General features: G+C 27.3%; 9 protein-coding genes across 9 annotated transcripts; 2 read left to right on the top strand and 7 right to left on the bottom strand.

Annotated features, from left to right (window-relative positions):
- Nucleotides 1-2960: 2960 nt before the first annotated feature.
- On the bottom strand, nucleotides 2961-9669 carry OCT59_011574 (uncharacterized protein; the record flags this gene model as incomplete). Its single annotated transcript, XM_066133836.1, has 12 exons — nucleotides 2961-6619; nucleotides 6695-6798; nucleotides 6884-6932; nucleotides 6991-7031; nucleotides 7100-7154; nucleotides 7216-7256; nucleotides 7322-7373; nucleotides 7433-7479; nucleotides 7546-7558; nucleotides 7681-7919; nucleotides 8361-8557; nucleotides 8623-9669. The coding sequence occupies 12 exons, from the start codon at nucleotides 9667-9669 to the stop codon at nucleotides 2961-2963; spliced, it is 5544 nt and encodes a 1847-aa protein (XP_065989157.1).
- Nucleotides 9670-23598: 13929 nt separating this feature from the next.
- On the bottom strand, nucleotides 23599-24687 carry OCT59_011573 (uncharacterized protein; the record flags this gene model as incomplete). Its single annotated transcript, XM_066133835.1, has 4 exons — nucleotides 23599-23972; nucleotides 24039-24286; nucleotides 24500-24579; nucleotides 24652-24687. 4 exons carry the CDS (start codon nucleotides 24685-24687, stop codon nucleotides 23599-23601), a joined length of 738 nt encoding a protein of 245 aa, XP_065989156.1.
- A 3218-nt stretch (nucleotides 24688-27905) lies between these two features.
- Nucleotides 27906-28330, bottom strand: OCT59_011572 (uncharacterized protein; the record flags this gene model as incomplete). The annotated part of the gene is made up of 3 exons (XM_025317818.2): nucleotides 27906-28110; nucleotides 28183-28256; nucleotides 28316-28330. The coding sequence occupies 3 exons, from the start codon at nucleotides 28328-28330 to the stop codon at nucleotides 27906-27908; spliced, it is 294 nt and encodes a 97-aa protein (XP_025177483.2).
- Nucleotides 28331-29430: 1100 nt separating this feature from the next.
- Nucleotides 29431-32093, bottom strand: OCT59_011571 (uncharacterized protein; the record flags this gene model as incomplete). The annotated part of the gene is made up of 3 exons (XM_066133834.1): nucleotides 31571-32093; nucleotides 31434-31500; nucleotides 29431-29440 (listed from the first exon to the last, which is right to left on the bottom strand). Exons 1-3 carry the CDS (start codon nucleotides 32058-32060, stop codon nucleotides 29431-29433), a joined length of 567 nt encoding a protein of 188 aa, XP_065989155.1. The 5' UTR covers nucleotides 32061-32093.
- A 754-nt stretch (nucleotides 32094-32847) lies between these two features.
- OCT59_011570 (uncharacterized protein) lies at nucleotides 32848-35000 on the top strand (the record flags this gene model as incomplete). The annotated part of the gene is made up of 3 exons (XM_066133833.1): nucleotides 32848-34419; nucleotides 34672-34905; nucleotides 34980-35000. The coding sequence occupies 3 exons, from the start codon at nucleotides 32848-32850 to the stop codon at nucleotides 34998-35000; spliced, it is 1827 nt and encodes a 608-aa protein (XP_065989154.1).
- A 7107-nt stretch (nucleotides 35001-42107) lies between these two features.
- Nucleotides 42108-42455, bottom strand: OCT59_011569 (uncharacterized protein; the record flags this gene model as incomplete). The annotated part of the gene is made up of 1 exon (XM_066133832.1): nucleotides 42108-42455. The coding sequence occupies one exon, from the start codon at nucleotides 42453-42455 to the stop codon at nucleotides 42108-42110; it is 348 nt and encodes a 115-aa protein (XP_065989153.1).
- Nucleotides 42456-42620: 165 nt separating this feature from the next.
- OCT59_011568 (uncharacterized protein) lies at nucleotides 42621-43523 on the bottom strand (the record flags this gene model as incomplete). The annotated part of the gene is made up of 1 exon (XM_025310878.1): nucleotides 42621-43523. The coding sequence occupies one exon, from the start codon at nucleotides 43521-43523 to the stop codon at nucleotides 42621-42623; it is 903 nt and encodes a 300-aa protein (XP_025177486.1).
- A 1682-nt stretch (nucleotides 43524-45205) lies between these two features.
- Nucleotides 45206-48051, bottom strand: OCT59_011567 (uncharacterized protein; the record flags this gene model as incomplete). The annotated part of the gene is made up of 9 exons (XM_066133830.1): nucleotides 45206-45320; nucleotides 45410-45458; nucleotides 45529-45569; nucleotides 45650-45698; nucleotides 45767-45792; nucleotides 45881-45935; nucleotides 46004-46215; nucleotides 46723-46919; nucleotides 46993-48051. The coding sequence occupies 9 exons, from the start codon at nucleotides 48049-48051 to the stop codon at nucleotides 45206-45208; spliced, it is 1803 nt and encodes a 600-aa protein (XP_065989152.1).
- Nucleotides 48052-50946: 2895 nt separating this feature from the next.
- OCT59_011566 (uncharacterized protein) lies at nucleotides 50947-51453 on the top strand (the record flags this gene model as incomplete). The annotated part of the gene is made up of 1 exon (XM_066133829.1): nucleotides 50947-51453. One exon carries the CDS (start codon nucleotides 50947-50949, stop codon nucleotides 51451-51453), a length of 507 nt encoding a protein of 168 aa, XP_065989151.1.
- Between the last annotated feature and the right edge of the window lie 207 nt (nucleotides 51454-51660).

The raw sequence follows: 51660 nt of genomic DNA, 5'->3' as shown, positions 1-51660 counted from the left end.
TGGATTTCTGAAATGTGAAATAATAAAAAATCATAAGGGGCAAAAAAGATGGAAAAAATAGTAGATGAAAGGTGATGAATGGAATAATGATTGTAGTTGAAAAAGATGATAAGAAATGAAAAGATGAAGAAGAACGGTAGAAATCAAAATAAAGTGGAAAATAATGGGAGATGAAAAGATAATAATAAATGAAAAAAAGATGACAAACAATAGGGAATGAACAGAACGAGAAAGAAAAAAAAAAGAGGATTAAAGAGAACAATTAAAAAGGAGGAGAAACAAAGAGAACAACGAAAAAAGGAGGGAAAACAAAAAAGAACAAGAAAAAGGGAGGGAATAAAAAAAGAATAGGGGAAAAGAAAAGGAGAAAGGGAACAGAAAAAGAGCAGAAAATCCAACCAAAAAAAACCCCAACCAAAAAGAGAAAAGAACAAACCGAAACCCAGAAAGAAATCCAAAAAGAGTCCAACCGAAATCCAAGAAGAAATCCGAGTAAAAAGAAACCCAAGAAAAACATAAGAGAAAACCCAGAAAGAAATCCAAGAAGAAACACAAGAAGAAACCCCAACCAAAAAAGAAAAAAAAAGGACTGGTTAGTTCTGTAAAGAAAATAGGTTTACAAAATTCTAAAAAAAAACCCAAAACTTACCATTTAGTAAGATGCCAAAGAACCTACAAAAAAAAGAGGAAAATAGTTAATTAGTAAGTAACAAAAACAAATAAATAAAGCTAATAAAAACATGCCATGTTAAAAGGTTAAAGTTCAAAATGTTGATGTTGAAAGAAGAGTAAAAGACCAGAAATGAAGGGAAGAAGGAAGTATCGAAAGGAATATAAAAAGACATACGAGAAACCCACCTAGAGAAAGAGAAAAAAAGTAATAAAAATAAAAAAGGAAGGAGGGGAAAAAGAAAGAAATGCGTTGTTATGGCAAATAAACAAATAACTCGTGAAATATTACATTATTATGTAATTACTAGATTAAATCACCCAGTTAAATTATCCTAAAAATTACCAGGTTAAATCACCCTGGTTAAATCACTGGGGTTAAAATTAGTCTTATACATTAAATATTATTAAAATATTTAATATTAAATAATTTTTTCAACAGATCAAACGTCCATATACCTGAAATTGACGGTTTATGGATGTACATAATATAACATCCAACCTACAGAGGGTCTGTCAATGGACAGTTAGTGGACATATGTCCAATAATGGTTGCCGACCTGCCTGGAAATTTAGTGATAACTAGTCATAATTAAACCTCAAATTTATTGTTTCAATATGATATTAATGTTTAACTAGAAATGCATTTAACATCAAGAACTTTATCTCAGGATAATCTTGACAATATTAATAATTTAATGAGTGATTAGTATCTATGTTTAAGGAAACAATATAGTCCAGTGTTGGCAAATTTTGAGGTCATTTCACTTTTTTGAAATGACCTTAGGTCATTTCGTATATGATCACGTGAAATATTCATAGTAAAATCATGACGTAATCAGGTCATTTAAAGGTCATTTCAAGGTCATTTGCCAACACTGTTATAGTCAAAATATAATATTAACAACAATGATAATGAAATTGGCAAAAAAACAAAATAATAATAAATAAAAAAATAACAATAAAGTGAAAAAAAAAATGATAAAGAAAAAAGTCTAAGAAGAGGATCTGGGATGACTTGATTACCCCAGAAAAATTTATTATATATTTTTAGTGATTTTTGCTATAATTTTAATATTTTGGTACACAAATAATATGGAGTATTCATTATTATTATTATTTCAGTATTTAGCATTAGCAATTTTTATCAAAATAATGAATTAGGGGCAGTTTGATTGGTCCTTTCAGAAAGATTGGATATCTTTCAACATAAATTGGTATATGCAATAAAATATCCTTTTTCTGCTGCTGATTTATATAATTCAAATGCTCTTGTTTCATTAAATTCAGTTCCAATTTTTTTTTCATAACAATATCCTAGTTAATATTGTGCATTTAAATAATCTTTTTCTGCTGCCATTTTATATAATTTAAATGCTCTTGTTTCATTAATTTTAGTTCCAATTCTTTTTTCATAACAATATCCAAGGTTAAACATACTACTTCATTACCACTTTCTGCTGCTTTATTATACCAATCATCAGGAGATTAAATTGTGTGATTATATGTGTAGATTTATCAAATATGTGTAATACCGAAAATCTACACCTTAAAAAAAAGTGTAAATATCAATTATGTGTAATTTACACCTTAGAACATAGTTTCAGTAATCAAAGTTTATATAAAATCACATAAATAGGTATTTTCAGTATTTTGCAATTTTGAAAAAAAGCGTGAATACACAATTTCATGTAGTTTACACATGAAATCATAGTTTCAGTAATTTTAATTGTCAAGAGTTTACGTGAAATCATACAAATGGGTATTTTAAGTAATTTACACTTCAAAAAATTGTGTAAATACACAATTTGAGTAATTTACATATAAATATATTGATCAAAATACTCTTAGTAATTTGTATTTTAAAAACTTATATGTATTTTATATAAATAGAAAATTTTGGCAATTTACACCTTAAAAAATTGTGTAAATACATGATTATATGTAATTTAAACCTAATTTTTATTATATAAATTAGAATACTAAATATAAAATATAATATATAAAATTAAAAAAAAATTTAAATAGTATAGTGGTTAGGTCGTAAGCTATGGTATATTAGTGATAAGGTATTTGGTTTGGTTCTCAAGGTATGTAAAATAAATTGAAATTAATTTTATTAAAAAATATGGAATTTTTTGTTGCAAGAATTTTCATTATTAAATAATATTCGCAAATTTGCAGCACCCGTCATAGGAGTGATTCAACATGTTGTTTTATATGTGTATAGTTTCGCAAATTCACACCCTATTTAAACTTCTAATGATAAATAGCTTTATTTAAATCCTTTTCTATTCCTTTACCATGCTGATATGCATATCCAAATTATTTTGTGCAGTAATATGTTCATTTTCTGCTGCTAATTTATATAATTCTAATGCTTTTATTTCATTAACTTCAGTTCCAATTCCTTCTTCATAACAATATCCAAGATTATTTTGTGCAATAATATATCCTTTTTCTTCTGCTAATTTATATAATTCAAATGCTTTTGTCTTATTAACTTTAGTTCCAATTCCTTTTTCATAACAATATCCAAGATTAAATAGTGCTACTTCATTACCAATTTCTGCTGCTTTATTATACCAATAAATAGCTTTATTTAAATTCTTTTCTATTCCTTCACCATGCTGATATGAATAACCAAGATTATTTTGTGCAGTAATATGTCCATTTTCTGCTGCTAATTTATATAATTCAAATGCTTTTGATTTATTAACTTCAGTTCCAATTCCTTTATCATAACAACATCCAAGATTAAATTGTGCTTCTTTAATTCCATTTTCTGCTGCTTTATTATACCAATAAAAAGCTTTGTCTAAATCCATTTTTATTCCTTTACCACAATCATATAAATATCCAAGATTATTTTGTGCAACAATATGTCCCTTATCTGCTGATGATTTATATAATTCAAATGCTTTTGTTTCATTAGCTTCAGTACCAATTCCTTTTTCATAGCAATATCCAAGATTAAATTGTGCAGTAATATGTCCATTTTCTGCTGCTTTATTATACCAATAAATAGCTTTATTTAAATCCTTTTCTATTCCTTTACCATGCTGATATGCATATCCAAGATTATTTTGTGCAGTAATATGTCCATTTTCTGCTGCTAATTTATATAATTCAAATGCTTTTATTTCATTAACTTCAGTTCCAATTCCTTCTTCATAACAATATCCAAGATTATTTTGTGCAATAATATATCTTTTTTCTGCTGCTAATTTATATAATTTAAATGCTTTTGTCTCATTAACTTTAGTTCCAATTCCTTTTTCATAACAATATCCAAGATTAAATAGTGCTTTTTCATTTCCACTTTCTGCTGCTAATTTATATAATTCAAATGCTTTTGATTTATTAACTTCAGTTCCAATTCCTTTTTTATAACAATATCCAAGATTAAATAGTGCTACTTCATTACCAATTTCTGCTGCTTTATTATACCAATAAATAGCTTTATTTAAATTCTTTTCTATTCCTTCACCATACTGATATGAATATCCAAGATTATTTTGTGCAGTAATATGTCCATTTTCTGCTGCTAATTTATATAATTCAAATGCTTTTGATTTATTAACTTCAGTTCCAATTCCCTTACCATAACAACATCCAAGATTAAATTGTGCTTCCTTAATTCCATTTTCTGCTGCTTTATTATACCAATAAATAGCTTTATCTAAATCTATTTTTATTCCTTTACCATATTGATATGAAATTCCAAGATTATTTTGTGCAAGAATATGTTCTTTTTCTGCTGCTGATTTATATAATTCAAATGCTTTTGTTTCATTAACTTTAATTCCAATTCCTTTCTCATAGCAATATCCAAGATTAAATAGTGCTTCTTCATTTCCATTTTCTGCTGCTTCATTATACCAATAAATAGCTTTATCTAAATCTATTTTTATTCCTTTACCATATTGATATGAAATTCCAAGATTATTTTGTGCAAGAATATGTTCTTTTTCTGCTGCTGATTTATATAATTCAAATGCTTTTGTTTCATTAACTTTAATTCCAATTCCTTTCTCATAGCAATATCCAAGATTAAATAGTGCTTCTTCATTTCCATTTTCTGCTGCTTTATTATACCAATAAATAGCTTTATCTAAATCTATTTTTATTCCTTTACCATATTGATATGAAATTCCAAGATTATTTTGTGCAAGAATATGTTCTTTTTCTGCTGCTAATTTATATAATTCAAATGCTTTTGATTTATTAACTTCAGTTCCAATTCCTTTTTCATAACAATATCCAAGATTAAATAGTGCTTCTTTATTGCCATTTTCTGCTGCTTTATTATACCAATAAATGGCTTTGTCTAAATTCATTTTTGTTCCCTTACCATATTGGTATGAAATTCCAAGATTATTTTGTGCAATAATATATCCTTTTTCTGCTGCTGAATTATATAATTTAAATGCTTTTGATTCATTAACTTCAGTTCCAATTCCTTTTTCATAACAATATCCAAGATTAGATAGTGTTACTTCATCACCACTTTCTGCTGCTAATTTATGTAGTTCAAATGCTTTTAATTCATTAACTTCAGTTCCGATTCCTTTTTTATAACAATACCCAAGATTATTTTGTGCAATGATATGTCCTTTTTCTACTGCTGATTTATATAATTCAAATGCTTTTGATTCATTAACTTCAGTTCCAATTCCTTTTTCATAACAATATCCAAGATTATTTTGTGCAATAATATGTCCTTTTTCTACTGCTAATTTATATAATTCAAATGCTTTTGTTTCATTGACTTTAGTTCCAATTCCTTTTTCATTACAATATCCAAGATTAAATAGTGCTTCTTTATTTCCATTTTCTGCTGCTTTATTATACCAATAAATGGCTTTGTCTAAATTCATTTTTGTTCCCTTACCATATTGGTATGAAATTCCAAGATTATTTTGTGCAATAATATATCCTTTTTCTGCTGCTGATTTATATAATTCAAATGCTTTTGCTTCATTAACTTCAATTCCAATTCCTTTTTCATAACAATATCCAAGATTAATTAATGCTTCCTCATTTTCATTTTTTGCTGCTTTATTATACCAATAAATGGCTTTATTTAAATCCATTTTTGTTCCTTTACCATATTGATATGAAATTCCAAGATTATTTTGTGCAATAATATATTCTTTTTCTGCTGCTAATTTATATAATGCAAATGCTTTTATTTCATTAACTTCAGTTCCAATTCCTTTTTCATAACAATATCCAAGATTAAATAGTACTACTTCATCACCACTTTCTGCTGCTAATTTATGTAATTCAAATGCTTTTGATTTATTAACTTCAGTTCCAATTCCTTTATTATAACAATATCCAAGATTATTTTGTGCAATAATATGTCCTTTTTCTGCTGCTGATTTATATAATTCAAATGCTTTTAATTCATTAACTTCAGTTCCAATTCCTTTTTCATAACAATATCCAAGATTAAATAGTGCTTCTTTATTGCCATTTTCTGCTGCTTTATTATACCAATAAATAGCTTTGTATAAATCCATTTTTATGCCTTTACCATATTGATATGAAATTCCAAGATTACTTTGTGCAATAATATATTCTTTTTCTGCTGCTGATTTATATAATTCAAATGCTTTTGATTCATTAATTTCAGTTCCAATTCCTTTTTCATAACAATATCCAAGATTAAATAGTGCTTCTTCATTTCCATTTTCTGCTGCTTTATCATACCAATAAATAGCTTTGTCTAAATCTATTTTTGTTCCTTTACCATATTGATATAAAATTCCAAGATTACTTTGTGCAATAATATATCCTTTTTCTGCTGCTAATTTGTATAATTCAAATGCTTTTATTTCATTAACTTCAGTTCCAATCCCTTTTTCATAACAATATCCAAGATTAAATAGTGCTTCTTCATTTCCATTTTCTGCTGCTTTTTCATACCAGTAAATAAGTTTATCTATAAAAAGTTGTCATAAATAAGCCAGTAATTATACTTTGTATACTTTATATGCAATTATAATAATTTACTCACTGTTATTTATAATATCTTTTCTTATGTTTGAAATAAGTGCACTTAATGGCCTACTAGTATAAATTGCATCTAAATGTGAAACATTCTTAATTATGGAAGATGGTCTAAAATATCAATAATATGTTGTTATTATTAATAAATGATTCAATACTAAAAATATATAATATTTGATCTTGATATTATATTAACCTTTGAATATTTATATCTATATCAAAATCTAAATCATTTGAAACATATCCTAAGAATAGAAAGAAATTTAATATTTAGTAAAAATTTTTAAGCAATATAATAAATACCTTTAAGCGAAGAGGATCTCAAGGATTTAGAAATAAGTTTACTATAAAAATAAAATAAATTAATAATTCAATTCAATAATCTAAATTTTCCAAAATCATGTATCATTACCTTTGAATATTGTCTTTCATGTCTATATCAAAATCTAAATCGTTTGAAATATAATCTAAGAAATAGAAAGAAACTTAATATTTAATAAGAATTTTTTTAAATCATACAATAAATACCTTTAAGCGAAGAAGATTTCAAAGACAGAGAAATAAGTTTACTATAAAAATAATGAATTAATAATTAAATTCAAGAATATGAATTTTCGAAATTATAAATTATTACCTTCGAGTATCGTCCATGTCTATATCAAAATCTAAATCGTTTGAGATATTACCTAAGAAATAGAAAGAAACTTAATATTTAATAAGAATTTTTTTAAACAATAATAAGTACCTTTAACTTTAAGCAAAGAGGATTTCAAAGATTTAGAAATAAGTTTACTATAAAAATAAATAAATTAATAATTAAATTCAAGAATATAAATTTTCGAAATTATAAATTATTACCTTCGAGTATTGTCTATATCAAATTTATATTCCGAAGTAAATTCCATAAAAATAAAATTATTCAAAATTAGAAAATCAGCTTAATTTGTTTATATATAATAACAACTTTTCTTTAACAAATTATATAACACATACCTTGCTCTGAAATTGTTGAATTTACAGATGAAGATTGAGAGATATAAGAATTTAAAGGTCTACTAGTATAAATAGCGCCAGGATGCGATTTTTCGGGTTCAAGTTGTTTTGATTGTATTAATTCTAGTCGTTTTTTTTCAGCCTCATAAAATATTCCACCACTTTTTTTGTACCAATCATAAACGATATCTTTAATTTTTGTTATGGATGGTCTTTTTAAAGGATCAGAAGTCCAACATCTTTTCATTAAATTAGAATAACACTCGGGAGTATCATTTGTAACTATAGGCCTTTTTCCATCAATAATTCGCAAAATAAGTGCAGTATTATGTTCAACTTTAGAAAATGGTTTACAACCTGTTGCTAATTCCCACATAACGATACCTAGACTATATATGTCAGACTCTTTCGAAAATACACCACCTTGAAATATTTCTGGTGCGACATAAGGTATTACTCCATATATTTCATTATTCGATGAATTATCTGCTGGTTGAGATAATCCTAGATCACCAATTACCCACTTTTTGTGATCATTTTTTAATGATAATATATTTCCACTATGAATATCTCGATGTATAAAATTTTCATGATGAATAGTCTTAAGTCTAGAATAAAAAATACAAATAGATTAATATCATTTCATATAAAAATAGTAATAGCAATAAAAAAATAAATACCCATCTGAAATTTGACACAAAATAGCTAATTTTGTGATCCACTTAATATTTGTAAACTTTTCTTTTAAATAATTATGTAAATTTCCACCACTCGCATATTCCATTATTAACATATAATCTTTTTCTACAGGATCTTGTGTAATACCATAATATTTAACAATGAAAACCGTATCACAACATCGGTGGAGTGATTTCACCTAGAATAATAGATTCGATTTAATAATTAAAATGTAATTACATAAATATTATAAATAATCATTACCTCATTTAAAAAATTACTTATATTACGCGATGTTAAAAATTTTTTTACGGCAACATGAGTTTTAAACCAAGTTGCTTTATAAATAATACCAAATCCCCCTTCTGCTATTTTTTCTAAACTTTTAATTTGAGAATATGGAATCCATTCCATTGTTCGTTTTGAATTAACATTTTTAAGATCTCGTTCAATAAAACTATATACATTCAAAGGATCGGAACTTTTATTCATATTATTCATATAATTAGCGATCTTTTCATGATTATCAATATTGGTTCTAGTTGAGACAATAAATTCATCTATATTGTGATTTCCACTGCTAATATTTTTAACGTCAATATCTATTTTTGATACTCTTTTACACTTTTTACATTGAGTTTGTTCTGTAATTCCAAAAATAATATTTGTTGTCAAACAATATCTACATCCAATATAAACTATGAAGCAATCTGAACACCATTTTTGACAATCATTAACAAATTTTAGGTTATGATTACAAATTCTACTTTTACTGGAAGCGTCCCACCATGGTAAGTAAAGAATTGGAATAGACTTATTAGTAAAAGTTGATTCTATCCACCCAGAAGAAATTAAGTAACAATCCGAACACATTCTTAACTCGGAAGAAGTCTGATGATAAACCAATTTTCCACATAGGTTACAATCTTTTACTGTTACTTTATATTGTTTTGAAGTATTAAGATGATCATGATAATTATTAAAATGGGAAATCTCAAAGCAACCTTCACACCACTCTTGAATTTTTGGACTAGTTGCTATATGTTTATGATTACATTTATCAAAATTCGCGAACAGGTGCACATCCAAGTATATACTATTATCATTATTTTTTGTTGTGTCTTTAATATACGTTAATAAACATTTATTACAATATTTTTGTTTATATATAAGCGTAAGAGAATACTTATGTCCACAATTACATTTGTTTTTTTCATTGTTAAATGAAATAAATAAAATTGGTTTAGGGCTAGATTTTAATTTTGGAGTTGGGCCAAAATAATTATTGCTATTTTTATTTGCAGGCTCCATCTTGAGAATTAAAAAAAAAAGGATGCTATATTTATATCGTATTTTGGTTTCGGAATTCGGAAAAATTATTCCCGACCGGTCAAATTAAGTGTTTTTATAATGTAATTATGTAATATGTACGCACGAACATCAAATGCAACAACAACAAATTTTTCCCTTCCAACTTTGATGCGTTGTAAGTGCCGAAAGCGAAAATTGAAAGTCGTATGTTGCATTATTATTAAGTTCTTTACACAGATTTGATCAACTAATCGCATGACGTATAAAGAACATATCCTAGATATTATTATTTTCCAAAAACTAAAATTGTATTATTAATTAAGACTAGCCGTTAGCCCGCAATCGTTACATGTAAAAAAAAGCGTGACGTAGCTAAGCCCGCGCTATGTAACATACTAACAGGTAACACAGGTAGCACAATACAAAAATATTTAGTCTTAACGTTACGGTTACACACAAAAACAATTATTATATAGTAGATATAAAAGGCTATCTACGTTACATTTTCTTGAAGAAAATGTCAAAAATTCTAGAATCTGAATTAGAAATCAAGGAATTCTATAGCCGAACTCTTTGTTGAAATGTCGTGCGTCTGCATGAAACGTCTGAAACGAATGAAGCATGCAATCATGTATGATAAAATTGTATGTAAATCGAGTGCTATGTAACATAAATCTAAATAGGTGAGTTGTTAATCCCTTTATTGAATTCATAGTCTATGTTATCTTTACCTTTTGGCTTTTCTTTTCAATGGATAGACACTTCCAAAAATTTGTGGCGCAGCGGTATACTTTAATATCGTTGTATTACGAACGGAAAAGTCTCGTCAATACTTAGTCAAGTGGGAACGATACCAGATACTGAGGCTACGGGGGACCTGCTGACCGACTGGAGGAAGACATCCCTAATCTGGTGCGTGAATTCTGGGGGTAAAAAAATGTGGTATTTTTTTTTTAAGTTCGATTTAAATTTACGGTCAGAGATATTTTTATGAGTTACGTTTTAAATTTACGACGACGATATTTTTACGAAATACGTTTAATTTTTCACCAGAAATATTTTACCAATTATGTTTTAAATTTTGTCACGTGATCACATATGTTATATATGTACCTGGATTACTAATATGATTCTTGTATTGTGTTACACCAATTTAGGAACCGTAGCTCAAACCACAAAATTCAGAGAATCATTCAAAAAGGAAAAAGTTGAAAGAAACAGATAAACAAAACTTATACGCCCCCGAAATAACTTTACTTGGTTAAGATCAACGTAGAATGATTCTATAGAATTCTGCAAAAAAATAAAATTTTTTTTTTTGCCTTCTATTAAGAAGGTCTGGAATTCTGTTATTTACTATTACACCAACTTCGGTATGTAGTGTGGACTGTGGAGCTGTTCAGAATTTTAAATAGAGAAAATTCTTGATGGTATTAAAAAACTTCCATTTTTTTTTGTTAACAACGATTTCTTTGCAACACAATTTTTATAATTATCAAAGAAAAATTCGTAAACGATTTGATTTATATGTAAAATTTTATCGTATTGGTTACACCTTATATTCATTAATTTATCATTACATTATAAGGAAGAAAAAAAAAAATAAAATCACACTCGAATTAAAGTTTCGATATACTTTTCAATTGTTCGGAGCGTCGAAACCTATTATCGCTCCGTTTACGTTGCAGCGTCACGTTATGACAAATTTATATCACTGAATTATGCGTAAGCATAAATATCGAACTTTTAGAAAAAAGTTGAACGAAATTCCATGTATTTCAAATTTTTTGCTCTTTATTAATTATTTTTTTTGTGAGATCTTTACAATGATGGTAATAAATCACAAATCGCATGATAAAATTTTTAATTCACGGATAAAAACTTTAATTCTCTTTGGAAAAAAGTTCAGAACTTCAAGCGTTAAAATTGTGACCCTAAACTTATTGCTGTCTATATTTCATTTAATTCCATAAACTTCATGATGTGAAATATCGTAAATTCGTAATGATTTAAAGCAGTGTTGTTAAATTGCCACGTAATTTGCCCATTTTTCAAATGACATTTATCATTTCTCATACTTTTTCATAGTAAATCGATGTCATTTAATATCATTTGATGTCATTTCAATGTCATTTCAGTGTCATTTGACAACACAATCAAAAAATAAACACTTAAAAAAGAAAAAAAATCAAACAATATATCTTGTACAAATAAAACTTGCTTTTAAAATAAAGTTCATCATTTACGGTGATAAATAAATAATTAAATAAAATATTTTCTAATTTAACATAATTAGAAAAAAATTGTATTACCATTTTATCAATCATTATATAAAAGGTTAACTTTGTTATTTTTCTTAGAAGTTAAAAAATTCTAGAATCCGTATTTGAAAGAAATCATTTAGAGAATTCTATAATCGAATTCTTTGTTGAAATGTCATGCGCCTGCATGAAACCATTGAAGCATGTATGACAAAATTTAACAAATCGAGTACAATGAAAACATAAAGTATTGATATAAATTCAAGCCTAATATCAATAAATATCAATAACAAATCCTACAAAATTAACAAATCTTACGAAATTTAACAACGTTTCAATTAAATTCAAGATGCTAGGCACCGCAAAATGTCCAATAATCCGTCCAATAATCAGCTATATTAGCTATATTAAAGTTCCAACTTGAAATTTTCGAATTACATGAATTTAAAACCCGAACAAATAAAAGACTTCCAAAAATTTGTGGCGCAGCGTTTCGTTGTACTACGAACGGAAGAATCTTCTTTTTTCAGGTTTTGTTAATAATGCACATGAATGGTCTTAGTAGAATACTATGATTTATATTTTGCCAACTTTTTGTTTTACACGATTATGTTTGATTATGCACAATTTTTAGTTTTACATGATTATGCCTTTTGGCTTTTACTTTGATTATGCCAATTTTTTTATTCTTTCAATTTTTCTCTTTATTTTTTTCAGTTTTTCTCAGATTTATCATTTTTATTTTTCAATTTTTCTCAGATTTATCATTTTTCACTTTTTTCTCAGATTTATCAATTTTTTTTTTATTTTTCAATTTTTCTCAGATTTATCGATTTTTTTTTTATTTTCAATTTTCTCAGATTTATCGATTTTTTTTTATTTTTCAATTTTTCTCAGATTTATCAATTTTTTTTTATTTTCAATTTTCTCAGATTTATCAATTTTTTTTATTTTTCAATTTCTCAGACTTATCAATTTTCTCAGATTTATCAATTTGTTTTTTTATTTTTTCAATTTTTCTTAGATTTATCAACTTTTTTTTTGAATTTTTCTCAGAATTTTTTCAGATTTGACAATTCTTTTTTTTTTAAATAAAATCAGAAATGTTGATAAATTGATATGAAAATAAAAATAATAAAGGTTTATAAATAAAATTAATGAAATTTTGATTTTATTTTTATGCACTTTTACATGATGCAGTTGATGCACGTATCCACATTCCACACGGGATTTATTAGATTGAATAAAATATTTATTTATTTTATTTTTATTAAAAGTAGCTACAGTGAATATAAAAGATCATGGCGTTAAGTGTTCTCGGAAAGGTGTGTTCGCTTGTTTTGAGTGGTCTGATCTCTATTTGTCACGACGTTCCTAAGTGAACTAGTTGCGACAATTAGCTCACAAAGAAAGTGAAATCTTTATTATGTAATTTTGTCTATAATTTACATTTAGATATTTATAAAGATATTTGGAAATTTCGATGATGTAAGAATAAAAACGTAGTAACAATATAACAAAAAAGTCGTGGGTCCCGTAGGGGATGAGCACATTTCGTCAAGTTTAAAGGTAGTGTGTATGCCGATCATTTTTCATAAGTGCGCAGTGGTAAATAATTTTGTTGATCACATGAGGTTCCAGAAACTCGGTACGTATTAAAGCGGGTTTTTCTTTTGCTGACATACAGTATAGTAATATGACACGTAACTGATATCAAAATTATTAAAAAAATTTTTCAAAACTCAAGTTATTAAAAAAAAATAAAAAATATTCGTAGTATTGTTCTTTCAGTATCTAATGACGATATTATTTCAATAAATAAGATGTTATTTTGTTAATTGTATGGCTGTAATAAATTACTTGATTATATACTTCCTGCTAAACAATTCCCTACACGTTCTTTCCAAGACCAATAGCCAAAACAAACTAACCTTAAATAAAGTTTAAGCAAGTCAAAGAAGTATTATTAAAGGAAACTAAATTTAGTAAAAATAAGTGGAAACTAGAAAGTAATAATGGAATGTTTATAGAAATGAGGTAGGGAATAAAATTAAATGATTCTAATTTAATTTTTTTTAATGAAAGAGGGGAGAGTGTGAAACTAGACTAAATTTAACAATAAAATACGCGTGAAAGTGAAATCAATAAAATTTTTTAACTAAATGGGATAAGGAATAATATTACTGATTCAGAGTTAAATTTTTTAGTTGAAAAAGGGAAAGGGAGCGAAATCAGATGAGATATAACGTAAAATACGAAATTTTTTCACAAAAATAAGGTAAATAATGACATAACATTTAATGAAATATATTTAAAAATGGTTCTAATTGAATTTTTAAAGAATGAAATATAGAATCAATTCAAAATAACATGGTTTATAAATATATACAGGTGAGGAACATGATGGTGGCTAACAGTTATTTGAAATTATTTATTTGATGCTAATGAACTATATTTAATTTGTAGATATTAAAATGATAAACATATTATCATCTACACGGATATTACGATGGGTTTGCTTTATTCTTTAGAAGCAAAGGTGGAAGGATGTACGTGCGAAGTACAGTATATGTATGCCAATACTTTCCGTGCAGGCGGTGGCATAAGCAATCTACATATCATAATAGAAATATTAGCTATTATTACTGTTATTAATTTAACCATAGAATACAAAATTTATGTTCTTATTCGTTAGACGCGTAAAAAGTAATAAATTTCAATAGTTAACGCTAATTTTACTAAATAAATAGTTCTTTGGTATTTTAAAATAAATATAGAACTAACTACAGTGTAAAGAAATGGTTTACAAAAGTATTTCTAATAAGTTAAAACAATAAACACTTTTAAAAAAGTATTTATTCAGTATTTAAATTATATTATATTATAAACGTATTATAAGCGTTACCAAGTTCTTTTGTTGAGTCGACACCAGTAAATAGGAAACCAATAAAAACCTTATTTGCCCATTCGCAAAAAAAGATTCCCATTCGCAACTTCATACGACGTTTTTTCAAAAAGTTTTTTATGCAACAAAATTTTTTAAAGTTGCAAAGTGTTGCTCAAGTTCGTGGCTTTCTAAACATATAAATTTTTACCCCCTTACGTTAGTATTACAAAGTCTATATTGTACTGAAAATTTGTATTCCGATTTGCCATGTTGATCAATAAGAAATTATCACGTGATTTACAATACCTTTAATTAGATGGATTTCATGTAACGTAACAATCGTAACATGCCAGATATGAGCAAAATAATTAGGCTATGGTATGATCGACTAACTATAAATCATCATTTTACCTAGAATTTCTTTATAGAATAAAATAAATTTTCACAATTAATCTTAATCTAAAACATTTACAATGAAAAAATATCTCTATTTAAGGTATCAAGACCGTGGGCCAGGTAAAGGTAAAAATAAAAATTATATAAAAAAAGGCACAAGTAAAATATATTTTAATTATAAGTAAGTGTATCTGATATACAGTAAATAATTTACAAAATTTTAAAATCACAAAAAAGCATACTTAAGAATAACAGGTATCCCAGTAAAGTTTCCGTAATGAAAGTTGCTCTTTAACCTATTTAGAAACGACAAAGTGGATTTTATTGCGTAATTCTCTAAACATTTGACATATTAGAGTAAGTTTTATTATATAAATAACAATAACAATATTTTATATTTTTTAATAAATAGTGACGAAAAAATAATTATTATGAGATCAAATAAAAGTGGCAATGAGTCCCTATAAGAAATATGTATACGGAAAGGATACGTTTTGTATACATTTTTATGTACGTTTTTATAGATTCCGTATACAAATTCCCGTATATTTAATAAGCAATTCATTTTTGAACATTTTTTAAAAAAACTAATGTATACGAAATGTATACGGTCATACGGAATGTATACGGAATTTTTAAACTTTATTTATTTATTTATTTATTTATTTTATGTGAAGCTGGATAACTAATTACATAGAGAATTTTTAAACTTAATATTTTTAGAAAATAATTTTCGTATCATAACACGAGATCACGTGATTGTTTATTGTTTTGTTATCTGTTATGATACGTTTTTGTTTTTATATAAACCCTTACTTTGATGAGTTTGATCTTCCGATCTTCCTTTCTGTCTTTCCCTTCCTTCTCTTTTTTCTTGTCTTATTTTTGTTATTTTTTCTAAATTTTTCTTCTTTTTTCGTCACCCCCCTTTTAAAAAAAAATTTTTTTTTTTCGTACCTCACTTTAAAAATTTTTTTTTCATCACTCTCCTTTAAAAAAAAAATTTTTTTTGATTTTATTCTTTTATTCCCACTCTTCTTTTTTTTAAAAAAAAATTCTTCTTTCTATTTCTATTTCCTCTTTATAAAAAATTTTTTATTTTTCTAACTTTGACGTCCTCCCTTTAAAAAAAAAATTTTTTTGAACTTTCCTAACTTCGTTACTCTCTTTTTAAAAAAATATTTTTTTTGATTTATTCTTTATTCCCCTTTATATTTGTCCCTTTTTTTATTTCATAGGCCAGCAGATTTTTTTTTGTGAGAAGATTCAGTTTCTTTTTTCTTTTTGTAGATCAGTTTGGGAGTCCTTTCCTTTTTGTAGGATTGTTCAGGGGTTTTTTCTTTTTTTAGATCAGTTCAAATTTTCTTTTTTTTTTTGTAAGTTGGGTTCAGATTCTTTTCTTTTTGTAGGTTGTTTCAGTTTTGTTGCTTCAGAGTCTTCTTTTTTTGTAGGTCAGTTTTGGATTTATTTTGTTGTTTTGGTTTCTTTTTCATCAGATGCTTCATAATTCTTTTCATTTATGTAGGTCAGACATTCTGGAGTTCTCTTTCTTTTTTTGTAGGAATGCTGACCTTTGGTGACTTGGACGATTGCAGGTACTATATGAAGGGGGGGGGGGGTTTGTTTCCAATTAAGTTAGACGTTCTTATTGTTTCTTTTTTTTATTTTTTTTAGGTTGTTTGACTCCAAATGAACCTGAACTTATAGATAATTTTGGTTGCAATGGGTGGGTTTAATAAGGATTAAGGAGGGAATTTTCATAATGTATTTGTATTTTGTTTATTTTTTAATTTAATAAAGTAAAATTAGATTAATGTAAATATAATTATGGTAAACTGTAATACAAATAGTAAATTCAGTGACCAAATCGTATAAATTTCGTGATAAAATCAGTGACCAAATCATGTAAATTCTATATGAATTCCGTGCAAATTCCGTATCCAAACCATATTTTTAGTGATACGGAATTGTGCATTTTCCGTATCCTATTATGATACGTTATTTCTAAGGAAAAAAATCGTATAAAAACTTTATAAAAAACGTATCCAATTTTTTTATAGGGAGTGTCAGTGTATAATTGTGAGTTTATTTATTTTGTTATTTGTACTTTTTTTTAATGAATCTGTCTAATAATTACATTTTCTATTATTAGCGTTAGATATTGTATGATACAAATTATTAAATATTTATTTAATATTGTGTCATTAATTTATATTTATATTTATACTATTTATATTTTGCCAATATTATTAATGAACAATTATTATAATTAAAATTAGGGTTTTGTTTTTTATCGCACCCGCGATGTGTCGCAGGGGTCACGCCACCAAATTTTATTGGTGGAAAATTTGCGCCATGATCTGCGGCGCAAAACGTGACGCGCGATTTTAAAAAATTTTTTTTTCCTAGATCTGGCTTCCTGAAGAAATGTTTCTTTGTTTATTTTTGGGAACACGAGTGGAATAATGGGGATTTGAGGCTTCGTACTTGTAAGTACTTGTTGGTTTTTTTGTTACTTTTTGTTACTTTTGTAATCTGGGAACGCTACAAGCGTTCCTTTTCCTTTCTCTTTTTTAGGACAGGTTCATGAAAAGATTTTAGCTTTGGACTTTGAAGTCATGATTCGGTAAGTTTTTTGTGATTTTTTTTTCATTTTTTGTGATGTAATAACCCTACTAAGTACTAACGTTCCTTTTCCTTCCTTTATTTTAGGACAGGCTCACATATTTCGGACTTTGGTATTTTGCAAGGTAGATTCGGGCGGGTAAGTGTTTCTTTAGTGAAATATACTTCAAGAAACGCATAACTAACGTTTCTTTCTATTATTTTTGTAGGTTCGGCTTTTATGAAGTGGATATTCAGACGGGTAAGTGTTTCTTTAGTGAAATATACTTCAAGAAATGCATAACTAACGTTTCTTTTTTTTGATTTGTAGGTTTCGCGAATAATGACATTAGTAAAAGATCGGAATCCTGATTATTTTCCGATTCTTTATTGATTCTGTTATATATTTCCGATTGGGCGCATAATCTTGTAGGACAACATCAGTAAACTATATTTAGTGAAAGAATCGGGTAGCAACCAGATAATCATTTAAGCCTTTATTTTATTATAAGGTTATTATTTATTTAGTACATATAAGGAACTATGCATACATTACATCATATTACATAATTCTATCTAAATTCCTATACTATTCAATATTTTTACTTGTTGTTAATGGTTTGGAACATTGTTCCAGTTGGTTCAATTCCAACAAACAACTATTAGTAATATCATAATTCTTATGATGTATATACTTAACATATCCTAGAATAGTCAGAAAAGAAAAATCAAAAAAAAGAAACGTTAGATATGCGTTTCTTGAAGTTTATTTCAAATCCATTTCAAAGAGAGTACTTCTCAAAATTCCCTTCCATAGAAGCCGAAACCTACATAAATTAAAAAGAGGACCGTAGCATGTTTCTAAAGTTGGATGGCGAAACTTTTCCCAAGGTAATTACTTGCCATAATGAAATACTATTCCAGGATGCCAAACCCTACAAAAATAACAGAAAGATACGTGAGTTAAACGTTTCTTGAAGTCTAATTCACTAAAGAAGCACTTACCCGCCCAAATATCCACTTCATAAAAGCCGAACCTACAAAAATAATAGAAAGAAACGTTAGTTATGCGTTTCTTGAAGTATATTTCACTAAAGAAACACTTACCCGCCCGAATCTACCTTGCAAAATACCAAAGTCCGAAATATACGAGCCTGTCTTAAAATAAAGGAAGGAAAAGGAACGTTAGTACTTAGTAGCGTTCTTATATCACAAAAAATGAAAAAAAATCGCAAAAAACTTACCGAATCATGACTCCAAAGTCCAAAGTTGATATCTTTTCATGAACCTGTCCTAAAAAAGAGAAAGGAAAAGGAACACTGGTAGCATTCCCAGAACACAAAAGTAACAAAAAGAAACAAAAAAACTAACAAGTACTTACGAGTACGAAGCTTCAAATCCCCATTAATCCACTCGTGTTCCCAAAAATAAACAAAGAAAACATTTCTTCAGGGAAGCCAAATCTAGGAAAAAAAAAATATTTAAAAATCGCGCGTCACGTTTTGCGCCGCAGATCATGGCACAAATTTCCACCAATAAAATTCGGTGGCATGACCCCTGCGACATCATATCGCGGGTGCGATAAAAAACAAAACCCTTAAAATTACTAAATATCTAAATATTTAAATTCTTCTTTACTTTATTTATGTAAGCAAATGTTTAAATTTTTATAAACTATTCAATTTTTTTTTAATAAATCTTAACGCGTAATTTCTTTGTTTCAATTTACAATATATACAGTATCGATTATTTGGATCGTTTCGTTCAAGTTATAAAAGATGCCCTTTCACAAATATTTTCATGAGAGATAATAACAAATCCTTTTGTGATTCATTTGATAATGATGTAGTATTAATTTCTTCCGTACTCATTTTATTAAAATTTTGAATGAGCTGAGATAATTCACCTTGTGATACATACAGTAATTGCTGGAATTTTGCGAAATACAGTAGTAGCATTGGTCATTAGTTTGAAAAATACGTTTGTTTTATTTTTTCCCTTTGTAGTTTGTACAAACTATGCTTTAAATTGGTCTAGTGCGTTTTAGCTTAGTAAACTAGACTATGTTATAAATCAGATTTTACCCTAGTTTGAGCTTAACCGATATAGTTAGTCTAAAACCAGCTAATTTACTAGTTTTGAAACTTAGTTTAATCAGGTTTGAATAAACTCGTTAAACTTTTTTATTTATAAATTTAACGATATTTATTCTCCATACTAACTTTCATCATAAAACTTACGCAATATAATTTTCCATAATTTATATTTAAGTTCATAATGCCACAATATAAAGTTATATATGTTTTAGGAAATTACTTTAATTTCATTTACTCAAGCAAACATATGTTCCAGATGAACAAATGATTAGTAATTATTAAATTAATGAATAGAAATTTTATTATGTATTTATGTATTTTATTATTGTAATAATTATTATTTAATTTTAAATATAAAATTATTCTTTGTAAATATCATTTACTTAATTATTTGGAAATATCATATTTGATCATATATATAGAACAAGACAAAATATCAAAAGTTTACGGATACCTAGTTTGAAAACTAAAACTATTAATTTGGATTATTAGAAATATAATATAAGTTAAAAAATTTATATATAACATTTATTAAATACTACATTTTCATATTTTTTATTTTTTACATAAAAAGTTATCATAAATAAACTAATAAACTATATGTAATTTTAATAATTTACTAACTATAATTTGAAATATAAATTGCAATTGGATCCTTTGTAGGTAATCTAAATATTAATAATACAGTATGTCATTATTATTATATTATTATTAACAAGTAATATAAGAATATATATATGTATTTGATTTTTAAATTATATTAAACCTTTGAGTATTTGTGTCTATATTAAAATCTAAATCTTTTGAAATATATCCTATAAGATAAAAGAAAAATCTTTTAAATAATGATACAACATCAGAAAATGTCCTTAAAGGTTAAAAATAGTTGACCTAAGTTTATTTAATATGGGTAAATTTATTAACGTTAATAAATTTTCAATAATTAATTTTTATCTGTAATAATATATTTACATAGAAGTGTATCATACTATAGAAAATTAGAAACAAATTTCATTAATAATTTAATTTTTACACTATTTAAAATAAAACACTAATGATCAATCTCGTTAAAAAAAAATATGTGTATAAAAATAAATAAGATACCTACATTATTTCGAAAATGTTGCTAGAGGCTGGGATGTTGTTTTCAAGTAAACTCGGGACCAATTTGCTTCGATTATATTACCTAAAAGAAATATTATCAATTAATTTTCCGTATAATTTACAATCCTTTTTCATACATATGATATGTTATTGCCCGCTATATTTTAAATATACAATAAACGTTGTTTGCAATATTTCTGCTTATATAAATTTGTGGCAGAATATACTGTACCTCCACAATTATTACATCTAAGTTTTTAATTATCTGTACAGAGCTTAATTTTAATTTTGGCGTTGGGTTAAAAACCGGTCAAAATTATTTTTATTTGTAAGTTTCATTATATTATACTTAAAAATTTTAGTAAATAATGAAGATTTATTATTATTATTTAAAAAAAAGGAAATTCTTCATCGTGTTGCGACAAGTTTTTAAGCCACAAAAATTGCATATGACTGCAATTGGTATTTAAACAATTTTTTACATACGCAATAGTACAGTAGATGTGTCACGACACTCACGTGTTAGTGCATATATATGTGCACGAATCCACGTTTGCAAATCGGTTAAGTGCCAGAAATGGAAAATTTACAAAGCAAAATTATTTCATACAATTCAGAAAAAGGCTTTATGCCATTAAGTGATATAAGTAATTCAAAAAGAAATGTTTGAAAGAACGTTAATCAAGAGAATAAAATTTTATTCCATTACATCCATAAATAGTCCTCCGCTTTGCTCCGAATAAATAATTTATTCAACATAAAAACGATTCTATATAATATTGTAATAAAAAAAAAATTCTTTTTATTTTAAAAAAGGAACTCTAAGAATTTCTGATTGAAAATTCGAGACTATATAAAGTTAATGAACAATCAAATTCCATGAAGAAATTGTTCAATTTAAGTTTTTTCTAGAAAGAAAATTTCTTGGTGTTACATGAATCAATTATAAATATCAAACTAATTTCTTGTCAACGAAAGCATCGTAATTTCATTTCAAGAAATTTTTTTGTTAATAACAAACGGATGTTAACAATGTAATCGGACCGAACGAATCGGTCATAGTCACGATAATCGGGCGAAATTTTTTTGCTAATAACAAATGGATGTTAACAACTAATGTATTCGGACCGAACGAACCGGTCAAAGTCACGATAATTGGTCAAATTTTTTTGTTAATAACAAACGATCGAACGAATCGGGCATAGTTTTTTTATGAGCGAAATCGATGTGTGCGTGTTATATGTAATGCATTATATGTGTATCTACGTAAGACCAAATAGATATTAACATGGTCTAAATCTAAATTTGTGGCGTAGCGATTAAGTCGTTATACTGTAAACGGTTTAGAATAGTACTTGATTCGACGTTTCATTCGTTTTGTTCGTTTTTTTTTAAATTCGTTAGCTATAGCAATCACAAAATTTAATTCAAGCCTGAGAATTTTTTTCGGAACATTTCTTCATTATTGTATTCTCACACCATTGTTAGGTAGTACATACGTATTTGAAATTTTTTTTATATTTTATTTTTTTTCATAATAAATTTATAATTTTACGGAAACAGTAATTTTACTTTGTGTAAATAATTTTGTCGAAGTATACTTGACACAAGGTAAAATTGCTGCACCATCCACCTAATACGCAATTTGCTATCATTTTATTATCCCTCAAAGAAGAACTATTAGAGTAAAATAATTGCATCCTTTTGTTTCAAATTTTACAGTTATGTTTATGAAATGATAATTTTAGAATTATTAAGTTCCTTTGAGAACGACCATCTATGAATTTTAATTGGAAGAATAATGTAAATCATCATAAAAGGATAAATTGTATGACAGCAGATGTCCAAACACAAGATTTGTTCATGCGATGATTATAAAAACTGTTAAAATATTATAATTTACTAAAAAATTTAGTTTTTTACTTTGTATTCTTGCCACGTATAAATATAAAAGAAAAATTAAAGCAACTTCATTGGGCGAAATTGGAGTTGCTTTTATTTTATAATTCTGAACCGATTTAATTGTGTACCGTATAGTACAGTGGACTAAGAATTCTATAATTTTAGGTATTGGCTAGCAGTCAATGGACTTGAACCATATTTATTTATTTATTTATTTTATTTCAAGAAGAGTAGTAATCGATTTCTATTACATTAACAGCATATGTACATGAAAAAAAAACAGAGACTATTCAGGTAATTGGAACGTCGAATCTCATGGCTAAGCAGGACCTCACCCTAAACTATTTCAACAGGAGAACTACGCTACTGCTAAAATTTAGAAAAAAAAAGAAAAACCTAAGAAAATCAAACCTACAAAAAAAATGAAGGATTCGTACTTTGCTTTCGACACAAATGTCACCACTTGTAAATACTGTAAGAAGTGGAATGTTTCAAACTATTCTAAATTGAAGTTTAAATGATGTAGTAAAATTATATATATAAGGGTAATAAAACTACTAGAGTAAAAAATATATATATCGGCAGTTAATCCAAGTGTTATTAATTGAGATTCGTCCCGACTGTAGAGCCAGAGAAAGGATCAGACGGAACTTCATGGGAAATATCCATTTTTTGTTTCTTAAAGAGACGTCGAAGCGTCGTTGTTTTGAGCATCCTTTGTGTTGAATAGAATGGGATGTGCTAATTGAAACTCTTCATATTGTGAGTTAAGCTCTTTTAATTTGTCAGAGTCGGTTGTTGCTTTTTTTCGTTTTGTAAAATATGAAGTTAAAAGGTAAACATGATGTTCGTTGGAGTCACGTGATACATTGATGCGTTCTTGATCTAGTTTCTTAACAGAGGTGCCGAGTGAGTTTGTTTGTTGAACTTTGTTAATATTAGAGGATTCTCTTCTAGTTAACTCGGCGTACCATTCTTTGCTTCCTTTATCTAGAAGAGTCCGGTTGTTGTTACGATCAGTAGAGTAAACCTTACCATCAACAGGTATAAAAGCTCGTAAGTATTAAGGAATATCGTTATCATCATATTCCGTTGTAATTTTAGGGGGTATAATAATACTTGTTATTCTCAGTAGGCGCAGGATTTTTATCAAATAAAAAGAAGCGTGGTTCTTTAGTCCTTTGTCGTCGATTAAAACGTTGTCGAGATTTCGCTGAGCGTACTCTCCATCGGAGGTATAATAATCTGTAGCTTTGCCAGTAAAGACTAGTGGAGTGTCTGTTGGTGTAGATTGATCGTTAGTTTGAGTTTTGATAGTCGAAGAAGTGGAAGGTGTTTCACAAATTGCATCGCTAACGGGGTTTGTTCTTAAAAAGGACGTGATCGGAATTTTGTATTTGTAATCATCGGTATAAGCAAAATCTTTTTTCTTTTTGTATTTAAGATGAGTTATAGGTTTATTAAAACCTTGTGATTTCAAAAATAAAAATCGGTGTTGCTTAGCAGCATGAAGTTTGTATTCTACATCCATCAAATCCGGATTGGTGACTATATATGTGGAGAAGAAAAAATTCTCCTACAGTGTTTCGAAACGAGCACGTTGTTTCCCAGCAGTACGAGGTTTTGGACTATAATCTTGACGAAATTCTTCAAATCTTTCCTATACAGCGTTTTTGGTGATCGGTAAAAAAATTTTTTCTACTAGCTTGGATTTTGGTCTTGTAGGAAATACCAAGACGACGAGAATATACTGTCTTGACAGGTTCATTTAACCATCAGTGATATAGAAGGTCAGCGTGTGTATTTTTATTATTTTCAGAGAATTCGAAGTAGGCGGTTTCCACTGTTTTTTTTTCTTTGGTTTAAAATTTTCAAAAATATTAGAGTTTTTCTGATGGTTGACGCATTTACGCCTCCTATACGTCATGATAAAAGGAGGAGTAAAACTAACTAGTTTTTTAGGGTCGATATCTACAGTGTTACAACTTACAAGGGTATATATTCCAAATCTTTCTTTTTTGAATTAGCAGATCCCTCAAAAAACACAAATGAAATCCATTTGAAGATCTACCACAAACGATTATATGAACACTACACCTATTCCACGAGTAAATTACCTAACACCAAATACCAAATCAGCAAAATGCTCTCGCATTTTTTTCCCTACAAACAGCTATCCCACGACGAATACAGAGTAAATATTACGACATGATTAGATCGAAGTTACTAGAACGTATCACAATATAAACCAACGAGGTTCACCGAACGTGAAGAATAACAAACTTTTTTTGTTATAACCAGATCTATTAGGTTTCGTCACGTAGAATTTTTCAGGGAGACCAGGAAGGAGTTTTTTGAAGGAGAATATGTGACGGGTTTAGAAAAAGACATAATAATATTATTAAAGAGTGTAATAAAAGTATGTAAATAGTTGTGAGTTTGCTATAAGATAATAATATGGCAGTGTAAAGAAGAGAATAAAAAAACTCTTTATGTATCCCAAAGTGTATATAATAAAATAAAATTTTGGTGTATCTAATAAAAACTTTGTCCCGGGTTCGTATTATTCTTTTAGGGAAGATCCAATAAAGAATCATAAATCGAAGCAACAACAGAAACTAAAGGCGAATAAGCAGCAGCCCATCATTCAGGTAAGCGGAGTGTCGATAACACTTGTTTAAAGTTTTAAGCGGTGTTCCTTTGACAAAAATGTTTATGGAGTTTCACTACTGCGCCATACTATGTAAATTTAATGTGAACGGGAAAGAGTTTCTTCAATAACTGTGATATAAAATGATCAACACTCGTGATACGAATCTAATGATTTGAGAATGTGCTACACGTTTCACAATTCAAATTAATATATACAGGGTAATCTAATATCACCAAAACGCTTCAAAAAGATTGTGGTCCAAAGAAAAATGTCATGAATAATTTCATGAATAGTATAGGTGCAATTTGTATTCAACGCGCATCTCTTTCCTTGCTCGCATTTTATGAAATAATTCCTATACAGTATTTCATCACTAAATAGTCTCAAATCAAAAAATTATTCTATGACCGCAAAAGAGCAAAAGACAATTGAAATTATATTTTTAAGATCCATTGTAAATACTGTAAATATATATACATACTTTTCACTTAATGCATTAAGTATTTTAATATTAATTATCATCCTCTGGAAGATTAAAACTGATTTACAGTCCCATTGGTATTGCACTCATCAAGAAATTTATCTTTCCTTTGTCATATGATATTTAACACATGATGATTTGATAGAAATTGTATTTAATCATATTTAATTTCATATTCATAATTGATTAATTGATGATAACAACGAAATTAATTACTATTATTAAAAATTTAAACCAATTGAAAAAATTTTTTCGATATTGAAAAGAAAAAAAAATTTTATAGTATTGAAAAAAACTAGTTAAAAAAAATCATTTTTTTTTTTTAGCTTTGAAAAAAAATCGAATAAAAATATTTTTTTTCAGTATTGAAAAGAATTAATTAATTTTAAAAAAAAAATTGGAATGGTCGAAATGAAATATGCCTAATAAGACAAAGACAAATTAATCTCACTAGCAAAAAAAAAATTAGCCACAAAGTCTCGCTCATCGGCACGTGCACATGACCACGATAGTAATTTTGTTTTATTCTTTTATTCTGATTCGAAATGATTATATAATACGGAATAAATCAGGCGCATCACGCAATTCAGTAATCTAAATTTATTGCTAATAGATATACCAGTATCATGTAACCAACACATTATTCTACCGATGTTGCTGCAAAATACATTTTTGACTTACTGAATTTAAATAAAAATGATATTCAAAAGAATAATTTTTGTACAGTATATTAGACACCGGCACACTGTCAGATTAACAGTAAAGATTAAGTTTGTAGATTTGATTTTGACGAGTTTCTTTTTGCAATAATTGAATAATCGCCCAATTTTGGTTATTGGTAAAGTTAAATATAAATTTATTTACTCACTTTGAAATTATGTTATATTTAAGTAAAATAACCAACGTAAAGTACTTTAGTCATAAACATATATTTTACTACGTTAAATCATTTTACTACTTGCAAAAAAACGTTGCGTAATTTAGAGGTCTTAAAATCATGGGGACAAATTTCTTAAATTTAAATCGGTCCAGTCCGGTCCAGGTTGAAAAACGGTCTTTTGGGACTGGACCAGACCGGACTAACCCAACCCTACCTTACTCTAATCTTTATTTCCTTATTATTTAATTTTTCTTATTATTTTTAAAATAAATTAATTTATAAATGTTTAAAAAACTTCTTCTTTTCATAAAATACTAAAAGGTATTCTACTTTTCCTCAAAAAAAAAAAATAAAAAGAAAAATAAAAAAAATTTTTTTTTATAATGAAATATTTATTTATTATCATAAAAAAATTTTTTTGATTTAACTGATTCTCCTAAGTCATAACAATTCTTTATTAATAAATGTATTAATAAATATATTTTTCCAATTTCTTATTACGGATATATTAAATATTTATGGTGACTACACAAAAAAAAATATGTATATACAAATCAACTCATGGAATTAACCTATGAGATTTTTATGTTAACAATCTGTCATTATCAAGAAAAGCTTTTATTTAATTTAGAAATTATGAAGCTAATGAAGTTTTAATTACTTTAATATTATCAGCACCGTCTTGAAGATGAATATAAAAAATTTCACATTATTTTATTTTGATTTCTCAAATTGGAGATGGTTTTATACTACATACATCATTTTGATAATTTATATTTAATAATTGGATTAGTTAAGAAAAATCAAGATTTATTTAAATTACAAACTAAGAATTTTGTAAAATATTCATTACTCTAACAACAGTGTTTAAATAATTCTAAGTAAAAAAAAAAAGAATATATATATTTAAATATTTGGATAAGCCATATAAAAAAGAATTATTTAAATTACAAACTTAACATAATATTAAAATTATTTTGAACATAATTCTTTCAATAATTTCTCATGAGATTTTAATTGCTCCAATATTACCTCATTGTCAATAGGATTATGTTTAATTTTAAGTTCTTTTAATAAATTATTCCGCATCTCTGTGAATTCCTTTGTATCCCATTCACCCTCTTTAATCAATCTTTGAACTTCTCCTCGAGTCTTATCAATATCGGCATAATAATGTCTTGAAAAAATAAATTTGAATAATTAATAAAATTATAACATTAAATTTTTTTAAAAAAGTAAAACTACATACATTACTTCAGGAAACCATGTTTGCCAACGTCTCTGATGTGGTAATAGGTAAAATAACTCAATCTCAGCCAAAATCTAAAAGTTGAGATATATTAGTATATTTACAATGAATGATTAATAATAATGTTATTTACCTCTGCCTTCTGCATCAAATATGAGACTCTATTATTATCTTCTTCAATTGCATTGCTGAGTAATCCAATTAACAAGTTCATAAGATATATAACAATTAAAAGGGAAAATAAAACAATCAATACTGCAATTGATGGATTTTCTGTATATGTCCAATTAGATAATGCACTTGAATCACCTATTGATAAGAAGAATTGTTTAAAAATATTAGAAAATATTATGTATATTTACATAATTATGAAAAATTTAAAACATACCTATTAAAAATAAATATGTAGCAAAAAGGGAAGTTTTAATATCCATAAACATGTTTGTATTTCCATCAGGAATTTGAATCATAAGTGGATTGGAATTTATATTTCCATTATTATCAATTTGACTATAACTAGGAGCTAAATTCCAAGGATTATTTGGATCATCATTATTATTTGTATTATATTGTTCAAGTGAAAATTCAGGTTTTGGTGATAATAAAATATAAAATGCATGTGCAAAACTTATTATAATAATGAATAAGAGTAATAAAAAAGAAAAAATCTTTTTTCCAACACTAATAATAATTGCAAAATATACACCAAAATATTCAAATGCTCTAAAAAATAACAAAAATTTTATATCCAAAAATAAGCATGAAAAAGAAAGCAATTGAATTAGATACTTATTATTGTTTTTATCATTTGTTTGAAGCCAATAAATAGAAGTGTAGATTGAAAGTACATAAGCAATTATATCTGCAATAATAAAATATTATATAATTAATTTTCATTTTCTTAAAACATATAATTAAATTAAACATTTATATTTACCAAAAATATTCCAAAAATTATAGAACCACTTAGCAATATTATAAAAAAATTGACGAATTTCAAAAATCAAATGAATAAATCCAAGTATAATCGAAGCAATAAAAAGTTGTTGTCTAACTTCTTCATTAATATATTTCTGAGGAATTGTTGCAGCAGTAGTAAAGCATCCAAGCAAAGCAATAAATAAAATCCAAATCATTGCATAATAATATTTTCCATAAGCATTCCATTTAAAATTAATTAATGCTTCTCCATTCCATGTTTTATAAATATTTCTATTCATTGTTTCAGTAAATGGACTAGGTTGAGGTCTAATTAATTCTAAAAACCAATTATAATCTTTTGAATAATTAACAAAATTAATATAAGGAATCATAAAGGTAATCATTGGTGTCGTTGTTATATATTTTTTAAAAATTTTAAAAATTTTAAATTCAGTATAGAAATAAATAAAAGAAAATAAATCTGAAGTGTAAATATTATTAATAAAATTGTATTTTGATAAAATATAAAATGTAGCCAAGCAAAGTGGTAAAGCTAAAAGTATTATTAAAGCTTGAATAACAGATATAATTAACCATATAAAAATCAACAATGATGAACCTCTATATCTATCAATTGTGCAACCAATTTTATAACAGAATTTTGTCCATAAAAGAGATTGAGATAAGTTAGCTATTTGAGGAGATTGAAAAAAGGAATAAAGGTGTAAATTTTTATTTTGATGCTCTATACTATAAAAAGAAGAATCTATGATCATATTCGTTTCTGATGAACATTTTAGAATATATTCTGGATAATATTTATCTAGTAATGGCATTGCGGAAGTGATAATGCTTAAAAATGACTTATTGTTCATTAAATCCTCTTTAAAATAAGTCATACATTTTTTATAAATATCATCAATTAATTCTAACTTATGTTCTTTAATTGCAAATTTTAATAATTCAACTCCATATTTCAAAAGACTTGACTTATTATTTATTACATCTAAAACCCATCCATCTAATCTAAAACTATCATAATTTGGTAGTGGTAAAATAGATTTTGAAAACATTCTTTTGTAATGTTGAAGTATTTTCATATCAAATTCCATAAAATAAAAATAATTTAAAAAAATAGATTTGTCTTTTTCACTAGATTTGTTATTTTCACTAAAAGTATAAATAAGAATACCAATTGTTGTTAATATAACAATATCATTGTTATTAAATAATGAGCCCGTAATTAATTTACAAGAATCATAAGGGTGATATTCAGTTTTCGTGCTAATTGATTCCCATTCAGTATTAATTTTTTTGAAAACTTCCAGTTTAATTTTACCTTCATAAACATGTATATCCCATTTAATTAAATTTCTAGTTAATTCAGTTGAATTTCTAAAACTAATATCATTTATGGCTTTTCGAAATAATTTAGATACAGTACGCATATATAGATTAAATGAATGAACATTTAAGTATTCATCACGTTCAACAATTTTATTATTTTCTTTATTTAATTCATCAGAATTTTCGGATGAAAAGTTCAGTTTTGACATCTTTTCGTCAAAGTTAGATTTCCAAACATGTCCTCTTAGAATTCCAAAAACTAACTTTGTTTGATCATCAGTTGATTCATCAGTTGGTTCATCAAATGAAGTTTGATTAAACCTACTTTTGTATTTATTGTTCCAGCAATATTTGATTTCTTTATCTGGGGTATAATAGAATAAAGAAGGTAAAAGAAATAAACCAGTGTGTTTCATAAAATTATATAGTTGAATGTCTAAATAAAAAATAATATTTAATATGAGTAATAATTAAAAAGTATAAATAAAATTTTATAAAATTGTTACCATCATTTATATCTAAAGAAGCAATAGGAATTCCCAAATTGATTGAATAAACGATTATTTTATCATTGATTTTTAGAAAAATAAACTTTTTATTACTGAATATTCCGATATTTTTTGTTTCAAACTAAAAAATAATTAGTATTTATATATTTAATTATAATTTAATATTTGATTGGGAAAATAAATTTTATAATATTTATTACCTTATTCTTATCCTTATTATTACCAAATATTTTTACACCTCTCTCGGTATTAATATTCCATTCATAAATGTAATCATTTGAAAACAGGTAAACTTTATCATATTTTGATATACTAATTAATTCATAATCTTCAGGTATCCTGTAAAATTTCTTACATTCCCATTTGTTATTTTTAGTTTGTGTGGAATAAATCCAAATAATTTTATGTTCTCCAAAATAACTGTCAACTAAACTATATAAAATAAGTTCACCTTTTAAATTAAAGGTACAATACTTTGCAACAGCATTTTTATCAAAACTTAGTGTAATTTTTTCATATTTATCATAATTCATATCGATTACTAATAAATATTAACATAAATATCAATTACCATAATTTAATAATTACATAATCAAATAATTTTTACTTACCAGTAATAGTTTGATCAACAATAACATTATTATAACGTTTAATAATACAATTAATATAAGCAAGTTTCTTATCATCAGAAACGCATAAACTTTCGATTTCATATTTCTTATCTTCATTATCTTCATTATTTTCATTAATTTCAACAGTTTGATGAAATTTAAGTTGAACCTTATCTATATCTTTAACATTCCAACTGACAATTGAACGTTTTTCTTCACTATAAATAATAAGGCATTTTTCTTTTGGTGATATTTCTACCATAGTAATAGAGTTACTATTATGTGGTTCATCATCGAAGGTAAATATTTTATCAGCGTCAGTTTTATCAACATCAATTTTATCAATATCGATTTGGTCAGAATCATTTTTATCATCATTTTTATCATCATCGATTTTATCAAAATCTATTTTATCAACATCAATTTTATCAACTTCGATTTCGATTTTGTTATCATCATCGTTAACTTCGATTACTGAATTGTCACTCATTTGGTAATCGCTTATAAATATATAAATTTATTACCAAGAAATTATTTTTTTTATATCGTCCATTTGCGATTATATACTTTTTTTTCATTTGAAACACGTGTAAATATGCATGGTTGTACGTACATAAAAAAGGAATTTTTTTTTTTATTGTGAAATGCTAATTAAGCTTTATTATTGAAACACATGTTAAATATTCATGGCTGTACGTAAAATTTCGCCTCCCGCATAAAAAAAAGCCTTTTTTTTATTATGAAAAGTTAATCATGTATAAATTTGTACGTAAATTTCGCCTCATGCATAAAAAAAAAAAATTTCTTATTGTGAGATTTTTTATTTGAAACACAAATTAAATATACATGGTTGTACAGTACGTAAAATTCCGTAAAAAAAAGAAAATTTTTTTATTGTGAAAAGTTTATTGAGTTTTTTGTTTTGAAACACATATAAATATGCATGTCTGTACGTAAACTTCGCCTCTTGCATAAAAAAAAAAATTTTCTTATTATGAAAAGTTAATTGAGCAATGATCAACTTTCGATAAAAAAATTTTTCATTGTGAAGCATTTTTTTTTTTTGTGCGTGGTTGTACATATACAGTATATAAGGAAATTTCAGATAAATAATTTATGCATTAACGCCCTTGATCATTATTTTTAGAATGATCATCCAATTTATATAACACTCAAGGTGGGTTACGCACAGAAAATATAATATATATAGGGGGTTTTTTTTTTTTAAAAAAAAAAAAAAACTAAAACCAAACAAAAAGTAGTTAAATTTTAATAAAATGAGTAAAATGAAATTTAAAAAAATTATTGAAGAAAAAGTTGAAAAAGATGGCAAAGTTAAATTAAAAGTCCAAAAAGATGGATATCATTCTGGATTAGTCCGTTTAAATCCTAACGAGAAATTATCAAATATTCGTCAAGAACTTGAAAAAAATTCGGTAATTTCAATGAAAGATATACATTTGTTTGCAGCGAAAAGAAATGTAATAGCAAGGGAAGAAGAAAAAGATTGGAAATTAGATGATATTATAGAAACAAGTGGTAATGATAAAATTTTATGTTTAGTAAAAAGTTCGACTCCTAATGTGAGATTTTTGATAGATCATCATAAATTAGAATATGGGCGTACTATAACTCCTAATGGAATTGAGGTAGCTAGTGAAAAATCCTTTGACATAGAGGAGGGTTGTAAATTGAAGGAATTTGGTGCTGAAGGATACGGAAAAGGAAAATATGAATATAATTCAAATGAAAGTGAGATTATAAAAACGTTATTATCTTTAAGTAGTGATATTGATGTACAAAACTTTGCAAATTTTGCATTATCATTTGGAAAAACGAAAAGTACAAGTTCTAGTAATTCTACTGAAATTAGTTCAATGTGTAATTTTACCTTTTATAACAAAGTATCTTTAAAATTATTTGAAGATTTAGAACAAATAAATTATGATCATTATCTTAAACCAACTGAAAAATTTCGTAATAAAATAGAAATGGCTATAAAATCTGCAAATCCTAGAAAAGAATTTAAGGAAATTACTAAAGAATTTGGTCGATTCATTTCAAATGAAGTTTTTTTTGGAGAAAAAATTTATTTTGAAGAAGAAAGTTTACAGGAAACTTCAAAAGAAAATGAGAGAGTGAATTTAAATAGTTCTTCAAAAGTTCTAGCAATAAAGAATGCTTTAAATTTAACTGGAAAATTTAGGCGTACTAAAAATGAATTATTTAAATTAATTGGAAGTAAGCAATCTAATAACCTTGAAGAATTTGATGAAAAGGCTTGGATTGAATCTCTAAATGATTTTGAAAATTGGGGTATTACAGAATATAAAAAACCTGTTAGCATTTTTCGACTTTTACCTTATGAATTACGTAAAAGAATCTTCGAATCTATTGGAAAGAGAATTCTTTATAATGATCCAGGAGAAGATTATATTTATCTGCAAAATGAAAAAAAAAGTTTTGAATTAAAAAATATGCCACCAAATATAGCGGATATTATTCAAAAAAAAGATGCCGAATGCAATATATTTGCTACTGTTATCGATACTGATGATTCAAAAAATAATTTCTTTAATTGTCAAATCCTTTGGTTACCAAATAAGAAACCGAGTCTCATAATCCATTGTATTCAAAATTCTAATTTTAAAAAACCAAAGTATAACCTTAAAATTGGACTGATGGTTGTCGGTTATGATATAAATTTTAATTTCATTAATTCACATTCTAATATTCACATTAAAGTAATAGAAAAAAAAATTAAGGCAACAAAATCAATGTATTGTAAAGAACTTTTTGATGATTCATTTACCAAAGATACCGAAGAACATATTTGTTTAGGAATTCCAGTACTAAGAGAATTGAACCCTTCTTTTGATTCTCTCATCATTGGCCATCATTTTTTCAATTGTCAAGAGAGTAACAGAATTGGGGCATACATATTTTCTTATTGTTTGAAGAAAAATCATTATGTTGAATTACCAGAATTTACTTTTCACACGCTCATTATCTCAAATTATCCTGATTGTAATGAATATAAAATAATACCTTTTAATTGCAAAAGTTCTTTCTTTGATAAATTATTACCTTTTAATTTTAAGAATTCTGTCATTTTACCCAATGATAATGACCCTCAACTAGTAATACCAAAATATATTAGTTTACATTCTAGTGAAGATAATTGTGCTCCGATTTTCCTAAAACAAAAGCAGAATGAAATTAAAATAAAATATATGAAAGGTATGAAAGGTAAAGAAAATTGTAAAGATACTTGCATTTGCAAAAAAACATTAATATATGATGATATAAAATTGCACTCTTTGATAACTCCCAAGGTATTTATTTCTATTTTTTTTACTTACTTTATTATATTTAATTTATATATTTATTTGTTTTGTTTTTTTATTAGGCTCTATATGAAACTGATTAGTCCAAAAATTAAACGAATATGATGTATATGATTAAAATATTTTGTTTATATATCATTTTTTTAAAAAAATATTTTTATTATTATTTATTTTTTAAGATAAAAAATTTAGGATTAGGTTTATCAATAAAAATTTATTATTTTTAATTAAAAATTTTTAAAATACGTGATGTAAGAGTATACTAAAGCAAATTTATTAACAATTTAATTTCGCAATACATACCTTGCTTCGAAATTTTTGAAGATGGTTATCAGATGAAGCTTGAGAAATAGGAGAATTTAAAAGCCGAATAATATAAATAGCACCAGGATATTGTTTTTAGTAAATTTAGGACCGATTTGTTTCGATTGTATTACCTGAAAGAAATCTTATTAATTTTCGTAATCCTCTTTTAAATATATATGTTATTTTCCGTTATATTTTCAATGTACGATAATAAACATTGTTTGCAATATTTCTGTTTGTATAAATTTGTGGCAGAATATATACCTCCACAATTATTACATTTAAGTTTTTCAATTATTAAAGAGAAAAAATAAAATCGTTACAGGACTAGATTTTAATTTTGGCGTTGAGTCAAATTTATTTTCATTCATACTAAGTTTCATTATATTATATACAAGAAACTTTAATAAAATAATGAAGATTAAATAGTGATACAGTTTATTTGCCAAATAATCATTTATGCATCTATTGGGACTTCAAAGAATATTAGTATTTTTTTTTTTAAAAAAAAAGGAGGTTCTTAAATACTGCATCGTGTTACGAAAAGTTTTAAAAATTGTGAAATATCATTGCGACTACTATCTAAAATTGGTATTACATACGCAATAGTAAAGATGTGTCACGACTGTCACGTGCTAAAGGGTATTTGCAAATCGGTTAGGTGTCTGAAATGGAGGTAGTAGGATAATCGGTACGGTACGAAATTGCAAACCTGTACGGTACAGTTGATCACCCATACAAAATTACAAAATTTGATCAACATGACCGTACCGTACCGACACTATAATAAAGAGAAAATCAGTAGTGTCCATTTTCCTAATTTTGACACCAATGTCCAAAATGTTCATTTTTGTAATTTTGACACCAATATCCAAAATGTTCATTTTTCTAATTTGGACACCAATATCCAAAATGTTCATTTTTCTAATTTGGACACCAATGTCCAAAATATTCATTTTTGTAATTTGGACACCAATGTCCAAAATGTTCATTTTTGTAATTTGGACACCAATGTCCAAAATGTTCATTTTTGTAATTTGGACACCAATGTCCAAAATATTCATTTGTAATTTGGACACCAATGTCCAAAATGTTCATTTTTGTAATTTGGACACCAATGTCCAAAATGTTCATTTTTGTAATTTGGACACCAATGTCCAAAATTTTCATTTTAATAATTTGGACACCAATGTCCAAAATGTCCATTTAAAACAATAACCGTACCGTACTGTACTGGTTCTATATATAGAGAGATTATTATAGAGCCAGTACGGTATGGTACAGTTGGTTAAATTTTATGGTTGATCATTTCGTACCGTACCGTACTGGTTCTATAATAATCTCTTTATATATAGAACCAGTACGGTATGGTCCGAAATGATTATCACAAAAATTGATCAACCGTACCGTACAGGTTTGCAAATTCGTACCGTACTGGATAAATATATATTCCTGAAATGGATATACAAAGCAAAATTATTTCATACAATTCGAAAAAAGCTGATATAAGTAATTCAAAAAGAAATGTTTGAAAGGACGTTAAGCAAGAGGATAAAAATTTATTGCCATTAAATCCATGAATAGTCCTCCGCTTTGCTCTGAATGAATAACTTATTCGAATTGGATCAACATAGAAATGATTCTATATAATATTGTAATAAAAAAAAAATTGTTTTTTATTTAAAAAAAAGGAATCCTAAGAATTTACTCTAACTAATTCGGATTAGAAACAACAATTCTGCAAGATTTTCTGATTGAAAATTCAAAGACTATATATGGTTAAATTGAACAATTTCTTCATAGAATTTAATTGCTTACTAAGTTTTTTCTATACAGATAAATTTCTTGATGTTACATGAATCAATCATAAATATCAAACTAATTTCTTGTCAACGAAAGCATCGTAGTTTCATTTCAAGAAATTTTATTGTTAATAACAAACGGATGTTAACAATGTAGTCGGACCGAATGAATCAGTCATAGTCTTTTTATGAATGAAATCGATATGCTGTATATACCAAATTCATAAAAAAAAGAGAGAATAATATCAAACCTAATAGATATTAAACATAAAACGGTCTAAATCTGAATTTGTGGCGTAGCGGTGAAGTTGTCGTTATACTACGAATAGTGTTCAAAGTAAAATTTTAAAACTTTCATTGTTAACTATAGTAATCACAAAATTTAATTCAAGCCTGAGAATTTTTTCAGAACATTTCTTCATTATTGTATTCTCACATCATTGTTAGATAGTACATACATATTTGAATTACTACTATTATTATTTTCCTTTTTATTTATGTTACTGCCTAACTATAATCCCTATTATTTTTTGTGTTTGTTTTTTTTTTATAATAAATTTATAATTTTATGGAAATAGTAATTTTACTTTGTGTAAATAATTTTGTCGAAGTATACTTACAGATAACTACCCCAGTGGCACCGACAAAATTTTGCAATCACGTGACCAATTTTATCAATCATTCCCAAAAATGGTAAGCAGATTTAACGAAAAAAATTATTATATTTTTTTTTGAATAAAACTTACTACAGATATTTTCTAATTTTAAAATTCATATATTATATCTAAATTTGCTTGCTCTGCAAGTTTACTTAGGCAATAAAGGTAGATTTTGAATACAGATTTTTGTAAAATTAATTATTTACGAATTATCATATAAAAAGTCAAAATTTATATTTTAAAACATATTTTTCTCGTCTAGGTAAATTTGCAGAGTGTTCAAAAATACACATACCATGTGAGTTTAAAAATGTATGGCATTTATATTAGGGTTGGATCAGTCTGGTCTGGTCTGGTCCAGTCCCAAAAAGACCGGTCTTTCAACCTGGACCAGACCGGACTGGGACCGGACCGATTTAAATTCAAGAAATTTTGTCCCCATGATTTTAAGACCTCTAAAACATTAAAGAACGTTGCGAAACATTTTTTAACATGTAATTTAACAAATAAACAACGTTTTGCAACGTTTTTTTAATTATTTTAATAGAAAACGTTGCGAAAACGTTTTTTATTAATAAGTTCATAAAAAAAAATGTTTTTCGCAAACGTTTTTAATTATTTTAACAAACAACGTTGCGAAAATGTTTTTATTAAGTAATTTACGTTTTGCAGCATTTTTTATTAAGTAATTTAATAAAAAAACGTTTTAGCACGTTTTTTAATTATTTTATTAATAGGAAACGTTACAAAAACGTTTTTTATTAATAATTTCACGAAAAAAAGGTTTTCGCACATTTTTTTAATAAAAAACGTTGTGAAAATGTTAAAAACTGAACTGATAATCAGTTTTGGCAAAAATCGTGCCTTAGAAGTACATGAGCACAAAAATTTGGCTCATTTTTATTGGATATTAATAATATAAGATCAGTCCCGGTCCAGACCGGTTCTCAGATCTCGGACCGAAGACCATGAAGACCGGTCCCAAGAGCGACGCAGGACCGGTCTTTGCTAGGACTGATCCAACCCTAATTTATATTGTGTTTATTATTATTTTTTTATTTTTTCGTTAAATCTGCTTACCATTTTTGGGAATGATTGACAAAATTGGTCACATGATCGTGAAATTTTGTCGGTGGCACTGGGGTAGTTCTTACAGATAAAATTGCTGCGCCATCCACTTAATATGCAATTTGCTATCATTTTATCATCCCTCAAAGAAGAAAATTTTTTATTGCATGAAATTCTAGTATTAGAGTAAAATAATTGCATCCTTTTGTTTCTAACTTTACAGTTATGTTTATGAAATGATAATTTAGAATTATTAAGTTCCTTGAGAACGACCATCTATGAATTTTAATTGGAAGAATAATGTAAATCATCGTTAGTCATCGCTAAAAGAATAAATGGTATAGCAGCAGGTGTCCAAACACAAGATTTGTTCATGCGATGATAATAAAAACTGTTAAAACAATAAAATTTATTAAAAAATTATATAGTTTTTTAGCTTTGTATTCTTGACTCTTTACGTTACCATGAATGCCACGTATAAATATAAAAGAAAAATTAAAGCAACTTCATTGGACGAAATTGGAGTTGCTTTTATTTTATAATTCTGAACCAATTTAATTGTGTACAGTATAGTGAGGATTAGGAATTCTATAATTTTAAGTATTGACTAGCAGTCAATGGACTTAAACCATTTTTATTTTATTTTTATTTTACTTTAGAAGTTGTTGCTATTAATGGATTTCAACCATTTAAATTATGCTAGTGATATAAAATGATCAACACTCATGATACAAGCTACATGTTACACAATTCAAATTAATTTATTCAGGGTGATCTAAATATCACCAAAAAATCTAAGTACGCAGTTCAATTTATTTTATTTTAAAAAAGATTGTGGTATGAAATATACAATATTAGAATATTTCAAGTCCAAAGAAAAAAGTATAGACGCAATTTGTAATCTATTTCCTTTCTCGCATTTTATGAAATAATTCCTATATTTCATCGCTAATTAGTCACATAATCATCTCAAATCAATCTGAAGTTCGTATAAATATAAACTAATTAATCCGTGAAAATAGATTATACAACCTATTTCTATTATACAAATTTTATTATTAGTCATGTTGATTGATCACATGCATTTAGTATTCCTCTTATTATTATGGAATTAACACCTTTTTATTTGTATAATAAATTTTCCAATATGTTCTCTGGATTTAATGTCTTGAATATTACTAAATATTACTAAATTCTTATAATTTTACGTTCATTTAGCAGAAAAAATATTCATCTTGACTATTGAATTTTCAAAGGCTGGTGATCAAAAAAGATCATTGGGTCTATTAATCAATATATCAAAATCCAAAAAAATATTCTATGACCGCGAAAGAGCAAAAGATAATTGAAATTGTATTATTATGATAATTATTATATTAATAAATACTGTAATTATATATACATTTCATTTAATACATGAAGTATTATTATCATTCTCTGGGCAATTAAACTAATTACAGCCCATGGTATTGCACTCATCATCAAGAAATTTATCTTTTACTATATCTCATGGCTCATGCGATTTATTTTTTGTCATGTGACAATTAACACATAATGACTTGATAGAAATTGTATTTGATCATATTTAATTTCATTTTTATGACAACGAAATTAATAACTAAAAAATTTTTTTTTGCTTTGAAAAAAAAAGATTGAAAATAAAATAAAAAAATTTTTTAAGTATTGGAAAAAAAACTGAAAAAAAAACTAATTAAAAAAATTTTTTTTAGTTTGAACTGAAAAACCGAAAAAAAACTAATTAGAAAAATTTTTTTTTTAGTTTTGAAGTGTCAATTAATTCGAGATCCACATAGGGATTGGAATCGATTTTACAATAATCGAATTTTTGAAAATCGATAAGAATCGATTTTAAATTGATTATCGAATAAAAATTGAATTTACTTATTGTGGCGCAGTAGCGTTAATACTGTGTACCCTACAAGTATTGGTTTTATTTCGGTTGACAAAAACCTATTTGTCACTCATTATTTGTCACACAGTTAATTTCTTAATTTCTTAATGCTGGCCGTTTCGTGACATTTTGGGGTAGTCCGTTAATAAGAAGTTATGTCATTATCACGTGACATTAACAAAAATCCAAAAAAGGAAATTTTGTTGTCCGATGAAATTGTTATATTGTATAAAATTCCCAAAAAGGAAATTTTTTATGTCGATCTTAATAATTTTGATAGTCATGTGACCGGCAGTAGTATAATTTCGATTAATAATTAATCGACAATTAATCGATTATAAAATTGATTCTAATAATGATAATTGATTCCAATCCCTAGATCCATGACTCCATGTCCACAAGTCAACAGCAAATGATCTGCAGAAAATGGGAATCTGGCGTGGCGTCAAATGAAGTGCAAAATTATGTGAAAAAATTATTGTAAAAAACAAACTATTTGAAACTTTGGGATAAATATTATGTATTATTAAAATAAATTGGTGTTGAAAATTTGCACCCATATATGAATTTTTTGCAGTTGACTCATGGATCACGAATTAAAATTTTTTTTTTTGGTATTTGAAAAAAAAGATTAAAACAAAATATTTTTTTTTCCAGTATTGAAAAAAAAAACATTTTTTCAGGCTGAATCAATTAATTAAAAAATTGGTTGATGCTTAATAAGAAAATTTAAACATTTTTGTTACAATCTCAGATTTGGCTCATCGGCACGCGCATATGAACATGGTTTTATTTAATTCAAAATGATTATTTTAACTATAATAAATACGGAATAGATCAGGCACACGTTTCAATCATTTCATGTTGCACAATTTAGTATCCAAGTTTTTTTTAGTTATAGATATATAAATATACTAAATTTATGAAACTTTCTAACTAAACAATAATCATATTATATTATTGGATAGATTAATATATTATACTAGGAAACAGGAACCATTGTAAGTTTATTTATTTATTTATTTTATTTTATTACTAAAAGAGTGGTAAAACCCAGGCTATTACAAATAGAAGAGGAAAGAGTTCGAAAAGACTTAAGACTAATATATGTGTATAGACCTTTGTTCGTCATCCCCTACGGGACCCCACTCTTCGATCTGTACTATTTGATAAAGTAGGACTACGCTAATAAATCAAATGGGAACAATCAAAAAAAGCTAATCTAAAAAAAGAGAAGTTAGTTGATCCGTATTTTTCTCTTGGCCGAAGCCACCACCTGTAAATACTGTCATAGGCGGAATGGTTAACACTATTCTTATTGTATATACTATCATAATAGATAAAAAAGAAACATAAGAAATAGACAATGTCTATACTAAAAAATGATTCCAAAAAAAAAAAAAAAACTAATTTATAAGTATGAAGATAAGAATATTAATAAAATTATTTGGATGATCCCGCCTGCTCGGAATCAAAAGCTAAAGGAGTATCGAGACGGGAGCGTTTATATGTATCATGAGATCCGTGATTATAGTTAAACGTACGATCATCTCGTTTTAAAGGATGAGTTTCTATTTCCTTGGTGTCATCAGACGTGTACGGTTCACCAGGGCATATATTATCCATATAATCGAACACTGATCGCGTAGTATTGCGCTTTAGGGTTAAAGGAGCGGATACGTTTGGATAGTTAATCATAAAAGAATCTATTTCTGATTGTAAAAGTTTTTTCTTCTGTTTAGCTTTCTTCTTTTGATATTTCGAAAGGGTAGGACATTCAGCGTATATCATATTATTATGAAAAACATTACTCCAAACAGACAAATCCGTCGCTTGACGTTGCCGATATTTCACGTGTTTAGGACTAGTGCCATGATATATGGCCAAATTTTGAACTCGAGCGACTTCTTCTAATTGAAGCCTCGTAATTTCTTTTAAACGTTCTTCTTGTCATTGTTAATAACGAAGTTTAGCAGCCACAGATTCGGCATAAAGTTCGTCCATTCTAGCAGCAAATTTAGCATCTTCAGCTTTTTCGAGGCGTTCATCACGTGTATTTAAGTCCAATTGATACATATAAGTAAACCATTCCCTAGAACCAGGGATAATAAAAGAACCAAAATTATCATAAATAGGATCAGGCGGTATGATATCCCGATATTTAAGAGGAATAAACATATCCGGAATAGGATTATAAGGAATGACCGTATATAATAATTCATCGTTAGAAGCCGGAATAAGAGTCGAATCTGTGACAATGGAAATATTATTTGTAGTCCTTGATGCCTTGGTCGTGTTCGTATTGGCGCCAAAATAATGCGGAATAGTAAAGTTATAATCCTTTTGTTTGGGGATATCAACAGTTTTCTTATAACGTAAGTGTTTGAGAGGAGTCGTAAATTTTTGAGATGGTAAAAAAAGGAACCGTCCTTTTTTAGCTGCAGCCAGTTTCGTTAATGTACTGGAAACAGCGCCTGGTTTAATAACTTCTTGTAATAAAATACGATGACAAGAGCGTTCAAATCTCATTTGTTGCCTTTTAGCTGTCCTCGAATTTGGACTTGGAGTTGAACGGAAATTATTCATGAGTTTGTGATACATGTGAGTACGTCCAGGGTTGATTTTACGATTTGAATTACAAACAATATATCTTGAGTTATAAGAAATTCCCGTTCTTGAAGAGAAAATTGATTTCAATTCTTTATTTATCCATCGGTCAAATATCAATTTAGCATGAAGCTCTTTGTTCTGGGATTGGATCTTAGGTGTGAGATCACCATTTTCATTTCGAATAAAAGTTAACCCATCTGGATATTTCTTAAAAAAATGTAAACCACATCCATATCTATTATTAGACATAACTATAGGAGAAGGAACCTCACAACTTCAAGGTGGAATAGATAAGCCTTTCGCTTCAATTCTGTGATCGCAAGGGATAAAGATACCAAAATGAAATCTGTATCTTTTATACGAAAAATTAAAAAAGGTTTTTGTTGTTGTATTCTTATTTTTGATTTTGTATTCACGTGATTTGATAAACGTGATTCTATCTAATAATTTTTGGCGTATCATATTAAAATATTTATGTTGAATACGGCGTGGAATAACTCTTTGTGAAGAAAAAAAATGCTGAAGACCTTTGCTAATTTGATATTTGGCATTCGGTAGTGCACTTGTGGAATGATACTTAATAGGGGTAGTTGACATGAGATCATCATTTGTGTGTATCTTTAAATGAAGCTGATTGGTGTCCAAATGGTGATCAACAATCTCAAAAAAGAAACTTTTTGAACGTCTAAATTCGTAGATCTTGTTATAACCGGATTTGTGTATTCTAGTCACGTGAAATTTCTTGAAGGAAATGAGAAAAGAATTATTTTTACACGAAGGTGGTGAAAGACATAAAGGAGTGTGGACTGGTATAGTCGAGAGTAAAGTATTCTGTAGTTGTATATTTGTGTCTAAAACATTATTTTCAGCAAGTCCGTCTTCAGCAATATTACTTCTGATATCGGAAATAGCGTCCAACTGGCTATAAGATTTCAGAGACTCGTATGAAACCGAGAAAAAATCTATCTCAATAAAGTTTGAAGAAGTCATATCCCTAATATATGGGTATTAATAAGAATAAAACCTCGTACTGTGACCGAGGCGCCCTACAGGGCCTCTTATCCCTTTGGGTGTTTCAAATAGAAACTACAAAAAAAAACCTTGCGCTAAATTACTGCGGAAAACTAACAAAACTAAAAAAAGGGGAAAGAGTTTTTTTTTTCAGAACCATTGTAAGTCCAGACTCAAGAGTGAAAAACTAAAATTTGCGATTTCACCATGTGATGATCACATGGCGGACAGAGAAATTCATGTGATCGATTTTTCTTCCATAGTGTCATCCCAAGAAAAAAGCCTTGACACGTGACCATGTAAACATTCGTCACACCCTCAGTGTTTTCATTGTTTATATTTATCTGAGGGACTTAGTTTGGTAAAAACTTATTCGTCACACATTAATTGTCACCGCACCGATCACGTGACAGTGCATAATTCCGCATAATGCCGGCCACCAAGTGCTTTTTTTCTTGGGAACGCTAGGGTAGTTGTAACATATTGCTTCGCTCTGAACAATAATTGGTCCACGTTGTGGCAAAATTAGTTTATCACATATTATTTTACCGATTTTGTTGTAAAATATTTATTCTTAAATTTAGCTTACTGAATTTAAATAATAGCAGAACATGCATAAAAACACTGCATTATTTATTAAATTTTTTTTTTGTATTGAAAATTGGCGTCAAATAATTTTTTATTTTTTTTTACTAATTAAAATATTCCAAAAGATAATTTCTGTATATTAGGCACCCGTCACACACTCACACTGTCAGATTAACAGTAAAGTTTAAGTTTATAGAAATTTTATTGAATTTAATTTGACAAGTTTGCAATAATTGAATATTCGTCCAATGTTGGTTATGCCTACATTGGTTATTTTACTTAAATATATTTATAAACATATATTTTACTACGTTAAATCATTTTACTACTAGCTAATTTCTATTGTTCTTTACATGTGAAATAAGTGCGCTTAATGGTCTACTAGTATAAATTGCACTTGGATGCGAAATATTATGAGACATAGAACTTATATCTATTGTGGATAACCTAAAATATCAACAACGTTTATTATTAATAAAAATTTAATTTAAAAAAAAAAAATATATATATATATTTGATCTTAAACATATATGTACCTTTGTGTATTTGTTTCTATATCCATATCTAAATCTTTTGAAATATATTCTATATAATAGAAAAATATTAAACTTAATATAAAATCGAGAAATCTTTTAAGTAACAGTACAGTACATACCAGAAGATGATTTGATAGACGAAGATTCAAACGTGGTTAGTCTAAATTTATTATTATTAATCATAATCAAAAGTTAGATAATTTTATTTTTGTCTATATCAAATAAGTTTCATTTTATTACCTTTGAGTATTTGTTTCTATATCCATATCTAAATCTTTTGAAATATATCCTATAAGATAGAAAGATAAACTTAGTATAAAATCAAGGAATCTTTTTAAGTAATAGTACTGTACATACCAGATGATGAGTTGATAGACGAAGATCTTGAAGATTAAAAAATGGTTTGTATAAGTTTGTTAATAAAAGTTATTTATATAGAAAAAAGATCGTTATCTAAGTTCATTTCAATACCTTTGAGTATTATGACTATTATCTGTATCAAATTTACATTCTTCTGAAGTACATACTGTAAAAATAATTAGCAAATTTAATAATTATTAAATTTTACATTATTCAAATAAAAATAATACATACCTTGCTTCGAAACTCTTGAAGATGAGTTATTAGATGAAACTTGGGAAATAAGAGAACTTAAAGGCTGACTAGTATAAATAGCACTTATATCTTGTTTTTCGGTAAATTCAGGGCCAATTTGTTTCGATTCAATTAATTCTAATCGTTTATTATCAGCTTTAGCCAATATATCATCATCTTTTTTACATTTTCTATACCAATCATCAACGATGCTTTTGATTGTTGTTATGGAAGGTCGTTTTAAGGGATCAGAATACCAACACTGTTTCATCAAATTAGTAAAACACTTAGGAGCATCAGTTGTAATTTCAGGTCTTTTTGGTCTTTTTTCATCAATAATTTGGTAGATAAGATTAATGTCATGCTCAATATTGAAAAATGGTTTACGACCTGTTGTTAATTCCCACATAATCATACCCAAACTATATATGTCAGACTCTTTCGAAAATACTTCACCTCGAAATATTTCTGGTGCGACATAAGGTATTACTCCATATATTTCATTATTCGACGAATTATCTGCTGGTTGCGATAATCCTAGGTCTCCAATTACCCACTTTTTGTGATCATTTTTTAATGATAATATATTTCCGCTATGAAAATCTCGATGTATAAAATTTTCCTGATGAATAGTCTTAAGTCTAGAATAAAAAATATTAAATAATTTAATATTATTTCACATAAATGAAATTGATAGAAATATTAATAATAATATATACCCATCTGAAATTTGACATAAAATAGCTAATTTTGTGATCCATTTAATATTTATAAAATTTTTGTTTAAATAACTGTGTAAATTTCCACCACTCGCATATTCCATTATTAACATATAATCTTTTATTACAGGGTCTTGCGTAATACCATAATACTTGACAATAAAAACTGTATCATAACATCGATGAAGAGATTTCACCTAAAAAAAATCATAAATCCAATAATTAGTTTAATATGATTACGTAAATATTATAAATAAAAATAATAATTACCTCATTTAAAAAGTTTAAAAAGTATTTGCTAATATCCTGCGATTTTCGAAATCTCTTTACGGCAACAGTTGTTTTATTTAACCAAATTGCTTTATAGATAATACCAAATCCTCCTTCCGCTATTTTTTCTAAATTTTTAATTTGAGAATATGGAATCCATTCCATTGTTCGTTTTGAACCAACCTTTTTAAGTTCTCGTTCAATAAAACTATATACGCTCAAGGGATCGGAATTTTTATTCATAGTATTCTTATAATTAGCAATCTTATCATGACAATCAGTATTTGTTCTTGTAGAAATAAGAAATTCATCTATATCGTGATTTCCACTGCTAATATTTTTAAATTCAATTTTTATATTTGATATTCTTTTGCATTTTATACATTGAGTTTGATCGATAATCCCATAAATTATGTTTGTTGTCAAACAATATCTACATCCTACGTAAATTATAAAGCAATCTGAGCACCATTTTTGACAATCTGTCATAAATTTTAAGTTATGCTTACAAAATATACTTTTATTGGAAGTATCCCACCATGGTAAATAAAGAATTGGAATATTTTTACCAGTAATAGTTGATTTTATCCACCCAGAAGAAATTAAGTAACAATCGGAACACATTTTAAACCCGAAAGAAATCTTATCGATTAATTTACCACATAATTTACAGTCCTTTTCTATAAATATATATTGCGTTGTAGTATTAATATAATCATAATAATTCTTAAAATATGAAATTTCAGAACAATTTTCACACCATTCTTGAATATTTTTCGTAAAAAAATTTAAATTTCTTGTTGATTTATGTTTAATACAATGTTCATTATTCGTAAGAATATTTACATTAAAATAAATGTTATTGTCCGTTATATTTTCAATGTACGATGATAAGCATTGTTTGCAATATTTCTGTTTATATAAATTTGTGGCTGAATATTTATTTTCACAATTATTACATCTAAGTTTTTCATTATTAAAGGGAAGAAATAAAATCGGTACAGGACTAGATTTTAATTTTGGCGTTGGATCAAAGTTATTTTCATTTATAAATTCCATTATATTGATTTGACGTTTTAACCGTTGAGCCAGTTTAAATAGAAAAATATTTCGTGATTTTATAGTTTATTTACAAAGAGTCTATTAGGACTTTAAGAATTTCCATTTTTTTTTTAAGATACTGCATGTTACGAAAACAGTTTTTAAGCCACAAAAATTGTAAGCAGAATGCATGTAGCTGCAATGCAAAAAGTATCGGGCTTGACGGACTTGACTTTCCTAATGACATTATCTTACATCATCTTGATCATCATCTTTGATCCCTTTATTGTAGAATATATTATGCCAGACATTAGATTTGCATCTGAGCGTGTCACACCTGTCACATATTAGTGCATACATAAATTGTTTAAATACAGTAAAAAAAAAAAACTTAAAAATTTTGGCCATGATGTTACATTTAAAGAAACTTATGTAAAACAATGAAAATTAAGTAGCGATATTTATAATTTAATCATTTCATGCATATAAATGAAACTTAATTCGGTTTTATTATATTTATTTTTTTTTAAAAAAAAAAAATTTTCTTGGGAGTAACAGGATGCATGTGACTGCGGCTAGCTGAAATGGAAATATACAAAAGGATCATTCGGGAGATAAACCACCCCACTCGGGTGATCAAAGGATATAACCTTATTATTTACGTCACAAGTGCATAGGATATATCCTTTGGTGGGCGGCCCATGGGCATTATTATATAAGTCACGTGACTTTTAATTTTAACGTTAATATTTTAATGCTAATTTCAGCACATACTTATAATGCCCATAATGTCTGGCACACAATCCCAGAGAAACATGCGCTGGTTTAGCGCATGTTTCCCAGAGTAACATGCGGTAACTCTGGCGCATGTTGATAACATGCCCCGATAGCTCTAGCGCATGTTACTAATGTAACATGCGATGACTCTGGCGCATGTTCCCTACTGTAACATGCGATGACTCTGGCGCATGTTCCTTACTGTAACATGCGATGACTCTGGCGCATGTTCCTACTGTAACGTGCGATGACTCTGGCGCATGTTCCTTACTGTAACGTGCGATGACTCTGGCGCATGTTCCCACTGTAACATGCGGTGACTCTGGCGCATGTTCCCCACTGTAACATGCGGTGACTCTGGCGCATGTTCCCTACTGTAACATGCGGTGACTCTGGCGCATGTTCCCTACTGTAACATGCGGTGACTCTGGTGCATGTTCCCTACTGTAACATGCGGTGACTCTGGCGCATGTTTCCTACTGTAACATGCGGTGACTCTGGCGCATGTTTCCTACTGTAACATGCGGTGACTCTGGCGCATGTTTCCTACTGTAACATGCGGTGACTCTGGCGCATGTTTCCTACTGTAACATGCGGTGACTCTGGCGCATGTTTCCTACTGTAACATGCGGTGACTCTGGCGCATGTTTCCTACTGTAACATGCGGTGACTCTGGCGCATGTTCCCTATAGTAACATGTGGTAACTCTAGTTTATTTTTCTTACTGTAACATGCAGTGATTTTAGTACATATTCTTATATCTAAAATACCAAATATTTAATACTAAGCATTACTAGAATCAATGCATATTATGTTATAGAATATTGCATATTATGTTTTAGAAATATATATAACTTTACTAAAAATGGCCATTTTTTTGAAATAGTATTTAAGGTTTATTTTTAGTAATTTTAGCAAAAAAATAATAAAACAAAAAAAATAAACAAAAAAAATAAACAAAAAAAAAATAAACAAAAAAAAATAAACAAAAAAAAATAAACAAAAAAAAATAAACAAAAAAAATAAACAAAAAAAAAATAAACAAAAAAAAAATAAACAAAAAAAAAATAAATAAACAAAAAAAAAATAAACAAAAAAAAATAAACAAAAAAAAAATAAACAAAAAAAAAAATAATAAAATAACAAAAAACAACAAAAAATAAAAAATAACAAATGATTTGCATAATCATGTTGTATATTTTAAAGTTTATAAGTAATTAATTTTATGATCATGTAAATCACTTTACTGATACAAATATAATAATCATTTGTTTTTTTTCATTCCTATATATTCAATTTTTTCTTTTTTTTTTATTTGATTTTATTTTTTTTATTGATTTTATTTTTTTTTGTTAATTTTATTTTTTTTTGTTAATTTTATTTTTTTTTTGTTAATTTTATCTTTTTTTTTTGTTAATTTTATTTATTTTTTTTTATTTATTTTTAATTTTTTATTGTTTATTATTTTTTTGCTAAAATTACTAAAATAAACTTTAAATACTATTTCAAAAAAAATATATAACAATTTAATATGTATTTTCTACCATAATATGCAGTAATCATAGCACATATTCCAGATGCTGTATATTATTTATTAATATAATATGCAGTAATTTAACATACATTCCAATGTAAATTTATAATGTATATACAACAATTCTTGCATATATTCCTGATGTATAATATGCAATATTCTATAATATAATGCAGTGATTCTGGTAATATTCAGTTTAAATATTTGATGTTTTAAACATAAGAACATGTATCAGAAATCAGAATCATTACAGTAAGGAATATACACCAGAGTTACCACATGTTATAGTAAGAAACATGCACCAGAATTACCGCATGTTACAGTAGGAAATATGCACCAAAGTTATTGCATATTACAGAAATAAACATGGAGAGAATTTGTGTGCTAGAATTATCACATATTGCTTTAGTAATATGTTCCAGAATTAAGAACTTTATAAAATTATATGTCACGTGACTTATATAGTAATGCCCATGGGATGCCCACCAAAGGATATAACCTCTGGAAAATGTGTGGTAGGGAATTAGCGCATGTTACTCTGGGAAACATGCGGCAAGGACTAGCGCATGTTACTCTGGGAAACATGCGGCAAGGACTAGCGCATGTTACTCTGGGAAACATGCGGCGGGACTAGCGCATGTTACTCTGGGAAACATGCGGCAAGGACTAGCGCATGTTACTCTGGGAAACATGCGGCAAGGACTAGCGCATGTTACTCTGGGAAACATGCGGCAAGGACTAGCGCATGTTACTCTGGGAAACATGCGGCAAGGACTAGCGCATGTTACTCTGGGAAACATGCGGCAAGGACTAGCGCATGTTACTCTGGGAAACATGCGGCAAGGACTAGCGCATGTTACTCTGGGAAACATGCGGCAAGGACTAGCGCATGTTACTCTGGGAAACATGCGGCAAGGACTAGCGCATGTTACTCTGGGAAACATGCGGCAAGGACTAGCGCATGTTACTCTGGGAAACATGCGGCAAGGACTAGCGCATGTTACTCTAGGAAACATGCGGCGGGACTAGCGCATGTTACTCTGGGAAACATGCGCCAGACTAATGCATGTTTCTCTGGAAATGTGCGCCAGACGTTATGGGCATTATAGGTATGTGCTGAAATTAGCATTAAAATATTAACGTTAAAATTAAAAGTCACGTGACTTATATAGTAATGCCCATGGGCCGCCCACCAAAGGATATAACCTATGCACTTGTGACGTAAATAATAAGGTTATATCCTTTGATGATCACCCGAGTGGGGTGAGATAAACAAAATTTATCCCAAAACAGTCATCGGGCGATAACTTATTCGG

Source organism: Rhizophagus irregularis, chromosome 2 (genome assembly GCF_026210795.1).
Source record: "Rhizophagus irregularis chromosome 2, complete sequence".
NCBI lineage: Eukaryota > Fungi > Glomeromycota > Glomeromycetes > Glomerales > Glomeraceae > Rhizophagus > Rhizophagus irregularis.
This window is presented reverse-complemented; position numbering and strand designations above follow the sequence as displayed.